The sequence below is a fragment of the Lactuca saligna genome, chromosome 6 (genome assembly GCF_052625555.1).
Source record: "Lactuca saligna cultivar CGN05327 chromosome 6, ASM5262555v1, whole genome shotgun sequence".
Taxonomy (NCBI): domain Eukaryota; kingdom Viridiplantae; phylum Streptophyta; class Magnoliopsida; order Asterales; family Asteraceae; genus Lactuca; species Lactuca saligna.
The window spans coordinates 65,246,154-65,318,242 of NC_136422.1; the positions used below are offsets into that span (position 1 = coordinate 65,246,154).

General features: G+C 36.4%; 3 protein-coding genes, 1 long non-coding RNA gene and 2 pseudogenes across 7 annotated transcripts; 3 read left to right on the forward strand and 3 right to left on the reverse strand.

Annotated features, from left to right (window-relative positions):
• The first annotated feature begins 1,977 nt into the window (after window positions 1-1,977).
• LOC145003418 (uncharacterized) lies at window positions 1,978-4,088 on the forward strand. The gene is made up of 4 exons (XM_078962538.1): window positions 1,978-2,688; window positions 2,790-2,991; window positions 3,129-3,306; window positions 3,417-4,088. The coding sequence occupies exons 1-4, from the start codon at window positions 2,043-2,045 to the stop codon at window positions 3,897-3,899; spliced, it is 1,509 nt and encodes a 502-aa protein (XP_078818664.1). The 5' UTR covers window positions 1,978-2,042; the 3' UTR covers window positions 3,900-4,088.
• A 7,439-nt stretch (window positions 4,089-11,527) lies between these two features.
• On the reverse strand, window positions 11,528-11,914 carry LOC145002666 (uncharacterized). Its single transcript, XM_078961890.1, has one exon. The coding sequence runs from the start codon at window positions 11,912-11,914 to the stop codon at window positions 11,528-11,530; it is 387 nt and encodes a 128-aa protein (XP_078818016.1).
• A 610-nt stretch (window positions 11,915-12,524) lies between these two features.
• LOC145003248 (chitinase-like protein 1) lies at window positions 12,525-16,498 on the reverse strand. 2 transcript variants are annotated; one of them, XM_078962385.1, is made up of 5 exons: window positions 16,237-16,498; window positions 14,996-15,299; window positions 14,497-14,884; window positions 14,201-14,360; window positions 12,525-13,271 (listed from the first exon to the last, which is right to left on the reverse strand). In XM_078962385.1, the coding sequence occupies exons 3-5, from the start codon at window positions 14,873-14,875 to the stop codon at window positions 12,854-12,856; spliced, it is 957 nt and encodes a 318-aa protein (XP_078818511.1). In that variant the 5' UTR covers window positions 14,876-14,884; window positions 14,996-15,299; window positions 16,237-16,498; the 3' UTR covers window positions 12,525-12,853. The 2 variants fall into 2 exon arrangements, with proteins under 2 accessions (XP_078818511.1, XP_078818510.1); XM_078962384.1 differs by lacking the exon at window positions 14,996-15,299 and having other exon boundaries at window positions 16,237-16,497.
• Window positions 16,499-26,557: 10,059 nt separating this feature from the next.
• LOC145000150 (uncharacterized) lies at window positions 26,558-27,455 on the forward strand. The gene is made up of 2 exons (XR_013661138.1): window positions 26,558-26,666; window positions 27,280-27,455. It is a non-coding gene; the product is annotated as an uncharacterized LOC145000150 (long non-coding RNA).
• A 17,537-nt stretch (window positions 27,456-44,992) lies between these two features.
• On the reverse strand, window positions 44,993-46,663 carry LOC145001389 (cytosolic sulfotransferase 12 pseudogene; annotated as a pseudogene). 2 transcript variants are annotated; one of them, XR_013661549.1, is made up of 2 exons: window positions 46,505-46,663; window positions 44,993-46,112 (listed from the first exon to the last, which is right to left on the reverse strand). The product of XR_013661549.1 is annotated as a cytosolic sulfotransferase 12 pseudogene, transcript variant X1 (transcript). The 2 variants fall into 2 exon arrangements; XR_013661550.1 differs by having other exon boundaries at window positions 44,993-46,115; window positions 46,505-46,662.
• A 1,454-nt stretch (window positions 46,664-48,117) lies between these two features.
• Window positions 48,118-50,350, forward strand: LOC145002668 (protein FAR1-RELATED SEQUENCE 5-like; annotated as a pseudogene).
• Window positions 50,351-72,089: the final 21,739 nt, after the last annotated feature.

Consider the following 72,089-nt stretch of genomic DNA (forward strand, 5'->3'; position numbering starts at 1 on the left):
TAAGCATGCCCAAATCCTCAAACACCCTTGAAACATCCAAAAAAAATGGTGAAAAGTAGATAGATCCTCGAAAATGTCCCGAAAATATAAAATGCATGCAAAGTTAAGCTAAATGCCATGCAATACTTGAATTAAACATGAAATGAGCATGTAAAAAGGTGCACTTTATACACCAATTTCAAATCATAAAACATATATGAATTTCATAATTTGATTAACAACCATGATACAAACCCTAATTTTATTGATCAAGTGAAAAAGAGTACAACTCAAGTATATAATGAAGACCAAATCAAAGATTACTAGATAATAAACATGAAATATAGCTCGCATCACAATCTAACAACAAGCAATTAGGAATCTAGAATCGAAAATGCAAAGAAAAGTTAGCCACACATTGTTGAATTGAAGTGCAAATTCAAGTTTAATCCTTAAACAAACTTACAAAATCAAAGAAATAACGTTTACAAAGCACATAATGATGATACGTTCTTCCCAAAATCGCCTCTCCAAGTGAAAGTTAGAATTTCTCTTGAAAATGGCCCTAAAACTTCCTTTAATCGGAACTTGAAAAATCCAGAAAACTACTAGATTACATTCTACGAATGTGGAATAGCATGCCTTGAGATTCCACGACCGTGGAATGGGAAATTGATTGATATGATGAGGATTCCATTCCACGACCGTGGAATGGACAATGTAATCATTCCACGGCCGTAGAATGTTCTAAGTGAATGTTTAAAATCCAAATTTCTCGTTTTCTTCAATGTTGCTCTGATACTTCTGAAACTTTGTAGAGAGCTTCCCTTGATCGTCCTAAGCATGCCCAAATCCTCAAACACCCTTGAAACATCCAAAAAAAATGGTGAAAAGTAGATAGATCCTCGAAAATGTCCCGAAAATATAAAATGCATGCAAAGTTAAGCTAAATGCCATGCAATACTTGAATTAAACATGAAATGAGCATGTAAAAAGGTGCACTTTATACACCTAACATCCGTCCAGATCTGTAAACTTTGTCGTCTTCATAATGTCTTCAATCTATTGTTTTTGTTTTTCGAGGGTAAGTGCATGCCATATCTGAATAATCGGACGACCACCATAGCTGTTAGCCAAAAAAAAACTTAGTTCGGGCAACGCATAGATTTGGAAACCCTTGTTTTTTGCTTCGAACAATAGATGACTTAAAGATGATGTTGCTCTGATGTGATGTTGTGCTCCGGCGAGTGTTGTGTGTTGAATCAGGTTTATGTGTTGGGTCTTGCATATCAGATTTCTTGTTTTGTATATCAGATCTTGAATAGATGTATGTGTTTGATACTTTGGTCTCATCTATGTTTAATCATTTCTAGGTTCATATGTGTTTAATCATTTTAGGTTCATCATAGTATATGTGTACTATGAATCAGGTTCTTATTTGTGTTCTTGTGTATAAGATTTCTGGTTTTTTTATTGTGTTCTTATATGTTAGATTTATGATTTTTGTGAGACAGAGAGTTGTGTATGTGTGTGGTGTTTGTAGCGCTAGTAAACTTTCTGACGGTTAAAGCTAAAGTTTCTGATGGGTAAGGTTACAAAGGAAGCATCAATGTCAGCGGTGGTGGTGGCCGGTGTTGGTGTTGGCGGCGGTGATGGTAGTGGTCTTTTGCATTGTAAGAGAGGGAGGGTGGGGTAGGGGTAATATTTTATTTTTTATTTTCTTTTAATGATAAAAGTATTTAAATAAACTAAAAAGACAAAACTATCATTATAAAAAAATTCAAAGTGAATTAGACTAAATTCACAACAAAATAAAAAAAAAAAAAAACCAAATTTACAACAAAATAAAAAGTTATGAACTTTGATCCTAGTTAAAAAAAAATTGGATCATACCAATTGTCACCTATTCCTTTTTATGTAGTTTTGTCAAAATTATAAATCTATATCGAAGCTCACCATTTTTTTTTTGGCAAAATACTTTTTAGTTTTTACTCTTTCCTATAAATCAGCTGGGAAATAGGCACTTCTAAAACCTTTCCGCTCTAAACCCCATAGACCGTAAGATGGCCGAAGTTTCGTCCGCTTTTGAATCAGGAACATCAAATACTTCCTCAGATGATATGATCATCAAGAGTATTCAAGAAAGCATCGATGCCCAGGTGGGTTTGGTCCCTAGAGACAAAAAAGATAAACTAGAACTTCATGAAGTAAATTTATCGAGTTCTTTCGATCAAATTGACGATTTACACGTAGAACAAGGGCTAGAATTAGTTCAAAACGGCGGCATCCCGGTCACAAAGTTCAACCATTCATCACATATCGGAGTGATTGATGAGGGCAAAGAGGAACAAATTGTGGGTTTGAGGGGTAATTCGAATAGGAACGATGTGAAAGAAGGCAGGAAGGAGAAACGGCCTCGAAAAAGGGGAAAAGGTTTGAAACAGAATCCGATTCCTGATTTCGAAAGGCAAAGTGTGTGTGATTGCGACAAGAGGGGTGATAGGGCAAGAGTGGTGTACATTAACGAAGAAATGGAGGCTTTGAGGTATGTAGGGATTGATGAACAAAAGAAGAAGTGGATTGAGGCTTACTGTGGGCTTGGACCTGATGCATCCAAGGAGTACGATGCTTTAATTGGTTCTGCGCATGCCAATCAGGATGAAAATTATGTGAATTTTGATCCTCGACCTCAATTCGCCAACAAAATGGGTATATCTCTTGATTTTCTTGCTATATTCTTGATCATGTTGCTTCCAATTTCCACTATATGCTATGAAAATAGTCTTGAAATGCAATTTGTTGATGTTTAGGTAATAATGAAGTGCAAAATATGAACCAAGTTGAGCATGGTGTAAAAGGTAGTGATTTAGATGGAGAGGAAGATTACTATGAAGAGGAAGACAGCGATTCAGATCATGTTAGCATCCAAAGACCTGCATTTATGGTCACTGGAGAACCTGATTTTGATTCAGGTCCTCCACAAGATGGGCTAGAATATCTTAGGCGAGTAAGGTAATGTACCACTTCCCTCTTTCTTTCTGTTAAAAAGACTTGTTTTTCATATCTTCAAGTTAAAGACTCATGTCCTTTATTAAATCATCATTCAAGTTACCATTTTTTTAAGCACTAATGGCCTCTTTTGTGCATAGATGGGAGGCTGAGCATATCCCAAAAGTGAAGGTTGTTAAGGTTGAAAGAAGTGTTTTGATCAAAGAACAAACTGTTTATATGCCCAACATCCCTGATATTGCAGCATGTCCTGAGCATTTAATGCCATCAAAAGAATGGGAAGATGCTTTCCTTGCTGACTTTTCAAACCTAAGGCTTGTAAGTTTGTTCTTCCATTTCTATCTGATAGTGTAGAAAATGCAGAGCTATATTTTGATCTGAGATGGGATTTTGATTTATAAATTGTTTGCCTTTTTGTATAATTTCAGGCATTATCTCAGGATGAAACTTCTGCATCTGTATTTTCTGAAGAAATGGAATCAATCCCTGTTTCCCAAAGTGTTCTTGACAGTGTAATTCAAGAAAATCTTGATATCTGTCATACAGATGATGTCATTCAAGAAAATCTTGATTCCTGCCAAACGGAGGACAAAACTGTCATTTGTGACTGGCCTAGGTTGCAGAACATTGTAGAGATGGAACCTGTGGCTCGTGTGATAATGTTAAGGAAACGGATAATATCAATGGAGTCAATGAGTTCACTGTGTAGAAATGATTGTGCATGGCTGTTTGCTCTTTGTGCAGCCATTGATACTCCTTTAGATGCTGACACAGGTGCTTCACTTCGTTGCTTGTTAAGAAAATGTGCAGCTTTGAGAGCTGAAAAATTGGATCTTGATGATGAAGTTATTATGCTTAATATCTTGGCAACTATTTCGGGAAAGTATTTTGGGCAATTAGAAAGTAATTAAGTTGAAAGACATGATATGATGGTGACACAGTTTTGAGTTTTGATTTGAGATGGGATCTTGAGAAAAGATGGTTTTTTTGTGAATTGAATTTGTTTCAAGAGTGATGTTCTTATCTGTAATTTGATTATGAAGATAACACAATGGAGGTTTGATAGGAGATGGGATTTTGAGAAATATGATCTTTTGAAACTTGAATTTGTTTCAAGATTGATGCTTTTTCAGTAATTTGATTATGAAACTAAACAATAGAGTTGGGAACTGAGATGGGATTTTGAAAAAGATTTTTTTTTTTTTTTTTTCAATTGGCACTTGTTACACGATTGTTCTTTTGTTAGTAACTAGGTTATAACCCGTGGAAACCACGGATAAGTTTTATAAAATTTTATTAAACTAATAAGATATATGTTTTGTTTAATACTTTATATTGATTATTTAAAATTAATATTCACTTTTATTTGAATGTCTTATATATTTTATGTATATGAAGACATTTAATATAATTATGATTTATAGAACAAAATATAAATTTAAGATCCATATATATGTTCAAAATCATGTAATACACAAGTTGATAACATAAAAGAGCAAAAAAGACAATGTACTTCGAAAGTATGAGTGATCCAATCACAAGCATATATAAAAGCTCATCCAATAAGACATGTATGATTAAATCACAAGTACTATTAAACTAACACATAAATATATTTTAAGTAGAAATATTAAAATACATATCTACATAGTTTCTTTTGCCAGTTAATATATATTTTCACTATTTACTTTTTATAAATTAAAAATATAATGAGGGGTTTAAAATGAAATTATGAAAAATGTTATAAAAAGATGTAACATGAAGTTTATATATAAACTAAAGGGCGCTAAGTATAAATGAATATAATATTAAACAGAGAGAGGTTTGTAATAGAAGTTGAATATAATATAATAATCTTGAATGGAAACACAAAACCTACATTATTAACTTGATGTTAAGGAACATTGTGGCGACGTGCAGGATCAATTAATCTGTTTTATCAAATGAAGTAAAAAGTTAGTAGCTAAATAAATTGACAATAACTTTTTCATATGAGTTGTACCGAAGCCAAATAGTAATAAACGTAGGCTTCGTTATGGCAATGGTTGCAATTGAAAATTTCAACACAACATGCTGCGTTGATTAATTTTGTATCAATCCTTTCCTTTTCCATCCAAGATTCCTGAAAATACATTTTCCTCTTCTTCAATTTCTGCTTCTGTTTCCTCACTGATCCCCCTAAAAAAATGCAATAACCCATGGATCTGAGATTATAATTTATAAATATGTTATAAATGAATATATATATATATATATATATATATATATATATATATATATATATATATATATATATATATATATATATTCCTGATAAACATTAGGCATTTTCATTATTAATATGGCCAACCACATTTGTGTCTATTCTCATCCTTATTTAATTTCATTAATTATAAATTTCCCTATAAATTGCATCACCTCAGTCGTCACTCTTTTTGTTCAAAAAGAAAAATGTAAAAAATAGATATGCTTACTATCAATTATGTTATTCACCCGAAGAATACCAGGAGACAAGATTTACATGAAGATTGAATTGCAATCGATATGCAGGGGAAACTCCATAACCCAAAGCACAAGAAATATCCAATTCAAGAAACACCAGAACCTAAAAACACAAAAAGATCTACAAACCTCAAGCACAAAATCCAAATTAATCATGAAAAAACCAGAAAAAATAAGACGTTAAAACCCAAATGAAACTACATATCATGTCAAAACAGTTATTAGGCAGGAAAGCAACGCAAAATGGTTTATATGCCAAAAATTTCAGAAAAAATAAAAATCTACAAACCTGATCAACAAGTAATGAAAATCTTCAAAGTTCTTGTTTTCAAATGCCTAATATGCTTCTTCTTTCATCCAAATTAGATTTGCAGTATTCCTTTTAATTTAAGGTTTTGGTAACAACCCAAGACTTCAGATCAAGACTTATCTTTATCTGCTTTGGGAAAGAGCGAGAAAGAAGGAATAAGATCAGTGCTACTCCTCTAGATACAAAAGCAGAATATTATCATTAAGAATAATCTCACTTTTAATGCCTATGTCGTATATTTTAACATCGACAGAATCAGGGGCTTATCAATGGTCACTTTGTGCGAATAACGTGAAGTGCGATTAAATACAAAAAATGACATAAAAATAACCCGGATTGTTAGTGTTATGGATCCAGTGAAGGAATAGTATTCCGTAAAGATGCAATTTTCCTAATTTTAACCTTCTCAGGAACCAAATTACCATAAAACTTTATATACAAAACCCCTAGCAAAGTTTCTTCCAATAAACCTCTAGCTAACGCTGTTAGCTTGTTACCTGAAACATCCAATAAAAAGAGAAAGGGTTGAAGAACATGCCACATAAACCATAAAATAAACATCAATGGGAAAACAGAACAAAGATGACCAATAAAATCTCTAATCTCTGAAGATGATGAAAGCTATGTCAAAGAAGCACGAACCTTCTGATGCGTGAGATGTGGCCGACGACCGTTAGGGTTGGAGAGAAGGAGAGACGATATATGAATGAAAATCAAATGGGATTTCCTTCAAGATAAATGAATGTGTGAAATTCAGAACAAGTTCTGAGATGGTGAAGCAAGAACCCGCTTCTAGGGTTTTATGTGCTTTTGAAAGTCGATGGAGAGAATAGGCTGGCGGTCATGATTCTCGGTGATAAGTAGCTGATTTCTTGGCTTTAAATTGGAAACTATTATCAGTTTCCAACTTATTGTTATAAGAAAAATCCGAATTTAAAATTCAAAATTCAAAAGTAATAAGATAAATCGGATTTGGAGATAGCAGATTAATAGTTTGAGCGGGAAACATCAAAATAGTTTCTTCAGGAGATGACATGTGGCATAGAGTAGGCGTAAGAAGGAGCCATGTGGCAGTGTAGAGAGTGTTTTATTAGGAGTAGAATTTGATTATGAAGCTCACATATCTTTTTGAGAAGTTTAAAAGCTACTTTTTAGCTTATAAGTTAGGTGTTGTTTGTTTTTTTTAAGTCAAAATGTCTGCAGTCTGCGGACCACATCTGCAGTCTGTAGACCACATCTGTAAACCTCTGCGGTAGAAGAGGTGAATCAAATGTCTGCAATCTGCAATAAGAAGACTGTTTTTAACGTTTGTGGTTGTTGAAATAAATTGAATTTTCAAACTTAATTTCACATTATAAACATTAAAAATGTATTTTCAACAAAAAAGAAGAAAGAAAAAAAACTGCACGGTAGTGCATGTTTTTTTTTTTTTTTTTTTTTTTAGGTTAAAATGAGGTTTTGAAGACAGTCTCGTACATACGTTTTTTGGTCTGTGCACTTCCAAAAAACAAACACTTTGCGAGGGCATATGTTTGCGCGACGCAGACAAAAATGGTTGCGCAGATCTTCACACAAAAAACAAACAGCCCCTTAGTTTATCATTAAGTTATCTCAGATTGTTTATCAGAAAACTCGCTTTTGAGAAGTTTAAAAGCTACTTTTTAGCTTATAAGTTAGGTGTTGTTTATTTTTTTTAAGTTAAAATGTCTGCAGTCTGCGGACCACATCTGCAGTCTGTAGACCACATCTGCAAACCTCTGCGGTAGAAGAGGTGAATCAAATGTCTGCAATCTGCAATAAGAAGACTGTTTTTAACGTTTGTGGTTGTTGAAATAAATTGAATTTTCAAACTTAATTTCACATTATAAACATTAAAAATGTATTTTCAACAAAAAAGAAGAAAGAAAAAAAAACTGCACGGTAGTGCATGTTTTTGTTTTTTTTTTAGGTTAAAATGAGGTTTTGAAGACAGTCTCGTACATATGTTTTTTTGGTCTGTGCACTTCCAAAAAACAAACACTTTGCGAGGGCATATGTTTGCGCGGCGCAGACAAAAATGGTTGCGCAGATCTTCACACAAAAAACAAACAGCCCCTTAGTTTATCATTAAGTTATCTCAGATTGTTTATCAGAAAACTCGCTTATAAGCTATGATAAGCTACTTCAATGGTTTCACCAAACACTAAGTTGCAATAAGAATAAGCTTAAAAAATAAACTAGCTTGTAAATGCAAAATAGAATCTAAATGAATATTTGGGTACCTTTTACACCAACATACATTGGAAATTTATTGCTCTCCTTATAATCTATTTTTGTTATTAACTGGTTGATCTAATTATGATTTACCAACTTATATTCAGGTTGATTTTGTTCAGATTTATTTTATTTCAACTTTGTTTGAGAAATTAAATTACCTCTTGTCTTTAATGCCTACAATTATTTCTACCTATTAAATTTATGACAAATCACCATTTAATTTTATTTTATTTGATATATTCATAATATAGACTTAATAAATTAGTTAAAAAAATATGGAATTATGACATTTGTCATAATTTTATTGGATAAGAACATTTGTAGGCATAAAATGAATCAATTTAATTTCTCATTTTGTTTTGTTCAAAGATATTTCGGTTATTTATTTATTTCATTTTGTATTATGATCAAGCCAAAGATTTATGGTGGGATGAGGAAGTAATTTAATTACAAAAGATAAAATTGCAAAAATGGTCCATGTGGTATGCATTTTTTCCGGGTTTTGGTCCAAACCACATGTTTTTTGGTTTTGTGGTTCTTTTGGATTTTGGTTGTGAAAATAGTCCCTTCGAAAATTAAAATGACTATAATACCCTGGGTATTTATTTTTTATTTTTTTCATTTTTTAAAATCTAATAATAATTATTTAATTATTTAAACAATTAAATAATAAGTCTCTCTCTCTCTCTCTCTCTCTCTCTCTCTCTCTCTCTCTCTCTCTCTCTCTCTCTCTCTCTCTCTCTCTCTCTCTCTCTCTCTCTCTCTCTCTCCCTTTTAATTTGTTTTTTCAGTCCGAATTAGAACCCTAAGGCAAATTATTTTAATCAATCGCCTCCAATGATTCATCTGTCCCTCCAATGATTCATCTATCGAGAAAGGAAATAGGAGAACGGGGGAACCTTATGCTGTCGACGATGGGAAAAGGGACCTCCGGTCATTGGTTTTCATCTGATCGAGAAGGATAATCACGAACGAGGCAGTGACAGGGAAGGCTTGGTGGTGGAAGACCCTTTGAGAAGAAGAGCACCTCCGGTGCCTTATTGGTTTGTAGCTGGGGAGTAAGGAAAGCAGCTCCTGCACTTCTTCTGTCTCAGAAGGAAGGTGTGAAGGTGGGGAATCAAAAGGGGGCTTCCGCCTCCGATGTTTGCTCTAGGGAAACACCCACTTCGGTGGTGGGTTCAGGATAGGGAGCGAAGAAGAAATGGTGGATGAAAGGGGGAAAGGCAGCAACGATCGTAACAATCTTCAGGGGGGAGGGGGAGTTCATGAGATTCAATTTTGCTCCACATAAAAGATCTTCAATGAAAGAGCAAAAAACTCACTAGAAGTAGTTGCAGGTTTTATAGTAGAATCCATAATCTGGGCCTGAACACTTCGTTTAATTGAAGCACTGTTCTTATCACACCGCCATTGAAGATTGACTTGGACTTGATTTTACTTCAGCTACGCATTGAATCCTGATCTAAACTCCATTAGTGCAGCGATGGAGAATTTTAGGGTGTTTATGTGACTACTCCGGCAGGTGATTTGAAAAGAAAAACAGAGGTATGCACTTGCACCGGGTCTACGTATATTCATAATCAAAAGGGGAAAAGGAAAAAGGACGTTGATGCTTCGTTTGCGATTTCGAGCCACCATTCTCCTTGTACGTTTTCCCCAAGGTTGTTTGAGTGAACAAGCACAGAACGACGATGGGTTTGGGTAGCTCAACTCTAGGCTGCGATTGACCTGGAGGTTCTCCAGGGTTGTGTGAACGAGATCTTGATGCCAAATCCATAGTTGGGAAGATTAAAAATTTAGAGAGAGAGAGAGAGAGAGAGAGAGAGAGAAAGACTTATTATTTAATTGTTTAAATAATTAAATTATTATTATTAGATTTAAAAAAATGAAAAAAATAAAAAATAAATACCCCAAGGGTATTATAGTCATTTTAATTTTCGGAGGGACTATTTTCACAACCAAACCAGTCCAAAAGGACCACGAAACCAAAAAAACACGTGGTTTGGACCAAAACCCGAAAAAAATACATACCATAGGGACCATTTTTGCAATTTTGTCATTACAAAAATAAGCTCATTTATCACAAAATAATTACTTTTTAAATAAATATCATGTAAAATAAGCTTGGCGAAATAGTTTTTGAGTGGTCTCTTACTACAAAATAGTTTTGGGTAGTTTCTACTAACAAATACCTTTCTTTTTTATATGACACCATTATTATGCAAAAAATGGGTTCTGTAAAAGAAAAGGTGATTTTGTGAAATTCATTATGTAAAATTGGTAATAATTTTGTTATTATAACTTGAAAAACTAAAATATAACAAATCAATCGGTTAAAACTAGATAATCTTAAAATTTAACAACTCTTAAAGCTTTAGTCATATTATGATATTACTCCAAGACCGGAGGGTATGGGAAGCAGGTTTCTCTTATTTTTTGTGGGTCATATCACCATTTTTCTTACTTTTCTTTCCCTCATCTAAAACCCAAGGAATAGATGGAAAATGCTTCTCTCACTATTTTTTTTTAAAATAAAATTAATTAATTTTTGTAATTTATAATTTTTAAATTAATACTAAACATAAAATTTAATTAAAAATAAAAAGCATTTCATTAATTAAAATAAAAATTACATTAAAACGGATATATAAATAAGTAGAAAATAAAAAAAAATGCAAACAACCCACAACATAGAAAACATAGTTAATATCCTAATTTTAAATAAACCAAAATACGTCACTCGCAATCATCGTCCTCGTCATCGCCCTCATCGTCCTCGTCATCGCCTTCATCGTATTCGTCATTCTCCCCAGCATCACTCTCGTCGTCGGAATGTTCACTCTCGACGAAAATATCAAAATATTATCTGATTCGTCAAACAAATCATCGTGAGAAAACTCTATCAGGGGCTGAATATGAACCCTATAAATGTGCTCCATCAAATCAGCACGAAGGGCTTGATGAATGTCGCGATTGTGTACTTCTCTTCTATTCACCATATACTCTTGTGTACCAACGACTACTCCTTTGGCATTTGGCCAAAACTTCATGTTCGTTGTACCGGCATATCGCTCTTCCTTCGTCTTCAAGAATCATATTATGCAATATGATACATGCATACATTACGTGCTGTAACATTTTCACTTCATACGACCTTACCCCGACCGTTAGTACTTGCCAACGTCTCTTAAATACACTAAATGTTCGCTCCACATCCTTCCTAGCTGACTCTTGCGCCTCTTTAAACTTTTTCCTTTTCGGGTCGTTAGGATATGTAAACGATTTCACAAAAATAGGCATGGGAGGATATATACCGTCAGTAAGATAGTATTCATGCTTATATGCTACCCCATTTGTTTGAAAATGTACATCGTGTGACTTTCCAAGGTAGATATCGTTGAATACCCGAGACTGGTCTAGCACATTGATATCATTGTTTGCACCAGCTGGACCAAAGAATGCATGCCATATCTAAAGATCATATGATGCGATAGCCTCTAGAATGATCGTCGGCTGTTTGTGGTCGCCTCTCATGTACTGACCACGCCATGCGTTGGGGCATAATGACCAACTCCAATGCATGCAATCGATACTACCTAGCATTCCAGGGAATCCATGTTTGCGTTCATGCACCGTGTACAATTGGTGGATATCGTTGATAGTTGGTTTGCGCAAATATCGTTGCCCATAAACCAAACAGATCGTTTTGTAGAACTTGTACACACACTCACGCACGGTATGTTCTGACATCCTAAAATACTCATCCCATTTATCTGCGCCCATGTCGTATGCTAGTTGACGAATTGTAGCCGTGCATTTTTGAACGGGAGAGAAACCTTTTATCCGCCTTGCATCCATTTTCCATTGGAAATATGGAAAACGGCCTTCCAACAATACGTAAGAATAGTTCCTTCCTCATCCGGAATCGACGTCGAAACTTTACAACGTAGATAGCGTCATCTGCAAAATAATCTTCTATAAGGTGATCGTGTCCGGGTTCGTGATTTCTACGCAACCGCGACTTTTTTGGTTTAAATCGTGCACGTGATGTTTCGCCTAGTCGGTTTTGACAGTATGCAACCGTTTCGCCATGACGAAACCGATAAACTTAACCTCCTCTACAGCCATCGAATCGGATGACAAAGATGATGTCATTTTGAATAATATTTTTTGAAGAGAAATATAAAGTATGAGTTAAAAAAATAATTGGATGTTGTGGTATTTATAGTTTAAGAAAAGGAAAAAAAAAACAAATTATATATATTAACGGCTACATAGCTGTTGCAATAAAAAAAATAACCGACCAATCATGTGAGGAGTGAGAACACGGTATCCCCACCCCCACCCTCTTCCCGCACCCACGGTGCGGTGTTCCCCTGTGTGGGAAACGTCCCGCACCGTCTCCCCGCACTCCATACTGTCCGGCCTAAATAACAAATACTCAAAAATCACAAGTTTCCAAGAGAACTGACAAATAAGAATTTTACAATTAACATGAAACATGTTCATACAAACTTATTACAAGCTTTATAATACAAAAGCAAACACAAAAACCCATTTATATAAGTCTTGTCTGTAATATTCATTTAAAAAAAAAAGAACAAAATTCACAAAAATAAATAATAACATTTAGGAAACAAAACGATTCTGAATCTATAAACCGAAGAATCAATCCATTCATCAATCCCCAGCTTCACATTCACAAACTACTAAGCCCCAACCTAAACATTTCACACCAACATTCATTCATTCAAAGGGCACCATTTTTTTTTATTATTATTTCAAGAATCCAAAGCTTTAACTAGAAGCCGCCTTTTTTGGAGCTGCTGGGTTGAAGACTTTCTGTTCAGCACATGTGAGGACATCGTGGGCCCCAGCTTCCTCTCTCCCAACACCCATTAAATCAAGGTAATACAAGTAATGTGTAACAATGGTGTTCATGTCATCAATGTCACCTTTTCCACATACACGTTCACCATAAAGGATGTTCATGGTGAGCCCAAATCCAGGTGTCCTGTGGGACAATGTGTCGTTCTTGGTGGGCTTCCAGTTCCCAACCATTGCATCATGGGCTGATGGTTGACCTTTCTTTAATGGAGTCAACCATTGAAACATTGCAGCTTGGAAAGCTAAAGTCGCATTTTGTTCGATGTATTCAGGGTGGTGGAGAAGGTCCACATGTAGGCAGTCACCAATGTATCCGTAGTTGTAGTTCCTGACAAAGGGTAAAATCGTCATTTAGTGTTGATTCAGACGGTTCATTAGTCTGAAAAAGAAAAAGTTTTTGTTCATACAGTATTTGCTCCAAAGATGGGAAAAAAAAGAAACAACTCTTAAAATTGGCAGGACTTGTTGAGAAAGGGTAAAATGGTCATTTAGTGTTGGTTCAGACAGTTCATTAGTCCAAAAAAGAAACAGTCTTTGCATTGTTTATCCATTCAGCACTCAAAAAAAGAGAAAGAGGTCTTAATTGTCTTAATGGGGACAGGACTTGTTGAGAAGGGTAAAATGGTCATTTACTGGTGATTCAGACGGTTCATTAGTCCAAAAAAGGAGCAGTTTTTGCATTGTTTATCCATTCAGCACTCAATGGAGAGAAGAAAAAAAGAAAAAACAAACGTTGATTGAGTTATTGGGGGAAGGAATTGTTGAGAAGGGTAAAATGGTCATTTACTGTTGATTCAGACGATTCATTAGTCCAAAAAAGAAACAGTCTTTGCATTGTTAATCCATTCAGCACTCAATAAAGAGAAAGAGGCGTTAATCGAGTTAATGGGGACAGAAATTGTTGAGAAGGGTAAAACGGTCATTTACTGTTGATTCAAACGGTTCATTAGTCCAAAAAAGAAAGTCTTTGCATTGTTTATCCATTCAGCACTCAATGGAGAGAAGAAAAAAAGAAAAAACAAACGTTGATTGAGTTATTGGGGGAAGGAATTGTTGAGAAGGGTAAAATGGTCATTTACTAGTGATTCAGACGGTTCATTAGTCCAAAACAAGAAACAGTCTTTGCATTGTTTATTCATTCAGCACTCAATGGAGAGAAGAAAAAACAAGCGTTAACTGAGTTAATGGGGACAGGAATTGTTGAGAAGGGTAAAATGGTCATTCATTCTTATTAAGAAAAAAGGAAGAATAAGATACCAATAGATGGGGAGAGCACCACGACCATAATAGTCAGCTCCAGGGGCACAAGGGTAAGTGTATTTATAGCTCTCATCACAATAATCTTGATTAGGGCTCATTTCTCTATTGTAGCATAATCCCCATGCTGTGGGCCCACCCGTTGCCACTCCATATCCACCTACAACAAACAATAAAAATAATCTTATCATGATTGCAAACTTCAAGTAATCATCACATCTCATGATTCAAACAATGCATAACAAGATTCCTCATCAATCAAGATTCAAGAAAGAAAGGTCAAAGTATAAACTCACATGAAGTTTGACTTCCAATATGAGCAAGAAAAGCAGCAATCTCCTTCATCTGAGTTGTCTTATTACCAGTGGTACCAAATCCAAGAGGCTGATAAATAGCTGAAGCAATAATAAAAGACTTGAAATCCCAAAAACCTGCAGCTTGTGCCACAGGGCTATTCCTCTTTGAGAAAACATTCTCAAATTGATAATAATCAAAATATTGAGATATTGTCAGATTACAACAATATTCAGACCACCCTTTACATTCCCAACCCTGATCACATACTTTCTTCCCCTTTATCTTCTTCACTGTTACAGGTGAAGTATCAGCATCCACCATTGATGCTATCACAAAGAGTAAACATAACACCAAAAGACAAATATTCTTTGTCCCCATTCTTCTTTTCTGCAATAAAGATAGCAAAAACAGAAAACCCGTTAAGAAATTGAGGTCCTTTTGTTGAAAAGATTTGAAAGGGGATTAAATTAAGAGATACCCAGATGCTTTTTTGTTTACCTGATGATAAATTAAGATACTTTTCTTGTTAAGTGAGTGTTTTTTGTAGAAAAGAATAAGAGAGATTAATGTGATGTGGGTGGGAATTTTTTTGAGAAAAAAATAGGTTATGATTTCTTCTTTATTGGGATTTTAGTGAAAATGAATAGAAAAAACATGGATATAAGATGAATCACGATCTCAAATGAGCTGAAGAGCAATAAAACGATATACTCAGGTGCTGTTTGTTTTTTCGAAGAGAAATTGCTTGAAGTCTGCGGACCACCTCTTCAATCCTCTGTAGCAGAAGAGGTGGAACAAACGGCTGCAGCATGTAATAAAAATTATGTTTGTTTTTTAACGTCTGCAGACTGCTGCAGTAAGTTAAACTAATGCGTGAAGAGGTTTGAAGCAGTTGGTTTAGTGCTGCGCCACGCAGCACACGCGCAGCAGTTTTTAAGTCAGAAGTCTTCTGAAAAACAAACAGCTGCAAATGGCCAAGTGCTGCGCGTGTGCTGCGCGGTGCAGCAATAAGTGGTTTTTTTTAAAAAACAAACAGCACCTCAGTAATAAGTCAAGATACTTTTTTTGTTTCTTTGGGCATTTGGTGATATTTTCTTGGGAAAAGCATGAATCATAAGATCTAAGAACTTATACCGAATAAAGGATTTTTTTTCCTTCTATGGTTTAAATGGAGATTTTGAGAAATACAGGATTTAAGATAATTCTCAATCTGAAATGAGCAAAAGATAGGTGAATTAATGAACCCAATAATAGATCAGTTCCCTTTCTATTTGGGCATTTTGTGAAAATATCTTGAGGAAACATGAATCAGAAAGATCTAGATGCTATAAAGAACAGATGATAACCGAAACAGTGTACACAGTAACGAAACATTTATTCTTTTAAGATTGTAATGAAGATTATGATAAAAACATGGGATTTAAAATGGATCACAATCTCAACTGAGCAGAAGATAAATAAACCAAAATACCCAAATTATAAATCAGCTTACTTTCCAAGATTATTTGGGCATTTAGCAAAAACAAAATACCTAATGATAAATCAAGTTCCTTTACTTGATAATCGGTGAAAATTTCTTGGAAACATGAAATTGAAAGACCCATATGCTAAATTTAACAATTTACAACTAAAACAATATACCCATTAACGAATTTTGTTTCCTTTCAGGGGTTTTAAAAATACGAACTGAAAACAAAAGAGATCTGTGCGATTTCATGATAGTAGAATGTGCAACTTACTGAGAGTGGAGACTTCTCCCCACAGGATCTGAATTGTTTAATTGATTGAAATGCAATTGCTTTTTGTATGAAAAAAATCTTGCTTGTAGTTTTCCTTTGCCTCGAATTCAATGAAGGTGGAATGTTGTGTGTGTTAGATCAAGTATTTCTGTCAATGGAAGAATGGGTAGGGTGAGGAAATGAACGGTGGAGATTGACAGATGGGGTTCGGTTAGGGTGTATGAATCATGAAAGATGCTCGTTGTTTAATGTGGAACAGGCTGGATTTGGAATCAAGTAAACGTATGTGAAGCTTTGAAGACGACTCACCAACTGGAAGTGAACTCGCCACCGACAACTCACCGCTCCACTTCTGTTATTTGACTCGGTGACTCGGTGACTCGGTGAGTACTTGGATTTGCACTCGACTCGACTGTCGGTTTGTTTTTTCTTTTTTTAGTAACAGTGTCTTGTATTATAACTTTTTGACAAACATAAATGGCCCATGTGGTTCCATGATCATACAACTTGAGTTCAACTCTTTTTTTATAATACTTGTTTTTTACCTTATTTTTTTAAGGATCTCTCTTACACACCATTAGAAATCCATTTGTTAAGTTTTTATAAAAAAAAATATACAACTTTATCATGTTTTGTCTTTTTGTTAATATGTAATTTTGTTTTTTACTAATTATTTTATATTAATATTTTCTAAAAACCACCTCTTCTCTCGTTCCCCATCTCCCCATCAAGACATTTTTTAATGTCCAAGAAATGATCCACATCGACCCATTATCAATTGCAATAACAACGAGCTTTAGAATTGGAACGGTTTTGAACCGTAACCGGTTTTCCTATATAATAAAAACTGGGAACGGGACCGTCGGTTCTAGCGTCGGTTCCGGTTTCAGTCCCGGTTTTTCGATTATTTTTAAAATTAGAACCGGTTGAAATGTTGTGGATGATATGTTACCTTTCGGAGCATGTAAATGATTCAATATTTAACCAAATTATGACTTATGACTTTTTACATTCTAAATTGAAAGTACAAACACTAAATTACATGATGAAAAAAGAATCAAATAATTTTGTCTTCATATGAAAGAGTTATGTGCATTTTAAAAGCATGACAGATTCCAAAAATAAAAACAAAATGTTGAAACACAAAATACGTAGCATTGATATTGTCTTCCGGGATCTATAGTTGATTTAATATCTAACTAAAATATGTTTTTGTATAGTCTAAAATGAAATACAAACACCAAATAACATACTGAAAAAAAAAATAATTATGACGTTATATGAATGAGTTATGCACATTTAAAAAAAAACATGACAGATTCAAAAAAAACAAAAAATAAAATAATGAAATCGAAAAAAAAAAAAAGTAGAATCGATATTATTTCTTTCAGGGCATGTGTCTAATTTAATATCTAACCAAAATATATATTTGTACAATTAAAAATGAATTACAAACTCCAAATTATATGTTGGAAAAAAAAAATTCAAGTAATTTCGATTTTATATCAGTGAGTTATACGCATTTTAGAAAACGGAAAAAATGTCAAATCGGTTTCGGTTTTTAGAACCGGGACCAGTTTTCATAAAAATGGAGAACCGGTAATGGACCTTATTATCAATTTCGGTCCGGTTCCGATTATAACAGTTCTAATGCTCATCCTTAACCTGTATACTCAACTCCTTTATATCCAGTTTTAGGGCTTGATGGAGTGATAATTCAAGGATCCCCATTTTTTGGTCTAAGAGAAAGTGAAGGCAAAAAAAAGAGTTTATATGAATCTACCATTTGCTTAAATAATTGGAAAAATGTAATTTAACATATAAACTTATGTGTATGGCTAGATTTGGTCATTAAAATGTATATATTTCTTCGTTGTCTATTAAGTCACATTCGTTAGTTTTTAACTGATCACCCTTTAACCAATTATTCTAAATTACACGAATGATACCTATGGTTTCAAAAATGATTCGTGTTTGGTCAAAGCCTCGTCTCGATGATGAGTTTCGTGGTTTCAATTTGCACTCGATTGTCGGTTTGTTTTTTGACAATGCTAAAAAATGATCATTGTAGTTTGTAATTTAATCGAGTCCAAATCATTTGAAAGTTGTGAAAAATATCATTTTTAACATGTTTCTTTATGAATTTGGTTCATATCAAAATTGAAAAGTCTATTTTATCCTTAAAATTTAACTATATAGTTTCTTTAATATTAATAAACATTTAGGAAAATATCACTGTAGCACAATAAACTTCTACTATTTTCCCGTTTGGTCACTAAAGGATTTTTTCTTTTTTTGCACAATAGATCCTTAAACCGTCATTTTAACCGTTAAATAGGAGAATCTTGTAAATTACTTCTGGTTTCACCGGTTACATTTGGTCTAGATGGGTTTTTTTATTTTTTCAAAATTAAAAAATCAACATGTACTCCAGGTGGCTTTTTTCAAATTTTCAAAATTAAAAAATCAAACCCTTAATATGCATTTTTCCTCTAAGACCATCTCCAACCCATTTCCATTTTCTCCCCTAAAAATAGAGTAAAAAATGGAGTAAATAGTATTTCATCTCCAACCCTACTCCATTTTTTACCCCTGTTTTACCCCTGTTTTATCCCCAAAAAGTATATTTCATTCTTTTAACTTATATAAATTGTCAAATACACCTCTTCTATTAATTTGGTTTTAACAAATATATAATCTATACTTTTTTTCATTACAATAATATTAAATAAATAATATTATATTTATAATACGTAATTATAAGCTTTTGTAAAATACATTATTGTATTTTAAAATTTTAATATGTATTTAAATTTTAATATGAAATTGATAAACAAACAAAAAAAATTATATTTATAATTAATTAATCTAATTTAATATATAACACAATGTTATAAGTATTAAATATTACATTTAATTAATAATTAGTAGGTAAAAAAACTAGAAATCTATGAATATATAAGACGAGGGACTAAAACCGACAACTCAAAGTTCATCCCCATTTTGGTAGAAATAAATAGTATAACACCAAATATGGTGTTATACTATTCATTTCTCCCAAAATGGGGGAAGAAATTGGGTAGGGTTGGAGAGGAATGTGAGAAGAAATGGAGGAAATAATGGAGAATGAAAATGGGTTGGAGATGCTCTAAATCAAAGATACCAGATCTCCCTAAATCGCGCTCATCAATGAAAGAACAGAGGAAGATGAAGAACTCCTCCTCACAACTGTGAACTCCATCCCTACCCTAAGTCCTTCCCAATCGATTGTAGGGTCGAATCTCCAATAAATTGGCTATCCTATACATCTTATTCCTTGTCTTTCACCTTCTCATTCGACTTTGCTCTCACTTTCGGCTTCTCCGACTTTTCTCTGGAGCTTTTCATCGAAGATACTAGATCGGGAACCGTAGAAGCTTCCCCACCGTATTCCTTCTTTTCTTTTATCTTGGTTTGTGTCTTTGTAGAAACCAGTGCATCATCCTTAGCAGCAGATGACAACCTTCACTTTGCCCTTGGTATTTTTAGACGGTGAGGGTGTTCTTCTCACGTGGACCTCCAAGATTGATTTTTTTTGTTGTTCTTCTTCATGTAGACCGCTAATTTCATGTTGTTCTTCTTCAACATTTTTTATTCTGATTTGGATGTTCGATTTAGGTTCTTTGACTTTGCTTTTGCTGTTTGATTTTAAAAGTATAAGTGTATATATATTCAAGGAAGAATGTACATCTGCTGTAATTTCCTGATGTTCTCCATTTTCTGTTTTTTTCTATATTCAATGTAAACTTTATGAAAGTGACAGTGAAAATTGATGTTCATTATATCATGTGGTACACAGGTATTTATACAACAATACAAATACACAACACTACCTAACTCCTAATACATAGGCACGTGAATGATAGTACCATGAGACCAGGATAAGTATGACTTATTCTAATAACTACTTTTACAAACACATGTTAATTTAGTATATCCGTTATTACCCCCCGGCAAGATCAAAGGCAGGTCTGACTTGAAGCTTGTCACGAAGATGAGCTATGCGATCTTTAGGCAGTGATTTTGTGAAGATGTCAGCCAGTTGGTCGGCCGAATGCACTTGGCCGATGTGAAGGGCACCAGCGTCCACTTGTTCCCGAACAAAATGGAAATCTAAGGCTATATCCTTGGAACGAGAACTGATGACTGGATTTTTACACATGAAGGTGGCACCGACATTGTTGCAAAGTATAATTGGAGGTTTTGATACAGCTACATGAAGATCTCGAAGTAGTTATTTAATCCAAAGGAGTTCGGATGTTGTGTAGGTGATCACTCTGCATTCAGCTTTAGTGCTGGATCGAGCTACTACTCGTTGCTTTTGTGATGTCCAACTGATCAAGTTTGGGCCATGAAAAACAGCAAAACCATATGGAGATCGACTATCATCCGTGTCTGATATCCATCGAAAATCTGAGAATGCAACTAGTGAAGATTCTTGATGAGATTTAAAATGGAGACAGTGATGTAAGGTTCCATTGAGATAGCGAAGTATTCGTTTCACAGCTTACCAATGTGTGACATCCCCAATTTCACGGCCAGAAAAGACCGATTTGTTTATGATTTGTTTTATAAAATCAGAGTAATCTTTTGATTAAAAGAGTTGCGGAATTTGTTCCCAGAATAAAATATGATAACCATTTATCAAAACATTTCTCGAAAAGAATGTATTTTCATTAAATAATAAAACCTTGGGATGTCATGTTCGATACAGACCAAAAGCATAAACAATATAAAATATACCTTACAATAATTATTCAACTACTGATCTATAATCCAAAATCTCTCGTCAAGTCCACCAACTTTTACCCTTGTGCCATTACCTGTAATGAAAAGAAAACTGAGTGGGTCAGGCTTGGGAGCCTGGTGAGCATAGGGTTTTCAACCCACAATAATATAATTATTATATGTAATCAGCAAACAATCAACCCAATTACCCATCCCCATTATCTCCTTAAGGTTTTACCCTAAGAACCAACTATCCTTCATTCATTTATTCGTAAGGAATTTGGCATGAATTCCATTGCTGCCAAAGCTTATTTATCAAGTACTAAATCCATAGTTATCTGGTGCTAACTCCATAGTCACCAAGGTTCACTTAACAAGCGCTAACTCCATAGTCGCCAAGGTTTACTCAACAAGCGCTAACTCCATAGTCGCCAAGGTTTACTCAACGTGCGCTAACTCCATAGTCGCCAAGGTTTATACAATAGGCGCTAACTCCATAGTCACAAACTATTCCATCTACCTATTTTCTACCCAACAATTTTGTAGATATAAATACTTGCACAGTTTAAATCATTTAACACTTGTATAAAACTCCAATTTCCATGCCCATCTCAAATAGACAAATAACATATAAACACATAACACGTATTTCATAGCAAATACATCATATTTATGTGTTAGAAGAAAGTAACTACACACTCACACATATAAACAACAATAAACTTAATACACTCAAACCATACTTGTATTATTATCGTGTTTATGAAAGGTAGTATACACTCACTTGATCAGGAGATGATCGGACAGCACTACGACTTGCAGAAGTAGTATTCTTCGGTAGATCTGGAAGATCTCTGCAAAAATCGAACTTCTCGCGGGCAGAGCTTCGGCTCGGAAACCGCACTTCTCGGGATCTTTGGGATCTCGGGACTTGCTTCGGGACTCGGGGATATTACCGGGGCTTCGGGGTACTTCAGGCATGCAAATCGAGGTAAAACGGGAGAGAGAAAAGAGAAAATAGCAACCCTAAACGGCTGGCCCTTCAAATCTATTTATAGGGCAAATTGGGCCATTGCCACGTCGTGGCAACCTTTTTCCACGTCGTGGGCTTGGTCGTCACTACATGCGTGTAACGCCCGGGTTTCGGGGCTAAGCATTTTTAGATGATGTAATAGTCTAGGTCAACTATTGTAACTCTTTTTGATGTAATAAAAATGAAAATTTCTAATTCTATATGAATTATGTGTATTTGTGTGCTTATTACTTTATTATAAATATATATTTAATAAAGAATAAAAATAAGCGTCAAAATTAAAGTGTGAGATAATCCCGATATCTCTACATAAAGTTGTAGAATATGTCTCAAGGTTTCCGTGCATATAAGGAACGCCGAAATCCGAGTTATGCCGAAAGAAGATAGTTAGGATAAACCCACCCGGAAAGGAATCATTTATGGTGTACGGGGACAAACGCAAAGTGAATTCTGGAATCATCTCCCTGATGAAAGCCAAGAAATGTTTGTCCAAAGGATGTGCATCATACTTGGCATTCGTAATCGATGCTAAGAAGGAAAAGAAAGAGGTGCAGAATATACCGGTTGTGTGCGATTATCCGGAAGTCTTTCCCGAAGATCTTCCCGGATTACCACCTGATAGGCAAGTGGAGTTTCGTATAGACTTGTTACCAGGAACAACACCGATAGCAAAGGCACCTTACCGATTAGCACCGACGGAGATGAAGGAGCTCATGACGCAACTTCAGGAACTATTGGACAACGGTTTCATTCGACCTAGTTCATCACCCTGGGGAGCTCCGGTGTTATTCGTAAAGAAGAAGGATGGAAGCATAAGGATGTGCATAGACTACCGAGAGTTGAATAAGGCAACGGTGAAGAACAAGTATCCATTGCCGAGGATTGATGATCTATTCGATCAGCTGCAAGGTTCGAGCTACTTCTCAAAGATCGATCGTAGGTCAGGATATCATCAGCTAAAGGTGAGAGAGCAGGATATTGAGAAGACTGCATTCAGAACAAGATATGGACACTACGAGTTCTTGGTTATGTCATTCGGACTAACCAATGCTCCCGCAGCATTCATGGATTTGATGAATAGGGTTTGTAAACCATTCCTCGATAAATCTGTGATAGTGTTCATCGACGACATTCTCATCTACTCGAAAATCCAGGAAGAGCATGGCAAGCATCTGCGAGAAGTGTTGGAGGTGTTAAAGAAGGAGAAGCTTTTTGCAAAGTTCTCCAAATGCAACTTTTGGATACAGGAAGTCCAATTGTTGGGTCATGTTGTTAACCAAGAGGGAATAATGGTTGACCCCGCAAAGATCGAAGTTGTAATGAAGTGGGAACGTCCGAAGAGTCCCACGGAGATTCGAAGCTTTCTAGGATTAGCCGGATATTACCGACGATTTATCCAAGGCTTTTCTTCGATAGCTGCTCCATTAACAGCTTTGACCCATAAAGGAGCTACGTATACATGGAGTGAGAAACACGATGAGGCGTTCGAGAAGCTAAAGAAGAAGTTATGTGAAGCACCGATACTTTCTCTACCCGATGGAGTCGAAGATTTCGCGGTTTACAGTGATGCATCTGGAGTCGGGTTGGGTTGTGTTCTGACCCAAAGAGAAAAGGTGATAGCATACGCATCTCGACAATTGAAAGAGCACGAAAAGAACTACCTCACTCATGATCTGGAGTTGGCAGCGGTAGTATTCGCCTTAAAGATATGGAGGCATTACCTCTACGGCACGAAGTGCAAGCTCTTCACTGATCATAAGAGTCTCCAGTATCTCTTTAATCAGAAGGAGTTGAACATGAGACAACGACGTTGGCTAGAACTTCTCAAGGACTACGACTGTGAGATACTTTACCACCCGGGTAAAGCAAATATTGTTGTTGATGCTCTCAGTCGGAAAGTCAATCTTGAAAGGAAAAGGCCAAGAGCGTTAAGAATTGAAGTCGTCTCGACGATTGTGGAAAGTATCAGGAAAGCTCAAGAAGAAGCTTTAGAGAAGAATGACCGAAAGGAAGAACGTTTGGGAAGAACGTTAGTGTTCGGTACAAACAGTCGAGGACTGAAGGTATTCCAAGATCGAATTTGGGTACCTACGACGGGAGGAATAAGAGATCTTCTGATGGAAGAAGCACATAAGACCATGTACTCAATTCATCCCGGTAGCACTAAAATGTATAAGGACTTAAAACCCTACTACTGGTGGCCGACGATGAAGCTCGATGTTGGAAAGTATGTGGCCGAGTGTGTGACATGTGCGAGAGTCAAGGCACAACATCAAAAACCGTATGGGAGTTTAGAACCTTTACATGTACCCATGGGTAAATGGGAAGACATCACCATGAATTTTGTGACTAAACCACCTAGGACGAAGAGTGGACACGACATGATTTGGGTAGTGGTGGATCGTTTCACCAAAAGTGCACACTTCATAGCAGCCAACGAGAAGTGGTCTATGGGTAAGCTCGCAAATGCTTACGTGAAGGAAATTGTAAGACTTCACGGTGTCCCTCTTACGATTGTATCAGATCGTGATAGTCGTTTCACATCACGGTTTTGGAGGAGTCTACAAGAGGAGTTGGGTACAAAGTTGTGTTTTAAGTACTGCTTACCATCCGCAAACTGATGGTCAGAGAGAAAGAACGATTCAGACGCTGGAAGATATGCTGAGAGCATGTACCCTCGAATTCCAAGGGAATTGGGACGAGCACTTACCTCTGGTAGAATTTTCCTACAACAATAGTTTTCACTCGAGCATCAAGATGGCTCCTTATCAAGCCTTATATGGGCAGAAGTGTCGTACGCCGTCTTGTTGGCTTGAAGCCGGAGAGAAGCAGTTTATGGGCCCCGAGATAGTCCATGAGACTGCTGAGAAGTTGAAGGTGATTAGGGAAAGGATGTTAGCAGCACAGGATCGTCAGAAGAGCTATGCTGACAAGAAAAGACGACCGATAACTTTCGAAGTTGGGGATTCCGTTTTGCTTAAAGTCTCACCGTGGAAGGGACTTATACGATTTGGGAAACGAGGAAAGTTGAGTCCAAGGTTTATTGGACCGTTCAAAGTTCTTCAGAAGATTGGGAACCAAGCTTACAAACTGGAATTGCCCGGAGAACTCAATGGTATTCATAACACCTTCCATGTGTGTTATTTGAGGAAATTCATGGGAGATGCTCCCGACATAATTCCAATCTTAGAGTTAAGAATGGATGACAATAAGAGGCTAATCGAAGAGCCCGAGGCAATTGTTGACCGTAAGACTAAGAAGCTACGACGCAAGATGGTCGACTTAGTGCTAGTCCGATGGAAACATTCGAATGGGCCAAATCTCACTTGGGAAACAGAGAGTGACATGATGAGTCGCTACCCTCATCTGTTTGCTGATGCATGATTCCGGGACGGAATCATCCTAAGGGGGAGAGAATTGTAACGCCCGGGTTTCGGGGCTAAGCATTTTTAGATGATGTAATAGTCTAGGTCAACTATTGTAACTCTTTTTGATGTAATAAAAATGAAAAATTCTAATTCTATGTGAATTATGTGTATTTGTGTGCTTATTACTTTATTATAAATATATATTTAATAAAGAATAAAAATAAGCGTCAAAATTAAAGTGTGAAATAATCCCGATATCTCTACATAAAGTTGTATAATATGTCTCAAGGTTTCCGTGCATATAAGGAACGCCGAAATCCGAGTTATAACGAAGAAGTTATGACCCGTCGAAGTTTCACGACAGAACCGACATGATACCGGGAAGCGTGAATAGTGAATTTACGATAGAGCCAGATTTAGCCTTAGCAGTCTAAACGAAAGTTGTAGAGTATGTCTCCACCTACGCGTGGATATAAAGAACGTCAAAAACGAAGTTCGTATGAACGAGTTACAAATTATAATAGCATATTTACGTATTAAAATAAAGTATAAATCATGTATACGTACACATATATATACATATGTATATATCATTAGAAAGGTATCGACGATGCGGTCATTATAAGACTAATATTGAGTTCTTTCGACATTAGTTTAGTACAAATATCATTAAATCCATTTAAAATAGTATTATAGAGGGGTGTTTAGTTGTTTATATAACTAAAAGGTCATTAAGTAATTATGGAGGGTAGTTTTTGAAAATTCAATTAGTATAAATAAGAGCCTTTGGCTCTCATATTTCTTGCACCATTCTCTTGATTCAAGAGTCTTTCTCTCCTTATCCCCCGAGCATTTCGGTCCCTCGTGATTCGACTTCTCTTTCTGTAGTTTAGTATAGTAAGGTGAGCGCTGAAGCGCTGCACGAATCTTTCTTAGAAAGATTCAGCGACGAAGTTCTGCCCCTGCAGAGCCCAACTCCTAGCTAAAACCCCCTTGTAAGTAAGTTATGCTTACCTTATTTTAATATAGCTTATATTTAAAATTAGTATTGTTATTATGAACTTATAATAAATACTTGGGCTATTATTATGGGTTATATAAGTATTTTTTAACGCTTATATAATAATAATAATAGCTAGACTATTAATTAGTCTCGGCGAATAATAGACTAAACTCTAGTGGTAATAATACTAGGTTTCGTCGAAGAAAATTCTATTTAAGAAGCGAAGCGCTGTCTGAGTTCGGAATCACCACCTTTTCAAGTGAGTGCATAGTTACTTTCAACTTACACATAGATATGAAGTATTTTATATAAATTACGTGCTATGTGTGCATATTATCTGAATACTTGCTATCTATGCTAGATGAACGTTGTTATACATGTTTTCAATGATTTAAACTGTATATGTATTTTATATCTACGAAAATGTTGGGGTAAAACATGGGTAGATGTAATAGGTGATGTGTGATAAAATGATGAGAGGCCTCGATGTTGATGTTGTTCATTCTGTCATCTAGCGGAGTATGGATGACGACCACGGACTCTTCTAGACAGTCTAGTGGAACACTAGCAGGCTCGCAACCTGTAGGTGTTTGTGAACGATGTGTTCACCGGTGTACTCCATCCCCCCACATGGTTGCCTATTAGAACATTTATTGCTGAGGAATCCCCTTAGCAGTAGTGTCCGTCCCGATGATGATCCTTAGGTTAGGTCCCTTATAATAGGTGTTTAGGGACGTAATGTGAGGATAACGGGAATGGGTAATCGGGTTATTATTGATTGATGGAATTAATAAACTTATTTATTGTGGGTTGAAAACCCTATGTGCTCACCAGGCTCCCAAGCCTAACCCACTCAGTTTTATGCATTACAGGTAGTGGCGCATGAGCATAGGTGTGATGTTTTGGACGAGGGATTACGGATATAGGCCTGTAGATATGAAATAATGTAGTAAGGCTTATATTGTACTGTTTATACTTTTGATCTGTACGAACATGACATCCCGAGTCTTTTAATGAAATACATTTCTATGGAAATGCTTTTGATAAATCTTTATCATATTATTGTTTTGGGACAAATTCCGCAACCCTTTTATTAAAAGATAACTCTGATTTTGAAATAAAGTATAAACAAAACCGGTCTTTTCTAGCCGTGATTTTGGGGATGTCACAATGCGTCATCCCAAGTTGCATCTGGGGGCCTCCCAGAGGTGTCAGGACACTTGCCACGTCGTGGTCTCTGACAGTTTTGGGGTTTCACGCCCCGAACTTCAGAAATTCATAACTTTCGCATACGAACTCCGTTTTCGACGTTCTTTATATCGCCGGGAAGGTGAGATTATGCTCTACAACTCTCGTTTAGACTCCATTGGCTAATTTTGACTTTATTTTTAATATATTATAAGTATATTACTTATATATTATCTATAGTAGGCCGGGACAGGAAAACTCCATTCGAAATTCATAACTCCTTCATCTGAACTCTGTTTCTGTCTGTCTTTTTATCGTTGGACTACTATCGAAGAAATATTCAACTCTCGTTTAGATCACTAAGGCTAGATATCTATCTACCTTAAATTCACTATTTACGTCGCGCTGGGTCACGCTAGGTCGTGTCGGTTCTATCGCGAAACTTCGACAGGTCATAACTTCTTTGTTATAACTCGGATTTTGGCGTTCTTTATATGCACGGAAACCTTGTGACATATAATACAACTTGGTTAAGATTAATACTTCTAAATAATCTTCCATCAAAAAGTCATTTTTGATGCTCATCGTCTCTAAATTAACTAGCCCGGATCTACGGGCGTTACACAATGAAGGGTGGTGGGTGCATGCATGAAATGGCAGACACGGTTGACTGCATAGGCAATATCAGGGTGTGTGATGGTTGCATATTGAAGGGAACCAACTGTTTGTTTGTATAACTTTGGATCAGGAAAGGGGTCACCAGAAAGAGTAAGACGAGTGGATGGGTCGGCAGGTGCGGTGATGGGTTTCGATTGAAGCATGTTGCATTTGGTGAGAAGATCCTGGATATACTTGGCTTGGGAAAGAGTGAGACTTGTGGTTGTTGCTGTGATTTGGACACCTAGAAAATAATCGAGTTTTCCTAGATCTTTGAGAGCAAAAGATTGATGTAAGTTTTTGATGATGGTTTGGATGAGTGTTGAGTTATTACCAGTAACGATCAGATCGTCCACATAAAATAGGATGTAAATGGTGTTATTGGTGGATGTGTGCACAAATAGAGATGTATCTGACTGGCAAGCTCTAAAGCCATGAGTAACCAGATGTTTGAGTTGGTTAAACCACGCTCGGGGAGCTTGTTTTAAGCCATAAATTGCTTTGTGAAGTTTACACACGGAATGAGGGTGAGATGAATCTTCGAAGCCACGAGGTTGTTCCGTGTAAACATCTTCTGTTAGCACACCATTTAGGAATGCATTGTTGATGTCTAGTTGCCGAATGTTCCATCCTCTAGATAATGCCACTAAGATTACTAAGCGAATTGTTGTTGGTTTGATGACAGGACTGAAGGTTTCAAAGAAATCAACCCCTTCTTCTTGGCTAAATCCTTTTGCAACAAGGCGTGCCTTGTATCGTTCAATGGTCCCATATGAGTTTCGCTTGATCCTGAAAAGCCACTTGCAACCAACAATGTTAGTATTAGGAGGGCGTGGAACTAGAGACCAAGTATTATTTTTCATTAAGGCATCAAATTCACACTTCATTGCATTGTACTAATAGGGGTTTTGAAGGGCTGTAGGGAGAGTGCGAGGTTCTGTCGTGGGTGGAGTAGAGGTAGACGTGAGAAATGAGTGCGGTTTGAGGGAGTTTGTGCGAGCTCGAGTAACCATGGGATGTTGGTTGTTGTCGGTTGGTCTTAGAAAATGAGTGGCTTGCTTGGCTTGAGAACTGACTGTGTGGCGTTGATGAGAAGAGCATGAAGGTGTGGAGGATGGTGTAGAGGAGGTTGTGGACGAAGGAAGAGAGGGAGTGGGGGAGGATGTAGTAGGTGGTTGAGGGATGGAAGTTGCATAAATTAGAAGAGAATCGGTGGTGAGGTGCGTAGGATGTGAATAGGAGGTAGAGGTAGGAATAGACGGATGGGAGATGGCATATGGAAAAATGACTTCATTGAAGATAACATGTCTCAAGATGTAAATGCGAGAGGAAGGGAGGTGTAAACATAGTTAGCCTTTGTGGGAGGCACTATACCCAATGAAGACACAGGGAAGGGAGCGAAAGTCCATTTTATGTCTTGTGTAAGGGCGTAAAAACTGGTAGCACAGACAGCCAAAAGTAAGTAAAAAGGCATAATAAGGGTCTGTTTTGTATAGTATGGAGTAAGGGAATGCATAGTTTAGTGTTGGTGTGATAGTTCTGTTGTGAAGGTAGGTAGTAGATTTAAACACATGTTCCTAAAACATGTGTGGAAGGGAGGATTGAGCAAGAAGAGATAAGCCTTTTTTTTCAATTATAATGCGATGGCATTGTTCTACATATCCGTTTTGTTCAGAAGTATATGGGCAAGAAATGCGATGATTAATGCCACAAGATTGAAGATAAGTGGAAACTAGTTGAAATGCACCACCCCAATCTGATTGAAATTTTTTAATTTCACAGCCAAATTGAGTTTTAATCATATTTCGAAAGTTTATAAATGTTTGTAACACTTGTGATTTTGTAGGGAGAAAGTATATCCATACAAACTTACTGAAATCATCAACAAAAAGGACAAAGTATCGATTTCCATTTATTGAAAACATGGGAGCTGGTCCCCAAACATCTGAATAAATCAATTCAAAAGGAGTGTTACAAGAAACATGATCTGAATGAAAAGGAAGCTTATGACTTTTGCCTAACTGACAGGGTTCACAAACAGATGGAAAAGTGTGCGATGAGGTGGGAAGATTGAAGTTAGATACTAAGTGACGAAGAATGTTCCCATGGGGATGAGCAAGTCTGTTGTGCCAGCCAGTCATAGAAGTGTGAATCCCAGAAAGAGCCATGGTTCTAGACTTTTTGATTACAGGAAGATACAGGTTATAGAGTCTGTTGTCAATGTGTCCTTAAATTAGAGGTTTGCCCTGAAAAGTCTTAACAATGCAATAATTAGGCCAGAATTCCATATAGACATTGTTATCCTTTGTGAGCTGTGAGACACTAAGCAAGTTTTTGGTTAATTGAGGAACAATAGACTTTGGGTTGTTGAAAAGAAGATAGAGAAGAAGAGCCAAAATGAGAAATAAGTAATTGGTTACCATTGCCGACTTGCAATTTATCATTGTTGGTGTAAGGTTCATTAAGTTGAAGTTTGTTCAGGTCCGGTGAGACATGATCGGTGGCGCCTGTGTGGAAGTACCAGGTGGGGTCGATATCTGTGGATGGACTTGGACTAGTGATGAGATGGGATTGTCTTGGTTGACCACGAGAAATGTAGTTGGGCCTGCGTGAAGGATAGTCTGTTTGGTTTTCCCTTTGCCAACATTTGATTGCTTCATGACCTGGTTTGTTACAGAGTTGACAATGGAGGCGACGTTTACGATTATCAGGACCACGATAGTTGGAAGGGCTTCCAGAGTGAGGATTTGGAGAATAAGTGGTGGTGTTGGTGTTGCGAGAGACTTAATGCGCGATTGGAAACAATGGTGTGGAGGTGGGAATTTGGGTGGAAGGAAGCTGTTGGGTGGCCTGTCGAGCCAGATCAGCATCAATATGTGCTTCTTCATGAAGTAATAGACCAATCAGATCATCTACGGAGGCCGTGGCAGAGTGCATCAGGAATGCAGAAGTAAATGAGCTGTAAGATGAGTCTAAGCCCTGGAGAATATACCTAATTAGGTCATCGTCAGAGACTGGGGTGAGGGTGTCAGCAAGCGAGTCTGCAATGTGGCATTTGCAATCGAGATAGTCTATCATGGAAGAGGATCCCTTTGTAAGAATCTGTAATTGAGCCCTAAGAGCCATTCGTTTGGTTCGTGTTTGTGATTGGAAGGTGCGCTCAAGTGTGATCCAATCTTCGTGAGAAGAGGATGAGCGAGCAACAGAGGCAAGGCAACGTTCAGTAAGAGTTGATTTAATCCAGAGTAGGACAAATCGGTCCTTTTTCTTCCAGGTAACATAATCGGGATTGGGAGTGGATGAAGCATCAATGGTGGAGGTGGTAGGTGTAGTTGGAGGGGGAAGGGTGGAAGTTGGTGGAGAGGGATAAAGAATGAAGGAGTCTAGGTCAAAGCATTCCGAGGCTGAGATGATGGTTGTACGCCAAAGTGGGTAATTGTCTCTGTCCAACTTGATGCTAAGAGAAGGGATCTGAAAATTCAGATTAGCAGGGGAAATTGTGGCTGCCGCAAGAAGATGTGGAGCTCCATTAGACATGGTGGATATTTTTTTTTTGAGAAATAGAACCTAATCTCTGATACCATGTAAACTTTATGAAAGTGACAGTGAAAATTGATGTTCATTATATCATCTGCTACACAAGTATTTATACAGAAATACAGATACACAGGAATACCTAACTCCTAATACATAGGCACGTGAATGACAATACCATGAGACCAGGACAAGTATGACTTATTCTAATAACAACTTTTACAAACACATGTTAATTTAGTATATCCGTTATTATTCAAATCATCTGATGTTCTTGTTTTTTTGGATATTTTTTGGGATTTGGTGTTCATTTTTGTGTGTTCATTAGAGGAAGAAAAATGGTGGTGGTGTTAGGAGGTGGAGATAAGGTGGGCGGCAGACGATAATGGTGGTGGTGGTGGTCGGAGTTAGGAATTAGAAGGTGTGGGAGTTGGTTTACAGGAAGATGAATTAAGGGTTAGAGGAAGATAAATGTTTGATTGTTATACACATGAACTGGTCCAAATGAGGGGTTCATTTATTTTAGTCGTAGTTGTAGACGGTGATGGTGTTGGCGGTGGATGTGGATGTGGATGTGGACGGTGATGGTGTTAGCCATGGTGAGAGGTGTTTCCCAAAAAATAAACACCAAGTTGACATGGATTAACATATGTAGCTACCAAAAAATAAAGAGAAAATGATTATTAGTTACACATACGTATTGTTACCGAGAAACCTTCTGAATTCGAGAATAATTGTTTAATTTACATGTCAAAAATGATTATGTAGCTATGAGTCCACGAGGGTGATGTTCCTAAGACAACATTTTGGACTCGATATGGCCACTATGAATTCGTAGTAATATCCTTCGGTCTAACCAACGCATCGGCAGTGTTCATGGACCTAATGAACCGGGTGTGTCGTCCTTTCCTGGACAAGTTTGTTATTGTGTTCATAGATGATATACTTGTCTACTCCAGAAGCAAAGGAGATCACAAACAACACTTGAGATTAGTGTTGGAAACTCTAAGAGCAGAAAATCTATATGCGAAATTCTCCAAGTGTGAATTTTGGATTCGGAAAGTAACTTTATTGGGTCACGTGGTGAGCGAGGAAGGCATACACGTGGATCCGTCCAAAATCAAAGCGATAGAGGATTGGTCAGCACCGAAGACACCCACGGAAATTCGTCAATTCTTGGGTCTTGTTGGCTATTATCGTAGATTTATCCAGAATTTCTCCAGAATTGCCAAACCCCTAACCACTATGACTCAGAAAGGTGTACCCTATTGTTGGAGTGAAAAGAAAGACACTGCATTCCAAACATTGAAGCGAGCCTTGTGCAGCGCACCTATCATGTCTCTGCCCGAAGGGACAGAGGACTTCATTATCTATTGCAATGCATCCAACCAGGGCTTAGGCTGTGTGCTTATGCAACGAAGAAAGGTTATTGCTTATGCCTCGAGACAATTGAAAGCACATGAAATCAATTATACAACTCACGACCTGGAGTTGGGAGCAGTTGTCTTCGCATTGAAGATTTGGAGACATTATCTCTACGGAACAAAGTGCACGATCTTCACTGACCATAAAAGATTGCAACACATCTTCGACCAAAAAGACTTAAACATAAGACAACGGCGATGGGTAGAACTACTATGTGATTATGAGTGTGAAATACGCTACCATCCCAACAAGGCCAATGTGGTAACAGATGCCCTCAACCAAAAAGAGTACTCAGGTCGCAGTGTGAAAGCACTTACCATGACCATCCATTCCCATCTACCCGCACAAATTAGAGAAGCTCAGTTGGAAGCCCTGAAACCAAAGAACGTGGCGGAGGAAGCCTTAAGAGAAATGGAAAAGAACTTAGAGATCAAGGGAGACGAAGTCTACTATTTCATGGATCGGATCTAGACCCCAAAGTTCGGTGGTTTCAGAGGGGTCGTCATGAACGAAGCTCACAAGACTAGATACTCCGTCCACCAAGGATCGGATAAGATGTACCTTGATCTCAAAAAGTTATATTGGTGGCCAAACATGAAAGCAGAAATCGCTCCTTCGTGGGCAAGTGTCTGACTTGTTCCAAGGTGAAGGTCAAATATCAGAAGCCCTCAGGTCTACTTCATCAGTCGGAAATACCTGAGTGGAAGTGGGACAAGATTACCATGGATTTCATTAACAAATTACCCAAATCTCCGAGTGGGTACGACACCATCTGGGTAATAGTCGACCGATTGATGAAATCTGCTCACTTCCTGTGACAACCCGAAATTTCCATTCTATACGAACATTATCAAGTCAATAGAAGTTAGAACAGTCGCAGTAAATTTTCAGACTTTTCCGTATAAGTTTGAGTATTTCAGGGTTTACACTTAAAGAGATATCAGGAGAGAGAATGCACTAGGGTTTCGTGCAACTCTGTTATTTCAGAACTCTATGATATTAGAGTTCATTTCTTGAATAAAAGTATTCTCTGCCAAAAATCCCAGGAGTATATATATATATATATATATATATATATATATATATATATATATATATATATATATATATATATATATATATATGATTCTTAACCAAATTATTTCATTAGTTACATTTCCAACTAGAGAAAAGCTATTTCTCTCTCACGGATCTTCGGGTTTTCATCCCAAATCGTGAGTACCTCTCTCTAGTTGTATTATATGGCTTATAATGTGTTTAATAACATAGATTTCATAGCAAAAATGCAAGATTCGAGAGTTTACCGCCCAAGAACACCTTGGGGAGTAAACTCTTTTATAAGGGTAAAATGATGCCTAGAGACCTTCCCCCGTGATATATAACTACCTTAGGCTTGTATGAAGGTGTATTTAAGACTAGAAATCAACCATAAACACCAAGATTTAGGTGTTCACGACCCAAGAAGTTGTTGGACCATGAACTCCAAATTCAAAGGCCAAAGAGTGCCTTAAGCACTCCCAAAGCCTTGGACAATAGCCTCGATTTATTCCTAGTTAATTTAGGGACCTTAAAGCATCAAATGACCATCCCAAAGAGAGATTACGATCGTAATCTCTTGTGGTTTTGGTCTTTGGGCTGTGAACATCAAAAGGGGTACCAAAGTGTGCCTAAGACCTTCATTGGCCTTAGATAATTGTCTAGAACCTATCCTAGATGAGCATGGGACATGAAAACATAAAAATACCCCTTTCCATATGATTTTACGGCAGTAAACTCACAAGGAAATGGCCTTGGGGCCGTAAACTCCTAAAAGGAGTGTCTTAATGCCCTAAACTCTTCCAAGGATTAAACCACCAAGTAGAATTGCTTCTAGGAATCATGTAACGCTTCAAAACACAAAATTTCATTAAGCTTAGGAGCTTACGGCCGTAAACTCAAGGGTTGACGACCGTAAACTCCTTGTGTGAGGTTCATTGAAGATTAAACTCATGTATAGGGTCCTTTGGAATCCTAAACCCCTTTAGCCTTGTCCCACAACAACATAGATGCAACCCTTAGGACTTATAACACTTATACAAAGTGTTTTCATGTTCTAGAGTGTCCCAACTTAATTTAGTAGTTATAATTTGGCTAATTAGTTATATATATATATGTTCATTATATGATAACTAGGCTCGTGCGTGTGTACAAGTCTCCATTTGCCACCTAGCACCGTACCCGACACTTCAATCCAATCCACTCACCACAAGTGAGTTCATACCCCTTTTAACTAACCTTTGAAATACTTTTAAATGTTTTAAATGCTTTAATTGGGGGGGGGGGGGGGAATACAAGTTGAATACTTATAGTTATTACATCAATCACATGTGATTAATAACTACAAAACCAATGATTTTACTACTGTTCAAACTATTTATCAAACTGTTTTACTTCAAACTGCTTTACAAACTCTTTTACTTATCAATTACTTTACTTAAACTCTTTTATAATTATTATAAATTGCATGCCCGTATATGTATAGTTATATAAGAAATGTTTAAAAGGCTTAGGAAGGTCGTCCGCCCTATTTCCTTTTCGCGCTTGAGATGTGGTCTAGTGGGATATCGGGTAGCCGTCCGAAGGTCGTTTCAATATTAATTATATATCATGTGTACATATATAGTCATAAAAGTTCTTCCAAATTCATTCGTACCAGTTACTTCATTAGTGTGTTACCATATGGGTAGCACGGGATAATACTTATACAATTGCTAGATCAATGAGTCAGTTCATTCATGAGTCAGTACTTATTACAATGAGAACATATACAACTATACTAGAAGAAGAACATATACAACTATACTAGAAAGAGAATATATACAACGATACTAGAACGAGTAACATTACATTACATATACATGAATACGTTAACAAAATGTGATCCACTGTATCGGAGCATGCCTTCAATGTCATGGCCCGAGTTGTAGCCAGAGTCTCTTGGAGGGAGAGCGTGAGTTTGCGTATAGATCTATACTGGATTGACTATCCTACACCTTGCTGCTAGCTACAGCCGGACCTGCAGGTCTACGGGTGCCAAATGTCATACCTTTTTACGACCTACATTTGTTGTTGTTACCTAGTCGATAGTATGGTACAATTAATCACATAATACCTTAATATAAATCCGGTTTAAGGTAGTTAGTACAACAGTAGTTCCTATAATACAACACTACAGTACTACGTTAATTTACCCCTTTACATATTTAGTGATCTTTTCATTTAAACATTAATGTACAAACTATATTTTGACAATGATAGTTACACTTGGGAAAATTACACGCTCTTACAGTAAACGAACATACAAAACAGTTACACCTTGGTAGAAGACTACTTTTAATAGAAAATATAGGTTTTTCTAAGAGATTCAAACTTTTACAAACACTTACCAACGTTCACATACTTATAACACCAATGTTTACAAACTCGTGTTTATAACCACGTTCAAATCTTTTGACACAAACACCGACACTAAAATACTTATGAACTCACCAGCTTAATGCTGATAAACTCTTTCAAAATAACTTGTATTCTCAGGTCGTTAGTTGACAGGTACCGAAGCCAGCTTTTGAGAAGATGGAGCGCATCCAAGACTCATCTTATTATTTTGATTTACTTTTTGGTGTTTATAACTGTACAGAACACACTTGTATTAAAATTATATATTTAATGCAATGGATGATGTTGCTTGCTTATTTAATGTTATACTGTGTTGTGATACTTTACATGACGTCCTCCGCCCCAGAACGTTTCCACCGTTCTTGGTTTTGGGGTGTGACACTTCCTGCCAATCAAAGAAACTTTCAAGATGGAAAGACTCACACGAATCTACATCCAAGAGATAGTTCGACTGCACGGTGTGCCTGTATCCATTATCTCCGATCGAGATAGCAGGTTCACTTCGAGGTTTTGGCAGTCCCTACAGAAAGCTCTTGGAACTAAGCTGGATATGAGTACAAATTATCATTCCCAGACAGATGGAAAGAGTGAGAGAACCATCCAAACCTTGGAAGACATGTTGAGACCATGTGTCATCGACTTCGGTAAATCGTGGGACTCCCATTTGCCCTTGGTTGAATTCTCCTACAACAATAGTTATCATACCAGTATCAAGGTTGCGCCTTTCGAAACCCTCTATGGCTGCAAGTGCAGATCCCCTCGGTGCTGGGCTGAGGTGGGCGACACGCAGCTAGCCAAGGGACAAGTCCCGGATACCACTCTCACTGGTCCATAAATCATTCGCGAAACCAACGAAAAGATCATACGAATCCGGGAACGACTAAAAGCTTCACGAGATCGACAAAAGAGCTACACCGATAAATGACGAAAACCATTAGGATTCCAGGTCGGAGACCGTGTTCTGCTGAAGGTCTTGCCTTGGAAAGGCATGATACGCTTCGGAAAACGTGGAAAGCTAAACCTGAGGTACATAGGACCATTCAAAATCCTTGCTAGGATTGGTCCCGTAGCCTACAAACTTCATTTACCGCATGAAATCAGTAACATTCACCCTGTCTTCCACGTTTCAAATCTTAAGAAGTGCTTATCTGATGAAACCCTCGTGGTCCCTCTCGACGAAATTGAAATAAATGAAAACTCGAAGTTCATGGAAGAACCAATCGAAATCATGGACCGAGAGGTCAAAAGAACAAAGCAAAGCCGCATCCCGATAGTCAAGGTTCGCTGGAATGCCAAGCGGGGACCTGAATTCACTTGGGAGCGCGAGGATTCAATGAAACAGAAGTACCCTCATCATTTTCCAAATCCATGATTTGTATCCATATTCTTGAATTTCAGGACGAAATTCCCTCTAACAGGGGAATGATGTGACAACCCAAAACTTTTATCCTGTGCAATTGATCCGTATATCAATATTAAACTCGAATTTATCATCTTTTAGCGAAATTATGGGTCCATATGAGTGTTTTAGGCTTAGTAAAACCTAGATATGAGTCTTAAGAAGGGTTAGAAAGTGTGTAGCATCACAAAATCAAGCCAATCACACCAAAGAAGGTGTGTACAGCCGTACACCCAAGTGTGCGGCCAGCCAGCCGCATACACACCCCCATCCACACATACGACCCTATATACAGGAGAGGACCCCCTTTCATTCACTTTTTCTTCTTTGGCTGCACATTACTTTCTCTTTCTACTTTCTATCTCTAAAAATCTCATTCAAGAACACTCTAAGGGCCTCAAAATCGTGATTAACACCATCATCTAGCTTGTTATACAGGTAAAACACCTAAAGCTCTGCATGTTCTTCGTGTTCTTCATCCTTTGAAGGAGTGTGGCCGCACACCTTCATAAGGTGGCCACACACACTCAAATACCCTCCAAAGTGAGAGTTTGGCCCTTATATTCGAATTAAGACTTGGTTTGGAACTTGAAACACCTAAAAATTGACTTTTGGAGCTCAAATGAGGAGTGTACGGCCGCACACACACTCTGTACGGCCGCACACTCCTGTGTGCAGCCACACACACCTCTGTATGGCCGCACACCCCTGTGTGCAACCGCACACACTTCCTAGCCGCACTTCCTGGCCGCACACTCACTTTTATGGCCATACACCCACTCTAATGCTCATATTTGGCCTTAAACATGAAAAGATCAATAAGTATGGTCCATAGAACACTTAGTTCTAGTGATTCCAAGTCTTTAGGGTGGTTTTCCATCATGGTTTGTCATGAACTACTCAATCTAATACATATATGTGCAATATATGTTAATAGGGTCCACTCGTGTACAAAACACCGGTTGACACTCGACGCTCATAAGCAATTAAACATTTGGATCCTACGATAAATTGTGAGTTCATACCCCTACACTTTTCTGAGTTTTTCATGTTTTCAGGGGGGGATACAAGCTAAACATAAAGGTTTTCAGAACTTAAAACTGATGCAACTACAACGATTTTCTATCAAACGTTTAGATACAATTATCCTTTTTGTATTATGCGGAGCATACGGGATGTTTTCAATTTGTAATTACATAGTTTCAAAACCTTACGCAAACGTAACGAACCATTCAAACTATAATAGGTATAGTTTGGGATTTCATTACCAGTCTTACAGATTCAAACTTCATGCAAAGTCAAACATATAAACTATGTCAGATTTAGTTTATCCATTACTACGAATACCAAAACTAGAGTATCATGCTAAATAATTATTTTATGTATAATTATTTATACTCTACACCGTTACAAACGATTTCGAACTCGATAACAACCGAACAAACACGTAAACTAGTTAATGCAGGATTGTGAGACTATCTTCGTTTTGCCCCTCAGGTACCAATAAATCCTTACCGATAGTATAACCAGAGTCTCCCGGAGGGAGAGCGTGAAATTTGTGGATAGATCTATTCGGGACTAACAATCTCACACCTGAATTGTTAGCTACAGTTAGGCGGGCACGCTTGGGGTGACAAATTTTGTAATCGTACGACGCCTGAAGAACGTCAAGGAGATCACAGGTCAAATTAGTATGGTTATACGACTCACAATAAGTATAAACTAATCATCGTTTACGGGCTTTCTTTCTTCTATAGTTTTATTTTAAGTAATAAAACTACTTACTTATCTACTTACTGGAGGGTATTCCAGGGACAAAATCTATAGTTTTATTTTAAGAAATAAAACTACTATACATATTGGTGGTAACCAGGGTTTCCAAACGATCATACATTACATACTGGTGGTAGCCAGGGTTTTCAAACAGAATGTACCTTTCATACAGAAAACAACAAACATGTTAGAAAATATTGGATTTTCTTGGTAAACATGCGTACATATTTCAGAACTTGGTAACAACGGTTTTCGATACAAACAATATTTAATTATAATGGAAAGAAAACATTTATAAAAATTCAGTGACTAGTTTTCAATACAAAAACATGCTTATGAACTCACCAGCTTTATGCTGATACGTTTTCAAAACCGCTTGTATTCTCACAGCAACGATAGACAGGTACCTAGCCAGCTTGTGGAGAAGACGGAGCATTTTTGGAGTCTCGTCTTTATCTTTTGTTATATAATATGATGTACAAACTATGTTTTCAAACAGATGTAAATATTCATATTGTAATGTAATGATTGTGATTACTTTGATTGCTATGAAACGATTGCTGTGATACGACGTATGACGTCGCCGCCCCCGGGCGTTTCCGCCGTTGTTTTTCTGACGGTTCGGGGGTGTGACAATATATATATATATATATATATATATATATATATATATATATATATATATATATATATATATATATATAAATACTTATTAGTAAAAGAATATCTACACTTCTTAATAAAAGAGTAGTTACTCTATATCACATGTCATTTTCTCATAATTTGATTTTTCTTTCTCCTATCCTCTAAAATGACATATCCTCTAAAATGACATGTGTAATTTTCTATGATTTTACTTTCAAATTTAAATAAAATCATATTGATTAGTATTTACAAAAAAAAACAAATTCATAATTCCTAATTAATTTGGGTTGATTATAGTACCTTAAAATTCGTCGTTTGACAATTATAACATTCTATTCAAATTCAAAACTCAAACCAATCGATAAATCTTGCATGCTAAAGTGAGATTTATATTCAGGTTTTTTTGGGTCGATTGTTAGTCAACTCTCTTTTTCTGTAACCTCTCGTTTTTTAAGCAAAATTTTTCATTTTTATTTATTATAATATATATATATATATATATATATATATATATATATATATATATATATATATATATATATATATATATATATATATATATATATATATATATATCAGAGTATGACTACATTATGTGGAAACATGCTGCGAATGTGTGTGTGTACAGTGGAACCGTGCCCTTCACATGAGTACCTGAAAAACATTTATATTCAACTGGGTAAGCACAAAGCTTAATGCGTTCTCCAAAAATGCGTTTTTTGTTTCGTTAATCCGACACTAACTTTTAGATACGCAAAAATTAGTGTCCTAAATCTTTCAAATTTTGGGAGAGATGATATTATTTATAGGACACATACTTTTTTGTATCATAAATCACCGTGTGTCATGGTTCGAACGTCATTAAAGGCCTATTTTCTAGCAATGGGTTATCCTTAAAGTTGCATGTGTTCGAGCTTGTATTGTAGCAGTTGGACTCATGAGAGGACAGTTGGTCTTGATGTGACATATCTAGTTGCAATGGAAACAAATATGCACTCCGTGTGCTTCCTGCTTACAATCTCAACTGTAATGCTCCTCCTTGCCGCACTTGAAGCATATCAAATCTCAACAAACTCCTTCGTGGGATCACCCACACTTGTTACACCGAAGACATATATGTCCTCTAGACCTTGATTCATCGGGTTTGAATCTCTTGGTTTTTGGTTGAGATGGAGCTGGAGTCTGCCTCTTTTCCTTTCGTTGAGTCTCCAACTCAATTTTTCTTCTCCTGACATGCTCTTGCATTTCTATTAAATTCTTGTATCGATTGTTTGACACGAAATCCTTGATGTCAGTCTTGAGCATACTCAAGTATCGAGACATCTATACTTGCTCCGATGAAGCATATTCTAGGGAAAACGGGTCCCTCTCAGTGGACATCTCTGCCTTGAACTTTTCAACGAACTGATCTTCAACCCTTGTTTGGAATGTTTTCCCTAATAGTCGACCTATCTCTATTTCGGTTTTTTATGTCGTACACTATTGCGCTGAAACTTCTAGAAATCATAACTTCCTCATACAAAATCGTATTTAGGCATTTTTTATATGGACGTTCTCGCTTTTACGACTACTACAAAAAAAATTTCACGACTATTTATCCTAAACAGTCTTTTTATCAGCACGTTCATTTACGTGATTGATCGTTTATACTATAATGCGAAAATAGGGTGTTACATTTTCTCTCTTTAATCCTTGAAATTGTCTTTTTCCTTGAACATTTGAAATTGATTATGAACTTCTTACGGGTTTCTCCACCATGATGCTGATTGAAATGGAAAACAAACCGTCATGAATCGACTCACCAAAGTTTACATCAACCACAACCGTCACCATAATGGCTTGCAAATCCATAATGTTTCTACTCCTTGATGTGTGTTTTTCACTACCATTGATGATGGTTTCCAGTTTCACACGTTTGAATTTTGGTTTTTACAGGTCTGTCTTTTGTACTCTTTTCTTCGTTTTGAATTCCCCATCTATCTTTCCAGGCTATAGTTCTTCTTCAAATCACTTTCTTTCACTTTGTTTAACATCGATTTTAGGGTTTCATCAATTCCTCTCCCCCTTTTCGATAACATGCTTGTTTTTTTATATGTTTTTAAGTGGAAATGGCGGGAAAGGTTGTACCAATTGCACCTGACCACCACCTGATTGTTATGTTATCATTAATTCTCATTTTACATGTATTTCGAGAGACTAGCTTTTATGGGTTTATGATTTTTTTTGGTTTGGAATTCAGTTAAATTTTAGTCCCTACTATTCAACAGCCACCATCCCATCACTTGGATATTGTCAATTTGTTGTTAATAATGCGTCTGAATACAATAATATCATTGTATCGCTCACTTCTCAAAGAAGGCACGTCCATCCCTCGTATCTTACCTTGTTTTCCTGGTTTAATTGTACACATTTTTTTGGTGATTGAGAAATCTCACTTGATGATTCTAATAGGGTTGTGTTTCAGCAGTGAGAATTTTCATTCCTTTAAGTAATCCAAATTTTTTATTAAAAGAAGGTTTGAGAAGGTTGTGCATATTTACTTCATTTTCGTCTTAATCTATATATATATATATATATATATATATATATATATATATATATATATATATATATATATATATATATATATATATATATATATATATATATATATATTTGGCTTTTAATGAAAATTTATGATAAGAGGGTCTGCAATTAAGATTTCATACTTAAAAGGATTGTTACTTTCATTTTTTCCTCATCTATATATGTTTGGTGTTTATTTTTTTCACATTAAAGCATTGTACTGCCTAACTGGGTATACTTGGAAAACATCCACCACTTATTGCATTAACTTTCAAAGTGAATGCTTGAATTAGGAAAAAAGAGTTATAGAAATAGAAATTAAAGTAAAATTAAGAGAATAACAATAAATTATTGCATTGTAGTTTTAAAGTATGATAGTTTAATAAGAAAAAAAATAAAGTAAACTTAATAAGAAAAAAGCAAAAAGAATAACAATTTATTTTCATTGGTTAAATGTATAAAACTGCATTACATTACACATGCAGATGACTACTTTTATAACATTAGTATAATTAGGTATGTTTTCAAGCTACACTTCTATAATATGAAGAAACCAAAGTACAATGTTATAATTTGCAAGACTTATCAAACTAAAATGCTATAATAGGTATGTTTAATCATTATACATGGATTCTTCTCGGGTTCCTGCTTTGTGATTTCATTCACTTTAATATGCTTTATTGCTCAGGGGTAAAGTTGTTAAAATCAGCAAAACCTGGATCCCAAGTGAGAAATGACTTCATGCCTTCAGGTGAACCAAAATATTACGGTATAAATAGTAACAACTTGAAATCTAAATGAGATAAAGAGGTAAATTACCAATCGAAACTCCAACACCAGTAACTATATCCAAAAGCAAATTCATGGCATAAACCAAGCTACTATCCTAGAATTTTAAAATATGTTAATGGTTTTCTCATTCCTAATTTTTGATGTCATGCTTCGTCCAACTATCTAGGATTTTCCTATTTGTCATATGTTTTTGTTTCAATTGGCTTTATTCAATGTGATGTCTACTAGCCATATGTAACCAATGATGTTTTTTTTTGGAAGCTACATTATAAAGTAAATGATGTTAATAATACGTTTGATGAAATATTGATGAGAGACGAATCCAAGTGATGTAAGGATTGGTGTAAGGATATTTTACAAGAGAAAGCAATGTTTGTGACTAAATTTAAAAGATGGTACTGGGGTAACCATAATGATTTGTACCTTAATGTTTAGATGATGATACCAATGTAAAGTTCTAAGATTTTATTTGAATAAAAATCAATGACAAAAAAAGTGAATACCAGACATCAGACTTTTAGTTTAAGGTTGTTTACGAATTAGTGGTCATAAACGATACTTCAAATGTTTGCACTTGCTGTTTTTTTTTACTATGACCATAAATAAAAATCAAACATAATTATTGTCAAATGTTGATTTGTTTCCGAGAGAACCAATTTTCATACGTGGGCAATAGTATATTGCTTTAAATGTTTCATATTTTACTATTATTTCTTTATCATTAGTCAAAGTTAAATAATATTATTTAATTTCTGTAACCCTTTATTAATATTAGTTATACATGAGGATCATAAATTAACATTTATACATCATTTACCATATATAATTTTTTTTAATATGTGTATGATTAAATAATTACTTTTTTCTATTGTTTTTATATAAAATAAAAAAAAAAATTCAACTGTGGGTTATAACCTAAATATTTTTACAGTTTGATAACCGGTGGTTTCGACCGCTTAATATTGCTCATTAAATTTGTAGCAGTATTAAAATCTAATGATTGACTTAATATATAAGGAAATTCTAGATTCAGGAACAACTTAATATATACAAAGTTTTTCAGAAGATAAAATAAAAATGTCGTCGTATTTTTTAAGTGTATACATTTATAACAGTTACCAAATATATAGGCCTTTTTTACATATCTTTGAGAATATTATAAAATCTTTAGATGGTATATATACATGCATTTTTTATTCATATAACACCAAAGCATATTGTTTAACCAAACGACCCATAAAAGAAAATATTAAAACTTAACAATCTATTTAAGCAAGGTTTATATTCACATATTTTATTTCTTTAAAATTTTAATCCCGATCCTTGAAACTTGCATTCAGTGATCAAGTCAAGTTTTTCCGCCATCTCCGCTGTCAAATGATTCTTCCAATCCCCAACCTCACCTTTCCGAAAGTACGCCTGCTTCATCTCACCAGTGGGCAGATATCCTTTTTTATTCACCTCCATATTACTCAAACTTTCAAAGCTACACAAACCTAAGATAGCATCCACAATCCCCTCCTTCTCTTCCTCAAGTGTAAATGGACACCCATAAAACTCTGCTAACTTTCTTACTTGAGTAGTTGGCTGCTCTTTCATCTCCTCGTACTTCAAAAACAACACTTCTTTAGGCCTCTTTAGAGACTCATTCCAAAATCCCAGCACATGATCCCAGTATGGCCCATACAGGAACACTCCTTTACAAAACAAATCAAACATCTCTTCCATGGAATTCGTCCCCATATGTTCGGGCCTCAACTTGTTTGTAAAGTGAAAAGCAGAAATAAATAAGTCTTTTGGGTTTCGACACATATAAACGATCTTCACCTTGGAATTGTGGATGGATTCAGGTAGTGAAACATAAGGCACGTGAGTGGCAAAGAGTCTAGGAGGTGTCTCAAAGAAGTCGGGATTAGAGTTATCAGCATAGACCTGTTCCACGAAAGGCACAACTACATGGGAATTGTTTTTGAGTAAAGGGTGGTCTGTGGAAGCGATAGGATATTGAATTCGGTTAATGATAGCAAAAGAAATTGCCTTTAACCAGGTGGTGCCAGATTTTGGAGCTGTAACGAGAAGAATATCGGTGTCTTGTGCAAGAAAATGTTTTTGAAATGCTAGAACTCCTTGGAGCTGCCAAGTATGATGCCAAAAACCTTGGTATTGGTACATGATGGGTACAACCCATCCTCTATTTTTGGGCAAGGAGGAAATCAGATCATTGCACTCTTTGGACACTTCAAAATTTTGCAAGTACTTGGGAACATTTGGCTGGATTGTCTCCATTGAAAACTTCTTATTTACAAAAGCCAGATAACAAGACATTTATCATTTAACAATTTAGCAAGAAAAGAAATCATAGAAAAGGATTTAATGTAAAAAACAAAAAACTAAATCACAACATACACATAACAAGGCACATATCATCTATAAAAAATAAATCACAGCAACAGCCAAAAACATGAACAAAACAAGAACAATCGAAATAAAATCACAGCAACAACAAGCATAACGAAAACCTCAGATAAAAACTCAGAAGTTAATTGTTATTTATCACCAACAACCCAGACATACGATGGGAAAATCACAGGGCAACAAGGAAGAAAACTCATAAATCGAAATAGAAATAAACTCGAATTCTCGGTATGGAATAAAAATCAGGAACAAAAAGGAAGAGAAAGTACCTGGTTATTGGAAGTAGCGTGCTCCTGTTGATTCGTCGGGGGGAAGAAATCGAGTGGAAAGTGAAGCTGGGAGGAACAAGCCCGCCCCCCTTTTTTGTTTTGCCAAAAGAGAAAATTGGGAAGTCCTTTTTTTTTCAATTGAAAAGGTTGGATATGGACCGAGTCATATGTTGGACCAAGTCTCCCATTTTCTGATACTTATAAAACATATCAATTGGCTTTTCTTTGGACCCGATTAGACCATATATTAAAGGACACCTAATAATATCATACTAAATAAATTTAAAATGTAAAATAATGGATCACACGATATATATATATATATATATATATATATATATATATATATATATATATATATATATATATATATATATATACTAGGTTTAATACCCATGTAATACATGGGTTTAATTAAAAATATATATATAAAATTTTAACAATTTGAAAAGTTTGAATTTATAAGAAAAATAAGAAAAATTTGAATAATTAAGATTTAATGAGACTTTAATGTATTGAATACATTACATATATATAAACTTTTTCTAATAAATACTTTACATATATATTACCTTACTCATTAAATATGGAATTTTAATTTAATAAAATGAAAAATACAATAAAATGACAAGTGGAAAATAAAAAATTTAAAAATTCTAGAAAATGTCATGTGTCCAAATGAATAAGAAGAGGACATGTGACAAAAAAACTTTCATTTATTATAGTATATATATATATATATATATATATATATATATATATATATATATATATATATATATATATATATATATATAGAAAAGTGAATATGAGGCTGTAATACATGCAACTTTAGGTGTGGAACATTCATAACGCTGTCGTTTTGTTTTAATAGCTTTTTTACCCACCGCATGAATTCCTTGTTTTCTTCCAGAGCCCCAATGTTTCATTAATTATCACGTGCATTGGATGAAAATGAATTCACCTACATTCACTTATTTTAGGCATCTATAAATTTTTATATTATTTTTCTCTTTATTTTCGGCTCCCATGAGATCCTACCAATATTACAAAATTCATCTCACTTTTACCCATAATTCTTTCTCAACTTCGATTTCTAGTATCCATAATTTTTTTATTCGAGTAACCTACATATTTCTCTATTCTATATTTCATGATCCTCAATTGCATCGTTTAATCCAAGCGACCAGGTATGAATTAATTTAATTTTCTTTGTTATTGTGGTTCCTTATCAATTTTACCCACCTTTCCTTCTCAACTTTGAATTCTGTGATCACTAATATTTTTTTTACTAGACTAACCTACATAGAGCGTTGTTTTATCATTCATCCTTATTAATTTTGTGGGTTATCAAAGTTACCAGGTACCAACATGCTGTTAAAAAAGTTATTAACTTTTTTTCATATTAACTTACTCAGTTCTCTGTTTTAGGTTTAATTTGATTCAATAACATCGGACACCTATAAAAAGTTAAGATCATGGATTTTGAAAACCCAGTAGCTAATCAGTCGTTTGTAACACATACAATCGAAGATATAGATGCAAATGTTTCTTTGGAATCAACATTTGAATCTGAAAAAGTAAATGACGATATTGTGAATCTTGCATATGATGAAGATGAAGCTAAGGATCTAAGTATTATGGGGAAGGTTTTCAGTACACCTAAGGATGCATATACATTTTATAACCAATATGCCTTTCTACATGGATTTGGTATTGGTGTTCATTGGAGCTTTAAAAATAAAACCACAAATGAGCCTTATCAGAAGAGCTATGTGTGTAATAAACAATGCTTTAAAAGTTTGAAAGGTAATAGTTTATGTGGAGTTGCTAAGAAACGTCGTAGAAATTTGAGGACTGGATGTAAAGCAATGCTCCGGATATCAAAAGGAAAAGATAGTGAATGGTTTGTCGATGTGTTTAACGACACACACAATCACAATTTGAGTACAACTCCTACCAAAGTAATGAAACATCGTTCTCATGGGAAAATACACCGCTCAATGGCATGCAAGTCTCTTATGGTGGAACTAGGTCAATCAGGGTTAAGGCCTTATCAAATCAAAAAGGTTGTAAATACAATGAAAACTCCATATGATACCAATGTTACGTCAAAGCAATGTGATGATGTTTTATCAGAGCAACAAAAACAATATAAAGGTAAAGAGTTCTATGGGTTGATCAAACATTTTCAAGATAAAGCATTAATAGACAGTAACCAGTATTTTGTTATGGATTTGTTTGATGAAGGGTCTCCTAAAAATGTTTTTTAGGCTGATGGAAGATCACGAGAGGCATATACTAAATTTGGGGACGTCGTTGTGTTTGATGTCATATACATGACCAACAAATTTAAGATGTCATTTGCTCCATTTATTGGTGTGAACCATCATGGTCAGTCTATACTGTTTGGTGGTGCATTGTTAGAAAATGAAAAAGAAGAAACTTTTCGATGGCTATTTGAGCATTTCTTAAACTGCATTTTTCGCAAGTATCCGGTGGCAATGATAACAGACTAGGATAAAGCTATGGGTAATGCAATCAAGAAAGTGTTTCCAAACACCCGTCATCGCTATTGTGCATGGCACATTAAGAAGCATGAATTAGAACATCTTCAACCACTTATAACCCGTTATAGTGATTTCAAAGAATCTTATAGACAGTGGGTAAAGAGTGATACAACCGAAGAATTTGAAACCAATTGGGAAGTTTTACGTGGTAAGTATAACATCGAAACTAACAGTTGGATAACCGATATGTATAACCAACGAATACACTAGGCCAAAGCTTTCTTGAAAGATGTTTTCTTTGCTGGTATGACTACGAGTGGAAGAAGCGAGAGCATTCATTCATTTTTTGATGGATTTGTTAATTCCAAGACCATGTTGAATGAATTTGTACTCCAATATGATAAAGCAGCTGACTCTCGAAGGGCTGCCGAAGAAGATGAAGACTTTAAGACCATGAACTCCAATCCGATCCTTTCTTCTGTTCATCCGATAGAAGCAAAAGCAGGCCAGTTTTATACGAGAAATTTTTTTGAGGTATTCAAAAAAGAATGGATAGAAGCTAATTGTAATTTAACTCATGAGACTTTAAGTAAAACCACATAAGAAATCAAATATAGGGTTGGGCAAATGGATATTGATAAAAGACATTGGAGAATTGTTATCTTTCATTTTATGGATCATGTGAATGCCACGTGTTCATGTGCTAAGTATGAAACATATGGAATATTATGTAAGCATAGCCTTTACGTGATGAAGAAAAGACATGTTGAAAATCTTCCTGGTCACTATATTTTACCAAGGTGGACACTTAGTGCTAGGTATAAGGTGGATACTAACAGCATTGGACTTGAAGATGTGAATTGTGAAAATGGAGTTAGTGCCTTAACTTTATGGTGTGTTCGTTCAAATTGTGATAAAGCAATCGAACAAGCAAGTGACTCCCTTACAAAGATAGAAAAATTCAATAGTTCCGTGATAAAATTTTTAGAAGATCAAAAGATTCGGAAAAAAGCCTAAAGCATTTGAGAATGTGTCTCAAGATCGTTACATGGGAATTTCTCAAGTAGATATAATGCCTCAATTATCTGTATCTATTTGGGATCCTATTGCTCCGACAAATATGAAAGGGCGTCCTAAAAATGCAACTAGAATTAAGTCTTCTTTAGAGAACGTGAAGAAAAAGAGAACATGTTCTTATTGCCAAGGACTAGGTCATTACGCCACTGGTTGTCCAAAAAGAAAGGTAACCATAATATTTATTTGATTATTCATGATTTCATTGCGTCATACTTATATTAATTATTATCAGGTGGATGAATTTGTAGCAGAAAAATAGTGATGAAAATGTGTAATCAAGTGGATGGGTTCTTTTTGGTGACTTCATGTGTTGCTTGTTGATGCTGGGAGGATGTCGTGCATCTTGTGTTTGGTTTCTGCTCATTATAGATGCATCGGTTTACATCATACACCATTATTTTTTTCCTTAGAGAGAGCTTACAAAAAAATTTTGGTTAATTTATGCAACTTTAATATCTATATTAATCCATTGAAAGCTTTTAGAAACATGGAATATTAATGAATGAATGCAACTGGGATTTCGTTTAATGGTTTTTATCTCTTGATGTAAATATAGATTAAATTATTATAGTTAATGTATGTGATTGTTTCTTAGATGATGGTTTTTTTAACTTTATAAATGCTTACAAAAGTTACTTTCAAAGTCGCCTTATGACATTTGAATGTATTTATTAGTAATTTTAATAATATTTAAAGAATAAATTTGCAGGGATATGTTATATGATACTTTAATAAATTGACAAAACTATGAAACTGAAATATACTTTCAAAGTCGCCTTATGACATTTGAATGTATTTATTAGTAATTTTAATAATATTTAAAGAATAAATTTGCAGGGATATGTTATATGATACTTTAATAAATTGACAAAACTATGAAACTGAAATATTTGAATATATATCAAAATTCATACAAGTAAGAATGTTATAACAATTTACATAACAAATAATGTGGTCTTTGTTATCAGAACTAAATACAATATTCTGAGCTACCTGTCCCAAAAAATATAGATTTACAATTAAAACACCTAAGAAAATTAACAAGAGAAGAAACATCTTAAAAATTGGTTTATACAATCCCCGAAACGAAAAGAACTCAACTTAGAAATGACCAACTAAAAGATAGAATTTAGCAAATGGTTTAAAGTTCTAAAAATCCACGCTAAAAAATAATAATCCACCAACTAAAAAATTCAAAGTAGCCAAAATTGGGTTGCTATGAGTTGGTACTCTGACGATCAGTTGCTAGCTTCAGTTGTTGGTCTTTCATAGTCTAATCTTTGTCCATTCTTCTTGTAGCTGGCCATTTGTCAAACATCCTAAATTCTTGCATAATCTTCCGTCCATAAGCATCCTTAACTGTCATAGAAATTGAAAAAGTTTTAAATAGCATATACATACAACTAACATATTGAAATATACATTGCAAACTTTTAACCTTCATGTTTTTGTGGCTTATTTCTTTTAAGAGATGGATAAATTCAACTAAATGCACCTTACATAAATAATAAACTTTTATATTGTGTATTTTTAGTGGCTTAATTCATTTAGACATTACATCAAACACCTATTGAGCATTCCGATAAGCAAGAACTATGAGACATATATTGTCACTTGACTTCTTCCAGTGTACAAGTCATTCAATCTAATACAACTTTTATATAATTTAAATAAAAATTTGACATGCTATTGCAAATTTTTGCAACTTATTCAAACCACAACTAAGTTAATCTACTATAATATATTAGTATATTACCCACTGGAACATGAAAAACAAAGTTCAAATCAAATGGCAAAGAAATGGATTGGGGACCTGCGTCTTATCTTTCAACATCCAAAATCCTAGAATCGGAACAAGGGAAGAAAGAAAGATACGTTGAAAACGTTCACCTTTAGGGGGAACCGACTAAGCAGAAATAAAAGTCAAATTGAAAATGAAGGAATCGAATATAGGATTTATTTGCTTATATAAGATAGCAATTGGGGAGCAATACGACGAAAACGGGAGAAGCTAAACATGTAATCATTTTGTCCCCAACCCATATGGTTCTTAAGGAAGAATAGGAGGATTAAGAGCCATATGATGATAGCAATAACAAGGAAGAAATAGATAGAAAAGAGATAAACATTGATAATCAGTAATAAAAAAAGAATTGATAATTAATGAAAAATTAGGGATCAAGTAGAAAACAAGGAATTCATGCGGTGGGTTAATAATTTAAAGCAAAATGACAGCGTTATGAAGGTTCCACACCTAAGGTTGCATGTATTACAGTCTCATACTCACTTTTCCCATATATATATATATATATATATATATATATATATATATATATATATATATATATATATATATATATATATATATATAGGTGAGATCGGTTGAAAACTCATAGTTTTCCGAGAACCCGAGAACTAAACGTGGAACGTTAGATCAAAACTAATTCAATAAGGTCATGATCGTAATCATACCAATCTCATTTAATGTTTAACTTTTTTGTGTTATTGGAAACATTAATAAAAAAAATTAAAAATAAAATAATTTAAAATTATTTTAAAAAAAACTGTAATGTTTTCAAAAAACAATTGCAAAAAATTATAATTTTTTCAAAAATATAAAAATAAAAAAACTGCATTTTTCTTCAAAAAAAACTACAATTTTTTCAATAAAAGATAAAACTGCTTTTTCAGGTGCATATATGCATATTTTTGGTACATTTAGGCATATTTTTCAGGTGCATATATGCATATTTTTTGTACATTTAGGCATATTTTTCAGGTGCATATATGCATATTTTTTGTACATTTAGGCATATTTTTACAAGTGCATATATGCATATTTCATATATTATATAATATTTGTAAAGAAATTATAAGAAAACTAATCTTATTTACTAATGTATAAACACAATACAATAAGTATTTTATTCGATACAATATAAAATAACAAAAACAAAAAAAAATGCTACAAAATTTCAAAGCGTTTTCATGTCTTCTTATCAATATTTCTATATTTTTTTTCAATTTATCATTTTTCATCTCTTCAATATTCACCACAAATTCTTCCAAATCTACAAAAAAAAAATGATGCAAAACACTCACAAAAATACATATATGATTTACATGTGAATCACATGAAATTCATATGTGAATTACATATGATTTACATGTGAATCGTATATAATTCATATGTGAATCACATGTAATTCATATGTGATTTACATGTGAATCACATATAATTTATATGTGAATTACATGTGAATCACATGTAATTCATATATGAATTATATATGATTCATATGTGAATAACATGTGATTTACATGTGAATAACATGTGATTTATATGTGAATTATATGTGATTCACATGTGATTTATATGTGAATAACATGTGATTTATATATGAATTATATGTGATTCATATGTGAATAACATATGGTTTATATGTGAATAACATGTGATTTAAATGTGAATCACATGTAGTTCATATATTGTTCACTTCGTTCTTTGACATTTTTCTAAATTAACTATTTTGACCTAATGAAAGGTTAATTTAGAAAATGGTGAATCTCAAAAAAGATCTTATATTTTGTGTTTTTTCGGATTAAACCTCAAGCTTTTTTTTTGCCAGAAAAAAGGCCTTGTATTTTTTTTCATTTTTTCCAATCTGGCCCTTTTAGTCATTTTTCTTCTTGTAAAATGTGAGGGTTTTTTCGAGAAAAAATAAAAAAAGTTGAGGGTTTATTTGGAAACATTAAGTTTGAGGGTTTTTTTCGGAAAAAAAAATACAAAGTTGAGGGATGTCTCAGAAAAAAAATAAAAAAAAATACAAGGTCTTTCAGGCACAAAAAAAGTTTGATGTTTAATTCGGAAAAAACACAAAATACAAGGTCTTTTTTGAGATTAAACCTTTAGAAAATACCTGAAATCTTTATGGTTTGATTGGGTAAATAAAGTAACAATGGTTAGAATATAAAACTGCACAAAATATAACAAAGATTATCTTTTTTTTTTGTGATTTGCCCTTGAAATTATTCAACATTATCATAAAAATTTGATTGTATGAAGGTGTTCTTGCAATTTGAACAAAAAAAGACTCACTTTTTCCACAAGGGTGTCATAGAAAAGTGTGTTGTCTTCAATTTCATCCCAAATCTTTAATGCAAAATTTATAGCCAGATCATCAGAATCTTTGATATTCTGAAACCTAGTTATTACATAATCAATTCATGTTATTTAAAAAAAAATCTAGAAACCAAAATAAGCATAAAGAACATACCATGGAAGTATCTTATCATCATAACATTTCAAAAGAATCATTGCATGTTCAACTGACTTTGAGTTTCCATCAATCTATAAGAAAATTAAAATCCATTAATAAAGTTTAACAAGCAATTCCCATTATTGTAAAGTAGAATACTAATTAATCCATGAAATATTGAAATATACCCAAGATTTATATAAACTTGTAATGATAGTTTTGTTCAATTCTTGAACAATCTTCATCATATATTTTAAATTAATCATGCCAATTTCAGATACTGATTTCACTTTGAGTGACAAGGGCATTTTTGAATCATCAGAAGCCAATAAATCCACCATTTTATCTACAATACTAGCATAAAAACTTGGCATTTTCTTAGAATCTTGAGATTTTTCAATAAATGAGTCGATTTTAGTTAATGAGTCTAATATGGAGCTCCATAGAGATGTATTGTTGAATTTGAGGATAATAATTGAAATAAATTCTCTCAAAATATTCTCAAATGTGGATTTTGAGAATATTACCTTATCAACAGTAGAAAGTCTCACAAAACGAATATTGATAATACTTTTTATGCCAAATTATGTTTCATATGCACAGATTAGCATAAGCAAAGGGTATAGAGTATTAGATATAAACCTAATCACCAGTTCTTCACCAAATTAAAACAAATATACTGTAACGTCCCAAAATTCAAGACTGAAAATTTCTTTCGTAAAACATTACTTAAAACATAATTATGAATCCATAACATAATCAGAGTATTAATTTCCAAAACATGTGTTCATTATCAGAGTAAAACATTCCCAGGTTGTCTAATCTATGGTGTGTGCCATGCGATCACCCCGAGCTCTTCCCTCTGCTACCGGAAGTACCTGAAACCAAAACTGAAAACCGTAAGCACAAAGCTTAGTGAGTTCCCCAACCTACCACATACCATGCATAACCACATATTGCACATACTGGGTCACACCCGCTATTTTGGGCCTCACCCACTTACCTCAGTCCTCGCCCGCTACAACGGCCCCGCCGCTCCAGGCCTGCCTGGCTTCGAGCCCCACTCGGACACAAATCTATTTTGCTTAGGCCTCGCCTGTCACTGGGCCTCGCCCGCTAGCATATACTAACACATAAGCATATCACAACACATAAACTAAGATGTACTAACAAATCATATCCTGAAGCCTCGCTTATCTTGGGCCTCGCCCTTGTCCTGCTACTGATGGGTCATGGAACCCCGTCCATGCCCCTACTGATAGTGAGGTACGGGCCCAGCCCACACTCACTCTTTCCCTAACTTGGGCCTCACCCCTGATCTGCTGCTAATGAGATGTGGAACACCACCCACACTCTGCTATTGGTGAGTTACGGGACCTCGCCCACACTCACCTCCCTACCAGGCGCATACATGTATCACACGGACAACAAGTATAAACTATCATATAAACCATTCCTTGGGCACCCGCCCGCTATCATGGGACCTCATCCTGAATGTCATACTAGCATATTGTGTCTGGGGCTAACCCTCGGCTCTTCTACTCATAACTACATGGGTCGGCATTGTGGCCTTAGACCCATTCACATAAAGGGAAACTCACCTGCGCTTGCTGAACTTGCTGATAACCCCTCTAGCTACTGTCCGACAACTCTCTGAACTCCTATTCCACTAGCTCCCCGAGCTACCAATACCAATGCAACACTTAGTCTAACTGTCCCCCGAAAGTCAACTAAGTCAACTCTGATCAAAGTCAAAGTCCTGGTCAAATTCAACCTTCCAGGTCAACCCTACTCGCCGATTCTACCTACTGACTCACCGAGTTCATATGCTCAGAGTCCTTCCATTCGCGACTCGACTCGCCGAGTCAACCATGATTCGCCGAGTCCACCGATTTCCGAGTCATGTCCTGTCCAACTCATTGAGTCTCCACTCGACTCACTGATTCGAGTCTTAACTTGAAAGGTTAGGGGTTCGCTACCTAACTCGCCAAGTCCAAGGCAAAAAATCCCCAAATCTCATGACAAAAAGGAAACTATGAGCAAAGGAGTGAAGGTAATGACTTCTTACCTTCAAATGCTCTGAAAAGTCACCCCAACTCTGGATCCAAGGTTTCCTCTTGCACCACTATGAACTTCCTTCTCTTCCAAACTTCAAATCACAACACCAAGGTTAGATCGTGCTCAAAAACGGATATGGTGGCTAGGATTCGATGTTCTGGATGAAAAGAGGTGTAAAGGAACCCTAAGGAAGAGAATGAGGTGCTTAAATAGTGCACAAAGTCATGGATTTAGGGTTTCCCTCTTCAGACCAGATTCGCCGAGTCCATTCTCCGACTCGTCGAGTCGGTCACTTACTCCTCGACCCGGATCCCGCTTGGACTCGCCGAGTTCCTCCTTGGACTCGATGAGTTGGATTTTTAACTTAGGGTTTTCTTTCCTTTTTTGGTCTTTCTGATTATGGGTGTTACAACTCTCCCCCACTTAAACTAAACTTCATCCTCGAAGTTTCTCTATGGCCAATCGCCCCGCAATCTGCTTTCAACACTCTGTTTGGTAGTCCTAACATTCGTTGGCTACCTTCGACGGCCTTCCACCCGGTCATTCTGACTAACCATAATCCTTGCGGATAATAATCTCGGGTCAACCCTGACCCTGAACATTCTGGAAACACAACTTACTCAACTGACAATCCTTCTGGTACTCTCTGAATACTGCACTGGACCCATAGGGGTTCACCCCCTATCCTTGTGCGTTTTCTTGCCTTCCCAAGGTAATGTTCCATAACCAACTATTTCCTTTGTCACTGTGAAGGTCTTATCCTTCACCAAATCCATTACTCCGGCTACCTCCAGTACGGGTCATTACCGCCAATATCCACTGGGCATTTCTCCCTACTATAATTTGGTGCCGAGCACCCCACGATCAGCTAACTGAATTCCACCATATACTGCTTACCAGCACTGCTACTGACTGAAAATTTTTGCTATTCCTTATCTATAATCCGGATGAACCGAGACCACTCTGGTCCCTACCAATCTATCAATATCTGGATTACCGGCTCCTACCGGTCGCTAGTCCTAACATAACTCCTAGCCGCTCCCAGCGACTTTCAAAGAAACTTCGACTACCTATAACTGCTCAATCTATTCTTCCATTCTGGCACTACAATCCTGGGATCCTCGATCCCCTATAATAACACTAAGGTCCTTACCAGGTGCCACCTGTGTTACTAAAACTCACGGGCCTCGCCCACGGGTCTCACCCGCCTTTATCCTTCTAGTCTCACTTGTCTAACCACTCTCACACGAGCCTCGCCCACGGGTCTCACCTAACCATACTACTGAGCAACTCTGCTCTTAGGTCTCACCTATACTGCTACTCTCATACAGGCCTCGCCCACGGATCTCACCCAACTACATCCTGAAGCGGCCTGTCCCAAGGTCTCACCTCTCTAGGGCTATACAAGCAAGCTCCCTACTATTCTCATCCACTACCCATTCCTGATCCCTATCTGATCACTAGGAGATAAGGGCCTTGCCCCAACTCCGCTAACGAAGCTACTATGGAATGCTATGGCTTACCCGTAGTCTTACAACACCTTCCACCACTGACTGCTAGTGAATGCTACGGATGCCCCGTAGTCTTACAACATTTTCCACCACTTACTGCTAATACGAAAGTACCCCAGGCTAACAGTTCTCAAGATCCTCATTCCGACTCACTCGAGTCCTACAGGCGATCCTCCAACCTGAATTCCCAACCACGCACTAACCATCACCATTACGCGCACTAATTGATGGGGAGTTTCTCAGACTCCCAACCCTAAAATCCTCAACCCATCAAACGTTGTGCCACTCCCTTTCCTTCTCAGAGATCGTACTCATTTTGGATCTACATGCTCTTATCCTTGTACACTCGAAGGATTCTCCCCCACTTCGATCGTGCTTACACCTTGTTGCTTAATGCTCGAAAAGAAATCTTAATCCTTGCTACCATTCCATAATCAATCTGCTGAGGAACCCCAAGCTTACCATAGCTAGGGATATAACCAGTCCATTTCTAAAACTATACGGCTCCGAACTAGCAAGACACACCAAGCCCCTCCCAGACATGCTACAACTACTGCTTCCTAAGTATCCTTCTCCAATAGAGCCCATCCCTTAACTATCATTCAAATATCCAAGGTATGCAGATGGCATATAACTCGATCACAAGCAAGTCGCACAAAATTAAAATACTCATATCGATAATGATGCAGAACTATAACAATATAATCATGCACAAATAAAAGAACGGAAAACGGAAGTCGTATACCTGCAACGTCTGATGTTGCTCGCGTCCCCAAGGTAGTCATCTGAAAAGCCCTGCCTCCTACCGCAAGCGCCTCTGCACGGCCCTGACGGTCGTCTGTGATCCTCAAACTTACAGGGGTAGGTGCCATCACCCATCCTGCCGGAAGCAAACTGGGGCACTGGGCCTTCTTGTGGCCCCGCTGATTGCAGTTAAAACATATCAATTTTGATCCCTCAGTGGTGGTAACAGTGCAATCCCTGCTAAAATGACCAGTCCAACCGCACTTGAAGCAGCCAGACTCACCACTGCTACCACTCCTGCACGCACCCCCGTGCATCCTGCCACACTTCCCGCACCAACCGTGGTCCTGATAATCCCTCGATCTCGAATCCGATCCCTTGGGCCTTTTGCCCGAACCTGTGGCTATCTGAACCTCATCTGGCTTCCTCTTCTGGATCTGCTCCAAATCAATTTCTCTCTCTCTCTAGCCCGCGTAATCATATCTTCCAACGTTTTACAGCTGGACCTGCTCACGAACTGCCTGATGTCATCCCTCAACATCTCGTGATATCGGGCCTTCTTCATCTCCTCATCCGCGACATACTGTGGAACAAGAAGGGCCCTCTCCCTGAACTTGGCAGTGATCTCCGCCACAGTCTCAGTAGTCTGCGTCAAATCCTGAAACTCCCGTGCCAACTGTTGCACCTCAATAATCGGTGAAAAATCAGCCCTAAACCTAGCTGAGAAATCGCTCCATGTCATTGCATCCAACGCAACATCATCAACAATGGCATGACCAATCTCCTCCCACCAATCCCTCGCTCTATCCTTCAGTAGACAGGAGGCGAGTCTGACCTTGTCCCCCTCAGGACACCGGCTCGTACGGATTGCGTTGGCAACATCAGCCAACCATCTGCTGCTAGCAATAGGGTCCCTACCCCCATGATAATTTGGTTCCCCGCAAGCCCTGAACTCTCAGAATGTCAAAGTACGTGCTCCCATCAAATCCATCATCTCGGTACGGAAGGCTCCCAGACTCTCATCCAAAATCTCCAGTATACCCTCCTTGACCGTGCCAAATATCACAAGAGTCTAGTCTAGTATGATGTGCGTAACCTCTGTTGATATAAACTCTCTCATACGCTCCTCGAGCTGCTCGGTCCCTGAACCTAAGCATGATCCCTCTCCGGCACCTGATCCGCCCACTGGCCCCTCTCGTAATGTCACCATGCTGAAAACATAACACAATAACTATCAGAATACTCATCACTGCTGCGAGACCAAACACACTCACTACCAGATCCTCGGTCTCGTCTCGGTCTTTCCTGGATCGAGTATGGATCCTCCGCTTTCAGTAGTACGGGCCCATACTACCTTCCACATCTATCCGTACTTTCCTCAAGAACTGCTTCGACTCCACCAGGTCCCTTTTCCACTACTACTGCTCTCAGCACTACCTCATCCTAGGCTTACCCTAGGGAAACCTTTGACTCAAACCAACCAGTCCTTAGCCGCTGAAGGCCTCTTTATGATGCCAATTAGCCATCACCTGGATACCATCACATGTGACGAGGCTCAGATAATCCTTCGAGTAAAATACTCATCCCTACAACGATTGGACTCAAATAAGAGTTGTGCAATAGGGCCAAATCCAGCACTCTGAGATTATTCAACCCTGATCACATGTGACGTGATGTATCCACCTAATGGCTAGCTCCCATCACTCGGATTCCCACAATGCACAAAGCAAGCAAAATTCAGACAAGGGGAAATCTAACTATAACGTACTCAAGCAATCATAATCTCATATCAGGAATCTATACTAGCATGCAACACAAACTCATAAACTCAGGCATAACCTAAACAGGCTATCCTACTACTGTCTAACCAGCACTATCATGCAGCTCAAAAGCACATATAACAGGCACATAAGGCATCCTCCCTAGATCCTTAGTTCTAATCTAGCACGTTGTTCTATTAACTGGTAATCATAACATAACTTGCATGGGTATTTTGGGGTACTTACTTGAGCTCGGCTGATTGCATGCACCACACCCTTTTTTTTCTTATCAAAATTATTTTCTTTCTGAATTCTTTTCGCTTTTCTAAAACTGTTTCATTTCTAAAAACTCTTTTTACAAAACTGTCTTTTCATTTTGAAAAATTTTAGACCAATCCCTTAGTTTGAGTTCAGACACACCCGATAGTATGTCTGAATCCCTCAAACCAAGGCTTTGATACCAACTTGTAACGTCCCAAAATTCAAGAATGAAAATTTCTTTTGTAAAACATTACTTAAAACATAATTATCAATCCATAACGTAATTACAATATTAATTTCCAAAACATGTGTTCATTATCAGAGTAAAACATTCTCAGGCTGTCTAATCTATGGTGTGTACCATGCGATCACCTCGAGCTCTTCTCTCTGCTACCGGAAGTACCTGAAACCAAAACTGAAAACCGTAAGCACGAAGCTTAGTGAGTTCCCCAACCTACCACATACCATGCATAACCACATACTGCACATACTGGGTCACACCCGCTATTCTGGGCCTCGCCCGCTACAACGGCCCCGCAGCTCCAGGCCCCGCCTGGCTTCGAGCCCCGTCGGACACATATCTGTTTTGCTTAGACCTCGCCTGTCACGGTGCCTTACCCACTAGCATATACTAACACAAAAGCATATCACAACACATAAACTAACATGTACTAACAAATCATATCCTGAGGCCTCGCCCTTGTCCTGCTACTGATGGGTCATGGAACCCCATTCATGCCCCTACTGATAGTGTGGTACGGGCCCAACCCACACTCATTATTTTCCTAACTTGGGCCTCACCGCTGATCTGCTGCTAATGAGATGTGGAACACCATCCACACTCTGCTATTGGTGAGATACGGGACCTCGCCCACACTCACCTCCCTACCAGGCACATACATGTATCACATAGACAACAAGTATAAACTATCATATAAACCATTCCTTGGGCACCCGCCCGCTATCATGGGACCTCGTCCTGAATGTCATACTAGCATACTGTGTATGGGGCTAACCCTCGGGTCTTCTACTCATAACTACATGGGTCGACATTGTGGCCTTAGACCCATTCACACAAAAGGGAAACTCACCTACGCTTGCTGAATTTGCTGATAACCCCTCTAGTTGCTTCCCAACAACTCTCTGAACTCTTGCTCCACTAGCTCCCCGAGCTACCAATACCAATGCAACACTTAGTCTAACTGTCCCCCGAAATTCAACTAATTCAACTCTGATCAAAGTCAAAGTCCTGGTCAAATTCAACCTTCCAGGTCAACCCTACTCGCGGAGTCTACCTACTGACTCGCCGAGTTCATATGCTCAGAGTCCTTCCATTCGCGACTCGACTCACCGAGTCAACCATGATTCGCCGAATCCACCGATTTCCGAGTCATGTCCTGTCCAACTCAATGAGTCTCCACTTGACTCACTGATTCGAGTCTTAACTTGAAGGGTTAGGGGTTCGCTACCTGACTCGCCAAGTCCAAGGCAAACTTCAACAGACTCGCCGAGTTGTTCATCCAACTCGTCGAGTTCCTCCTAATCTTCATACTACTCGCCGAGTCCACTCGAAGGACTTGTCGAGTCTATTCAGTCCTTCATGCATTTAGAGGCTTTTTGAGTCATGCAGGGACTCTAAACTGTAGATCCATTCTTCCAAGGCCTATTCCTCACGTAAAGTTGCAAACTTTACATGTCGCTAAGGAGATCTAGGCCCAAAACACACCATACTCGGGTTTAAGACAACCATGCTTCACCTACACCCCCCAAGGCTAATACTTTATGACTCTCTAGGCCAGAATACTATTAGATCTGAAGTAGCAACTTCAGATCTGGACTTCTAACTCCAATTGTTTCACACCCCCAAACCGTGGATGGCGAAAACATCCTGGGGTGGAGGACTTCATGTATAGTATCACAACAACGTGTATAATAGTGTTCAAAGCAAATACAACCATCATAAATATAATTGAAAATGTTACACCAAAGTATATGTTTACATGTTTCACTCAATTACATTATGATGACAAAATGAATTGTTTGACGATTTAACGTCCCATCCTCAAAATGTTGTTGGTTTTCCTGTTTCACTGATTTCCTGAGAATACAAGTAGTTTTGAAAAAGTGTCAACTATTAAGTTGGTGAATTCATAAGCTTTTGAAAGTAAGAGTTTGAAAGTCGCTCTTTGCAATGAGTTGTATGTTACCAAGAAAATCCAGTATTTACCTTAAAATGTGTAATGTAGTCTTAAAACCCAAGACTGGATGTGCGTGTGAGTTTTGTGTTATGTGATCTTAGATACTGAGACCGAAGCGTACTAGTAAAATTCGTACATGGTGTTATTAAAAGTGTTTTTAGATCAACATGAAAACCCTTTTTGATTTATAAAATCCTGTATACTTTAAGTTTTGTTAACTCCCTATGTGGGTCACTATAACTATACGAAGATTAATCGGTACTTTGTATTGTACCCATTTTTGTATAAAACCGGTACTTTGTATTCGTACCCCATTTATATGAAGACCTGGTACTTTGTGATGTACCCATTTTTGTATAAAACCGGTACTTTGTATTTGTACCCCCTTTATTTGAAGACCCGATACTTTGTGATGTACCCATGTTTGTATAAAATTGCTACTTTGTATTTGTACCCCCTTTTGTACAGGACCGGTACTTTGTATTTGTACCCCGTTTCGTATGAAAACCTTTTGTAATGTATATGAACATAAACTATATCTATTGTAGCTTATCAAAATGTTTGTAATGTATATGCGATCTAACTATACCTAGTATAGTGTAGTATGTTTGTTTGTGGTGTATAAGAATCCTTTTATGAAAACACATTAGTGCTACAAATCCATAAACTATGGTTATTATAGCTTAATGTATGTGTTATAAATGAATGAAGAATCTTCCCATGAATGACTAAATTTCAGTTTATAATGATAAACTAACAAGGAAACACATTCAATATTTGGAACTTACTGCTATACACTTTGCTCAACTTAATACAAAGTGTTATGAAAGTTATAAGTTGTTAACTAGTTTTTAACCTTTCTACGCTGTTTTAGAAAAATCATAGAAAATTCATACAAAGTCGAAAATTGAATCCGTAAATTCTTAGGGTTCCTAAAATGTGTCTAGTTTATTCATAATTTTTATCATGATTTATGGAAGTCTTTAACTTGTATTAAAATGTTCATATTCACAGACTGGTCCGGATTTGTTCTTGAAATGATAGGATGTTTTGTAAAAATCACCATAAATCATAGAAAAATTTTGTGGAGATGTGCAAGTAGTTATTTTAAATGTATAAACATGAACTATATGCATCTAATACAGTTTTGAAAACAAAAATGTTTAAGTCAACCAAAACAGTCCGTGAATGGAGTTGAACTTTTCTGATGAAGGCTGTTAAATGAGTTTTGTTGTGTTCTTGGTGTTTTACTTGTATTCCCCCCCCCCCCTTAAAAATTAAGAAAAACATGAAAAGATAGGGGTATGAACTCAGCTTATGTGATTTCAGTAGATGAATGTTGGAGAAAGGAAGTGTTCAACTCAAGAACACTTAAAGATGCCTTAAAGATTTTCGAGAATCTAACATCGATGGAGTTTGTGTAAGAAATCGATGATTGGAGTAGAATGAAGTGTAATAATCACAAGGAGGATGAATTATACTTACCAAGAGTATAATAAAGCTTGATGGTCAGCCTTGGAGTCTTGAAATAGAGAGAAAAAGTTTGAGAGAAAAGTGTTTGATCTTTTGGTGGAAATGAGATAATGAATGAAGTGTGAGGAGAGAGGATGGATGTTCCATCTCTAAAAATGTGGGAAATGGCTGGAAATCATGATAAGGTACTTTGACATGACCTAGGTATGGTAGAAAGAGTGTGGTTGGTCATGGAGTGGGTGTGGGTGGTTGCGTGTGTCATAAACTAAAGAAAAGTCAACACTCCACCTCTTGTACTTCACTAACTCTTCTTGGATAAGGTTTATCCCCAAAAATGTGATTAATTAATAAATATGGGGCCTTATATGTTAAAATAAAGTTTTGGATGAAAATCCCGCGTTAAAATAATAAAAAACAGGCCTAAAACGCAAAACTAGTCGAAAACCGGGTGAAAAAGAGCTTCCTACAAGACCTCTCGGTCCTAGGTCGAGGTTCGGTCCCTTCTGCTACTAGGCCGAAGGCGAAATGGAGCGAGAGTAGAAGGAAGCGAAATGGAGCGAAGGGTTCGGTCCCCTGGTTGCGAGATACGGGCCCGAGGGAACCTTCGGGTTCGGCTTGGAAGTTTCGGCTCTTAGCAGGTTCGGTCCGAAGGGACCTTTCAGTCGTACGAGCTTCGGGTCCGAACTGGAGCTTCGGGTTCGGTTCATACATAAGGTTCTCAACCTAGTTTCAGTTCCTATAGGGGCTTCGGTCCTAATTAGGGTTTCGGTCCTTAAGGGCTGTTTTTCAAGTTTTCTTCCCGTTTTGAGTGATTTTTGGCCAAGTTAAGGGTCGGGATGACCCAGATGACTACAAAAATTTACCGGAACTATTGAGAGAGATTTGGGAGAGATTTCAAATAGAAAGAGATAGAGTGAAAACGATTGAGAGAGGTTTTGTTTATGACCTTTTTGAGTGTTCGGCTTCGCAATGCAAGGTCCGTAAACCCCGTTAAGCCATGTTTTAAGGTCCTACACACTCTCGATGAGTGTGCAATAGTGTTTTATCGGTTTGGTTCATTACTTAACGTAGTTTTAGGTTAATGAAATCTAGATATACGAACTTTTCAATTGATGATTTCTCATTAGTATAGTGAGTTGTATAGTGATTACCTAACATAAGCCCTTATACCCAAGGGTTAATTGAGTCGACCGGTTTGACTTGTTGACTTTAGTTGACTTTGACTTGACTGGAAATTGACGGTTGTCACATCATCCCTCCATTAGAAGGAATTCCATCCCGATATTAGAACTTAGGTAAGGAAGTAGGTATGATTAATCGAGCCAAGAAGTGGGGATACTTCTTAGTCGATTGATTCTTGCGCTCCCAAGTGAACGCGGTTCCTCGGTTGACATTCCAGCGAACCTTCCCTAATGGGAAGCGGCTTGGCTTCGTTCGCCTGACCTCTCGGTCTATGGTCACAATGGTTCTTTCACGAAGGAGAGGTTCTTGTTGATCTCGATCTCGTCGAATGGGATTACAAGAGCCTTGACGGAAAGGTACGTTTTCATGATCACGACGTGGAGGGTAAAATATACGTTACTGGGTTCGCGGGGTAGGTTGGACTTGTAAACATTTGGAGAAAAGTTTGTATAAGTATGAAAATGTTTGTAAGTAATTGTAAACGTTTGAAAACCCTAGAAAATCCCATATTTCCTACAAGAATAACAAGTAGTCTTCTACCAAGACCTAACTGTTTTGAAAGTAGCCTTCTACCAAGACCCGACTGTTTTGAAAGTAGCCTCATACCAAGACCCGATTGTATGACTATTATTATTCAAATCTAATCTACCTTATCGATTATGTGAATATGATGCATTGTAAAGGTATTAATAATACATTAACTGGAGTTTTATATCCTTTTGTAATTGTCGTATATACAGTGTAAGTATTGTAGTATTTGTAATAAGTGACTACTTTTTGTACTAATTTGCCTTAATTGAGGGTTAAGGCATAATGTGATGGCTAGATCCCATACTAAACGCTCCCCTGCCAAGGGATTTTGGGAACCAAACGCGACCCCTGCATGATTGCAAGCCGCGAACATCCACATTATTATGATCATGTATACCCAATATAACTATCATAATGCATTAGTGATTCATTGGTATAGTTAGATCCTGAAACTGTCCCATGCTATAGCACCTTGTTATGTCTGTTCTGTTATCGCGTATTGTATTGTATTTATGTAAGTGTATTCATGTAAGCATGTAATGTATTAGTATCGACTCATGAATGAACTGACTCTTTCGATTCCTTGTGATTGGAATGGTAAGTAGTATCTCCTAACTATATTGGATTTAGCTTTCTACGCTTTTCGAAGCATAGCAAGCCCTCCCAGGATGAGATTTCCGAAAAAATATGGCCTCTCCCTTGGAATTCTAAAGGCTTCTTCCTCTAGCTTCTCTTCCCAGTCAAGGGTCACGCCCTTCTGGGTCAAAGTCGTAAGATATTCCGTAATTCACGAGGAGTTTTGAATGAACTTTCGACAGTAGGTCAGCGACACCTAGAATTTGGCGGATCTCCGTAAGTGTCTTCGGTACTAATAATTTCTCAACGGTTTTGATTTTTCGAAAGTTTCGGCTCTTAGCAGGTTCGGTCCGAAGGGACCTTTCGATCGTACGAGCTTCGGGTCCGAACTGGACCTTCGGGTTCTGTTCATACAGAAGGTTCTCAACCTAGTTTCGGTTCCTATAGGGGCTTCGGTCCTAATTAGGGTTTTGGTCCTTAAGGGCTGTTTTTCAAGTTTTCTTCCCGTTTTGAGTTATTTTTGGCCAAGTTAAGGGTCGGGATGACCCGGATGACTACAAAAAGTTACGGGAACTATTGAGAGAGATTTCAAATAGAAAGAGATAGAGTGAAAACGATTGAGAGAGGTTTCGTTTGTGACCTTTTTGAGTGTCCGGCTTCGCAATGCAAGGTCCATCAACCCCGTTAAGCCATGTTTTAAGGTCTTACACACTCTCGATGAGTGTGCAATAGTGTTTTATCGGTTTGGTTCATTACTTAACGCAATTTTAGGTTAATGAAATCTAGATATACAAACTTTTCAATTGATGATTTCTCATTAGCATAGCGAGTTGTATAGTAATTACCTAACATAAGCCCTTGTACCCAAGGGTTAATTGAGTTGATCAGTTTGACTAGTTGACTTTAGTTGACTTTGACTTGACCGGAAATTGACAGTTGTCACAAATTGGCTCTAGGATATGGCATAAAAGCCCCAAATTTCATGACAAAAAGGAAACTATGAGCAAAGGAGTGAAGGTAGTGACTTCTTACCTTCAAATGCTCTGAAAAGTCACCTCAACTCTGGATCCAAGGCTTCCTCTTGCACCACTATGAATTTCCTTCTCTTCCAAGCTTCAAATCACAACACCAAGGCTAGATCTTGCTCAAATACGGATATGGTGGCTAGGGTTCGATGTTCTGGATGAGAAGAGGTGTAAAGGAACCCTAAGGAAGAGCCTCGCATATCGTCAATAAAGTCTGCAAAATCCATATCAGAAACCAAAAACAAAAAACGAATCAAACTTTCGCAATTTCCAAACATCGCATCAGAATCGAAATTGAACTTATAAACGGAGGAGTAACCTTCACAGGAATGTCGTTCTTACGAGCTTTAAGAGCTCCAACAAGAAGCTTAGGGTTTTATTTACACGAGATTGAGCAAGGTCGAATCCGCGGACCTTGCCGGAGACCTGATCGGTGAGAATACAAGAGGAATCAACGTTCGACAATATGTGATCTGAAGAAATAGATTGTACCGATTTCTTGGTGAAACATGAAGGCTGGAGGAAAGTGATGAAGATCCGCTGATTGTATAAATCGATTTCATTATCGTCGTGAATGATTGTAGGTGTAATCGCAGAGGAGACTGGTGGCAGCAGATAAACTATCGATGGTTGTAGCGTTACGAATCGATTTCTACAATCAATCTGGAGAGAAATGTGGGACGAAGGGGGAGAGAGAAGAGAAAGAGGGTGGGGTTGATGTTATCCCTGAAATGCCCCTGGTTCCTTTTAGTTAGATGCCCCCGTGTCTTTTTTTTACCAAGTATTTGTAAAACCGTCACAATACATCTTAGCCCTTTATTATTTTAATCCAACGATTCTTATTTAATTCTCTGGTTCTTGTGAAATTATGAGTTCTTAAATGATCATTCCTTTCTCTCTCTCTCTCTCTCTCTCTCTCTCTCTATATATATATATATATATATATATATATATATATATATATATATATATATGGTTAGGCTCATGTGAGACGGCCTAATTTTGTGAGACCGTGAAACGCAATCCTAGCCACTCATTTATTAAATAAAACAAAAACATTTTTAAAATGCAAAATAATTGAAATTTTTCGAAATTTTTTTCCCAATATTATTTTCGGAGTATATATTTTCCAAAAAAAATAAAAAATACATGTTTTACATATTTTAGTAGAATATTTAGAATATTCTACATGTCTAGCAAATCTAGTAGAATATTCTAAACATTCTAAAAATCATATTACAATATGTACAATGTAATATTCTATTAGAATATTTCATGTATTTTACAAAAAAAAAAAAAAAACGATAATTTTTTTTAATTTTTCTTAGTTAAATAAAGTTCCGAAAATAACAATTAAAAAAAAAAGAATTTTTAGATTTTTCCTTTTATTTTGCATTTTAAAATTATTTTTAGATTTGGTCTCACGGTCTCACAAAATTAGCATGATTTCAAATGAATTTAAACCTATATATATATATATATATATATATATATATATATATATATATATATATATATATATATTAAATTTGGGTTGAGTTAAGTACAGTAGCTTTTTGAAGTTTTGGAATTTAGCCACAGAATTTTAGGGTTCTTACCACTTTTAGTCCTTTAATTTTGTCATTTACATTATTGTCTCGTGCTCTCAAACCCGTTGGTCAATCGTGGGTGTGCGTCAAAGACACGTGTTATTTGCCCATGCGCTTCCGGTTCGGCATATTGTTACGTGTTTCATAAGCACGTCTCCATTTTTCTACCACCGACTCCATTTGGGTTATATATGTTTTTCTTTTTTACTTCTATCTGTTAACTCAGAAAATTCATCTACTTTATCTCTTTAGTTATTGATTGTCTGTAGCTTTTATAGTTTGTTCAACTTGAGTTATATCAATTTAGGCTTTTGGTTATTCAATAGTGGTTTAATGTTGATATAATTCCTAATTTGGAAGTTCAGGTTTGCTTTTTTTTTTTATGAGTTCTAATTATTCAAAATGTGAATATGGATCGAATTTAAAGCTTAACATGTGATATTAAGGAAGTTTGATGCTTTAAATTTGTAAGGTGAGGATAAAATTGGGATAAAGGTAATAAAGTATGCCTTGAGAGCTCTTAGAAAGAGTCATCTTGAGGAGGATGGAGCTTATACCCTGCTTTTACAACTATCTCAAAACCTATTGATTTTCAGGTTCCCTTTGATAGGTTTTGACCAAAACATCAATCCTATGGTATACATGGAAACCTTAAAGCTTTGGATCTATTTTGTCTAATGAACATGCAATAATCATCTAAAGCTCATAAACCCTAGATCTAGCATACAATAATCGAATTAACATATGAATTAAGGCTTAGATCTTACCTTGCTTGCTATGTAGCAATAAAAATCACAAATCCTCTTGATCTTGACTCTTGAAGGCTTAGTGCCTCAAATGTTGCACCTCTAATGGAATCACAAACACCATGAGCAACAAGGTGACTTATGAGAAGGAGGAGGAGGCACAAAAACGTCCAAGAATCCTTCCATATGTTTTTGGGGCCTTAGGGGTTCCTTATATAGTTAGGCTACTAGGGTTATCAAACAAGTAAACCCTAATTTGACTGCTTAAGCTCTAAGCAGCCCATTGACTCCCTCCTTAGTGTTGGAATAGTGTCTAAGGCTGCAACTATATTAGGCAAGTACTTGGCCCGGTTGTGCATGGTCCTTTTGGGTTGCCTTCACCAAAGCAACTTGACTGGAGAAATAAATAGAGAAAGAGGTTATTATGATTTATTAATATGTTATAAGAATAATATATTAAAGGAGAAATCATATTTGTTTAATTAATATTGGTCAATAATTAATTAGGAATTAATTTTGTGATCAAGTGTAATTAATTAAACTAGAGGGGCTAAATTGTAATTATGTGATAGTTGCAAAACAGGGCAATGGTTATCCTTGTTAAAGGATGGACGAATTCAAGGACAAGGATATCCTTAAAATCATCCAAGGACCAAGAGATAAGGGTTTTCAAGGCTTATTTTGTGGTTGCTTGGTGGGCAAGTAACTGGATAAGGATAAGGACTGAAACCCTAATCTAAACCCTATATAAAGACCCCTAGGCCTTGAGAATTCGTGTACACGCTTCTAAGAAGTCCCAAGGACGATTTCCACCTCCTCCCTTCTCTCTCTATAGCCTCTCCAATTGCTTGTGGTGTTTGTGAGCCATTAGAGGCACTACACTTGTGGTGCTTGCTTTCAAGACTCAGGGTTTGAAGATTTAAGTTGTTATTGCAATATAACAACAAGAGGTATGTAATCTAACCTTGTATATTAATTTCGAAAATAGCATTGTTCTTTAGGGTTTTATTCTTGTGTTCATAATGTTGTGTATCTAATAGCAAAACATAGATCCAAATTAGGGTTGCATGCACACATAGGATTGTTTGTATAGAACCCATCAGTGGTATCAGAGACTTTGGTAAACTTGTTTTCAATTAGTATTATTCAATTGTATGAACTTGACAAATTAGGGTTTATAGCCAATAAACCCTAGGAGGCCATAGATTTTGAGATTAGGGTTTCCTAACACTAATTTGCGAAAATCTTGAAAGGGTTTTTGAATCCTTTCCTTTTAATCCAAGATTTCGAAATCTAGGGTTTGCAAACCCTTAGATTTCGAGATTTGCCTCCTTCCCCAAGATAAAATCCTAAATTTTAGGGATTTGGATAATCCCATATCTTGTAATTATCTTTTAATGGTTAAATATGGTAATTAAAGATTTTGAATTATCCCATCCCATTATTTTTGAAATTTAAAGGGATAAAAGGGATTAGGATAAGTTAATTGTTTAAATGGTAATTATCCTCATGATTTAGATAATCCCTTATGATTTAATAATTTAAATTAATAGTTTAATTTGTGATAATTATTAAATCAGGAGTTTTAATATTTAAAATTTTAATTGAAATGGTATTAAATTTTGAAAATTTTAAATTGGAGATTAAAAACCTAGTATTTTTGAAATGTTTAAAATACACCCTATACTATTATATTATTACAAGTTTAATAAATAAATATATATATATATATATATATATATATATATATATATATAATTAATATGCTAGTCTTACCGTTAGTAGGCCTCATTCACGAAGCCGGTCTATAAGGTGGGTATAAGGTTGTTGTATATAAAATGGCGCTTAATGGGTGTACACTCACACCCACCGCTTGCTTGATCGGTGGAGGGTCGTTAGCCGAACGGGTAGGATAGGGAAACCGCATCCTCTCATTAAAAGTATAATATGAAATACAAAGTAACTACATGTTTTTCAAAATTTTCCCAATCCTAGTTACTTTAGGAAAAGTGAAGTGATGCAATCCCATGAAATTACACTTTGCACGTTGCTAAGAAGTTAGTGGAGCGTGTGTGGTTTACTGGC

What these genes read in the sequence shown, in the direction of transcription:
- LOC145003248 (XM_078962385.1), bottom strand. Translation starts at nt 14,875, where the DNA reads ATGGGGACAAAGAATATTTGTCTTTTGGTGTTATGTTTACTCTTTGTG. An exon ending in TATTGGAAGTCAAACTTCAT is followed by an intron (nt 14,361 to 14,496) that starts GTGAGTTTATAC and finishes TGTTTGTTGTAG; the next exon opens with GTGGATATGGAGTGGCAACG. An exon ending in GGTGCTCTCCCCATCTATTG is followed by an intron (nt 13,272 to 14,200) that starts GTATCTTATTCT and finishes ACCCTTTGTCAG; the next exon opens with GAACTACAACTACGGATACA.
- LOC145002666 (XM_078961890.1), bottom strand. Translation starts at nt 11,914, where the DNA reads ATGGATGCAAGGCGGATAAAAGGTTTCTCTCCCGTTCAAAAATGCACG.
- LOC145003418 (XM_078962538.1), top strand. Translation starts at nt 2,043, where the DNA reads ATGGCCGAAGTTTCGTCCGCTTTTGAATCAGGAACATCAAATACTTCC. An exon ending in TCAATTCGCCAACAAAATGG is followed by an intron (nt 2,689 to 2,789) that starts GTATATCTCTTG and finishes GTTGATGTTTAG; the next exon opens with GTAATAATGAAGTGCAAAAT. An exon ending in GAATATCTTAGGCGAGTAAG is followed by an intron (nt 2,992 to 3,128) that starts GTAATGTACCAC and finishes TTTTGTGCATAG; the next exon opens with ATGGGAGGCTGAGCATATCC.